This window comes from Cyprinus carpio, chromosome B3 (genome assembly GCF_018340385.1).
Source record: "Cyprinus carpio isolate SPL01 chromosome B3, ASM1834038v1, whole genome shotgun sequence".
In the NCBI taxonomy this organism is placed as follows: Eukaryota; Metazoa; Chordata; class Actinopteri; order Cypriniformes; family Cyprinidae; genus Cyprinus; species Cyprinus carpio.
In genome coordinates this window covers 1,555,649-1,625,456 of record NC_056599.1, presented here as the reverse complement: position 1 = coordinate 1,625,456, position 69,808 = coordinate 1,555,649, and the positions used below count along the sequence as shown (strand labels likewise).

The window sequence follows — 69,808 nt, the reverse complement described above, 5'->3', positions numbered from 1 at the left end:
CCGACGCGATTTTATTTAGTTTTATTAACTCTTTGTTGTGATATAAGAATCAAGATGCCGTCAAAATAACGCAAAGATAAGCCAAAACTGGACTCCAGTCATGGAGCATGATGCTGAAGAGGATGCTTGTTGCACTAGCTCATCAGATACCGTATACAATACCGAACTTTCAAGATAAAGTTCGAGTGATGCGTGCTGCCAGGCCTAAAGGCAGAATTATGTATGGTGAACAAGAGGTCAAGTTTTTCCCAGATTTATCTGTGGAGTTGCTTCAGGGAAGGGAATACAGAGTGCAGCTAAAGCATAAAGGACTTAAAGGGAAGTTTGTCAGTTCCCTTTCGAAAGGGAACTCCACGCTGCGTCCTCTAGAGGGCGCTATGGGAACGCTGTCAGCGTTGCCAGTGCCTGAAGCATGAATGAAAAAATGACAATGAACTTGACATTGGCAGGCGGAAGCCTATGACATAAGTTAATGAGCGACTGCGGATATAAAAGGGCACTTGTAGAATGCATCACACTCTTTTTTGTCTTCAAGCCTTGTGTACTAAGCATGTGCGTTTGACTCACGAGGGAGTAGGAAGTGCTCACTGTTGCATTCGCGGAACTAATAGAGCAGAGGTCTGTACTCGAGTTTTTGCCAGCGTTTGCACGAGCGCGTTCGCTTCTCGGTGGAGTTGAACAAGCTTAATGTGATGCATTCACGGCGATTTCTGTTCTCGCCTGATTCTTGAGGGAATTAAGTGTTTGATCAGAATGTACAGCTCTCAGGGGAGATAGCCACGCTGCGAGAGGTGATTGCATTGAGAATGCCTGATTCTTTTGAAAATTTAGCGCCTCTCCCCCGCGTTTCGGGTCTCGCGGCTGCCGAGGCAGTTAATCAGGCCGATCACGGGTATTTTAGGCGGGGCATGGAAGGAATCTGACGTGGAATGCTTTTTTCTTCCAGAATTCCTTTTGTATAGATTTTTAGAATAGGAACGGTGTATAATGTGGTGAAGGAGGCTCCTGACTGAAAAAAAAAAAGGCAAGTTTTTTTTTTTTTTTGAGTTGTTAGGCTCTTGTTTGAGCCTCCTCTGAGCCTCCTCATCTTCTCAGCCCAGGTGTGAGGCTCTCTGTGAGCCTCCCTGATCAGCGGTTCTTGACGGGGCTAGGCTGAGATTCACAGTTCCTGGTTCTCTCAACGGAGCTCTGTGGAGCCGCTTAGACAGAACTAGTATGTAGGCTCTATGTGAGCCTCACTAACTGCGTCTAGCATTGAGTAGTCAGGTCCTCTCTCGTTTAGAGAAACATTACGTTGAGACCTACACTCTTAAGAGCTCCTCAACTAGGTGGTTGTTGGTAGGCTTCCTCTCGTTTAAGAGTGTTATCCTGCTGAAGCCTCCGCTCTCCATAGCTCCGCTTAGAAAGCACTATTGGTTTGTAGGCTACTTTTTTGTGAGCCTAACTAACTGTCTTTAGCTCTGAGTGTTGTCAGGCCTCCTCTCGCTCCTGAGGGTCGTCATGCTGAGGCCTCCACTCTTAAGAGCTTCTCTAAGAGGGTTGAGTGTTAGGCTTCCTCTCATTTAAGAGAGTCATCCTGCTGAAGCCTTCGCTCTTTAGAGCTCCGTCAGGGGCAGTGATATGAGTTTGTAGGCTCTTTTTTGAGCCTCACTTACTGCCTCTGGCACTGAGTGTAGCTAGTTTAAGAGAGTCATCCTGCTGAAGCCTTCGCTCTTTAGAGCTCCGTCAGGGGCAGTGATATGAGTTTGTAGGCTCTTTTTGAGCCTCGCTTACTGCCTCTGGCGCTGAGTGTAGCCAGGTCTCCTCTCGCTTTAAAGAGTCGTTATGCTGAGGCCTCCACTCTTAAGAGCTCCCCTGCCAGGGTTGAGCGTTATGGGTTTCCTCTCGTATTAGAGAGTCATTCTGCTGAATCCTCCGCTCCCCAGAGCTCCGCCTAGGCAGTATAGGGGTGTAGGCTCTTCTACTGAGCCTCACTAACTGCCTTTGACGCTGAGTGTGGCTAGGTCTCCTCTCGTTTAGAGAGTCGTTATGCTGAGGCCTTCACTCTTAAGAGCTCAAACTAGAATTGACTGTGTAGGTTTCCTCTCATTTAAGAGAGTCATTCTGCTGAAGCCTCCACTCTCCATAGCGCCGCTTGGACAGTAATATTGGTTGGTAGGCTCCTCTTCTTTGGGGAGCCTCGCTAACTGTCTCTAGCGCTGATTGTAGTCAGGTCTCCTCTCGTTTTAGAGAGTCGTCATGCTGAGGCCTCCACTCTTAAGAGCTTCTCTAAGATGGTTGAGTGTTAGGTTTCCTCTCGTTTAAGAGAGTCATCCTGCTGAAGCCTTCGCTCTTTAGAGCTCCGTCAGGGGCAGTGATATGAGTTTGTAGGTTCTTTTTTGAGCCTCACTTACTGCCTCTGGCGCTGAGTGTAGCCAGGTCTCCTCTCGCTTTAGAGAGTCGTTATGTTGAGGCCTCCACTCTTAAGAGCTCCCCTGCCAGGGTTGAGCGTTATGGATTTCCTCTCGTTTTAGAGAGTCATTCTGCTGAATCCTCCACTCCCCAGAGCTCCGCCTAGGCAGTAGAGGGGTGTAGGCTCTTCTACTGAGCCTCACTAACTGCCTTGACGCTGAGTGTGGCTAGGTCTCCTCTAGCTTTAGAGAGTCGTCATGCTGAGGCCTCCACTCTTAAGAGCTTCTCTGAGAGGGTTGAGCGTTAGGCTTCCTCTCGTTTAAGAGAGTCATCCTGCTGAAGCCTTCGCTCTTCAGAGCTCCGCCTAGGCAGTAGAGAACTCACTACTGCCTTTGAGGTTGAGTGTGGCTAGGCTGAGGCGGTCCACTCTTAAGAGCTCCCCTACCAGGATTGAGCATGGTAGGTTTCCTCTCATGTAGAGAGTCATTCTGCTGGAGTCTACGCTCTCCTTAGCTCCCCTTGGACTGTAATATTGGTAGGTAGGCTCTTCTTTTCTGAGCCTCGCCAACTGTCTTTAGCGTTGAGTGTTGTCAGGCCTCCTCTCACTCTAGAGAGTTGTCATGCTCAGGCCTCCACTCTTAAGAGCTTCTCTAAGAGGGTTGAGCATGGTAGGCTTCCTCTCATTTTCAGAGTCATTCTGCTGGAGCCGCCACTCCCCAGAGCTCTGCTAAAACAGTACTATTGGTATGTAGGCTCCTTTTTCTGTGAGCCTCGCTGACTGTCTTTAGCACTGAGTGTTGGCAGGCTGTTATGCCGAGGCCTCCACTCTTAAGAGCTCCCCTGCAGGGTTGAGCGTCGTAGCTTTCCTCTCGTTTTAGAGAGTCATCTTGCTGAAGCCTCCGCTCCCCAGAGCTCCGCCTAGGCAGTAGTCACTACCTGCCGCTGCCGTGGAGTGTAGCTGGGTCTCCTCTCGCTTTAGAGATTCGTAAATACTGAGACCTCCACTCTTAGAGCTCCAGACTTGGACGGTGAGCTAGTCTATGATGATTGAGCGTGAGCCTGCACGTAAAGCCTAGCGTTTCGCTAGTAGGGATGCTGTTCCTGAAGTCCTGACTTGGGGAAATGGTTACCTAGGCACTTTTCCCTCAGCATGGCGGTGTTGGTATACCGTTCCCATATCGCCCTCTAGAGGACGCAGCGTGGAGTTCCCTTTCGAAAGGGAACGGTATGTATTGGTATGTAGGCTTCTTTTTCTGTGAGCCTCGCTGACTGTCTTTAGCACTGAGTGTTGTCAGGCTGTTATGCCGAGGCCTCCACTCTTAAGAGCTCCCCTGCAGGGTTGAGCGTCGTAGCTTTCCTCTCATTTTAGAGTCATCTTGCTGAAGCCTCCGCTCCCCAGAGCTCCGCCTAGGCAGTAGTCACTACCTGCCGCTGCCGTGGAGTGTAGCTGGGTCTCCTCTCGCTTTAGAGATTTGTAAATACTGAGACCTCCACTCTTAGAGCTCCAGACCTTGGACGGTGAGTTAGTCTATGATGATTGAGCGTGAGCCTGCACGTAAAGCCTAGCGTTTCGCTAGTAGGGATGCTGTTCCTAAAGTCCTGACTTGGGGAAATGGTTACCTAGGCACTTTTCCCTCAGCATGGCGGTGTTGGTGTACCGTTCCCATATCGCCCTCTAGAGGACGCAGCGTGGAGTTCCCTTTCAAAAGGGAACGTCTCAGGATACGCATGTAACCATGGTTCCCTGAGAATAGGGAACGAGATGCTGCGTCTCTTTGCCATGCTTCGGAATCATGCCGTGTCTCCTCAGACAAAAAAAGAGGGTGATGCGTTCTACAAGTGCCCTTTTATATCCGCAGTCGCTCATTAGCTTACGTCATAGGCTTCCGCCTGCCAATGTCAAGTTCATTGTCATTTTTTCATTCATGCTTCAGGCACTGGCAATGCTGACAGCGTTCCCATAGCGCCCTCTAGAGGACGCAACGTCTCGTTCCCTATTCTCAGGGAACCATTCTAGTTAACTGTGAAACAAGTGCTTTCCCTGTTTAAAAATGCCCAGCCAAAATGATTGTTTTTCACTTTTGATATGTAGATGTCTTGTTTTTTGCTGGGAATAATGTGGTTATTCTATAATTTTTTTTACGCAATGACAGTAGCCAATGCGGTAGTGGATAAGAGAATTAGACGCATTGTAAATGTCTATTTTCTTTTAAGAGTTCAACTATATAATTTGAAAGAACTTTCTGGGGTTAATGTTCATAAATTCACAGAATGATGGCAAGAGTTTCACACAATTGATGTATTTAGCTAATCGCTTAGTTTTCTTTAACTGCTCCCTTTTTTATATTGGATCAGAGTTGGGACATAACTGTATCCCAAGGTGTTAAAGTGGGTAGGGCAAAGGGGTCAGGCTGTTTTGTTTGGGTGAACAGCTAAGTTAACTTGTTCATGACAGGTTTTTTTTTTATTTTGGTCTTGTTTTTTTAATAATTACACCTTAATCGGGCAGATATTTTGGTTAACTACCACATCAAAACATTATTTGATAAACACATGTATATAAAGATGTACAATCTATCCCAATTTAAAGAAAATCTCACAAAATAAGCTAAAGTTCATCTCTTGGAATGTTAGGGGGATGATCAGAATGGTTAAGCTTAAACAAGTTATGACAAGGATTAAACAACTGGAATCTTCCACAGTATTTTTACAGGAGACTCATTTACTCAAAGAAGAGCTATCGAAGGTGCAAAGAAGATGGCCAGGTCAAGTCTTGGCTTCATGTTATTCTTCTCATTCCAGAGGGGTTATGGTGTTGATCCATTAGTCTGCACCCTTTTTTAGTAAATAATAGTATTACAGACAAGGGCGGTAGATATTTGATAGTACAGGCAACCTATATGAGTAAAGTTGTTAATCTGGTTAATATTTATGGGCCAAATGAGGATAACCCAACATTTTTTGAAAATCTTTTTCATGCTTCTATTCTCTCATCCAGGTATAGTTATAATAGCAGGTGACTTTAACTGCACTCTGGACCGGCTGCTTGACTGCTCTTCGGCACTGGATATCTCTCACTCTCAAACCAGGAAAAAAGTAAACAGTTTATGAAAGATATAAATTTATGAGACCCTTGGAGAACATTAAATCCATCAAAAAAGGAATATTCTTTTTTTCATAATTGTCTAAAACCTCTTCACGGATAGATTATTTCTTAATTCCAAGTTCTTTCCTTGCGAATATAGACAGCTGTATATATGATAGTGCTGTTTTATCAGATCATTCTCCCACTTCATTATTTTATATGGATTCAAAATTAACAAAAGGTTCACCTTGATGGCACCTGCACCCTAATTGGCTTCAGAACCCTGACTTCATTAAATTTGTTGGTGAACAAATAGACTTGTACTCCGCAACAAATACTGATCAGACTTCTGCGACTATTCAATGGGAAGCCTTTAAGGCATATATTAGGGGCCAAATGATTGGCTATACTAGCTCTAAATTTAATCAGTTTTAACAAAAGATGATTAATTTGAATACTGAAATCAGAGATTTAGAATTTTTTTGAAATATAGATAAATCCAAACAACTTAAAAATTATTAGCCCTTAAAGTGGAGTATGAGGAACTTTCCACATTAAAAGCTGAAAATAGTATATTAAGATTGAAGCAAACTTATGATGATCACGGCGATAAACACTGCAGAGGTGCTTTCTCTTAACACCACAAAAACAGTTAACCTATCAAAATAAACCACGTAAAATATATAATAAAGGTGTATCAATGCACATTTCCCGCCAGTCCACATCCAGACTTATTTCACGTCTAGAGATGAAGGATCGGATGATGATGTTACTAAAGAGGAGAAGTCCGATGACAGTCTGTTATATGCACAGGTGCGCTGCGCTCGCTTTTCTAAATGTAAACTATAAGCTACATTATTCGTGCTATCTAAACATACAAGGGGTGATCAAAAGTTCAGAGATCACGCCCATAATGATGAACAACGGAAACTGTCCTCTTTAGGGTAACGTTAGTCAGTTTGTGTAATGATGCAGTGGTGGCATCCTAACCACCCAGGAACAGCAAAGTGATAAGATGTTCTTTACTCATAAATTGGAAATAAAGTCATTGTCCATCCATAATCCGTTTCTTTCTTTGTTCATTTAATGAAAGAAATACAGCTTAGAATAAATACGTGGATTCATGGTTCAATGGATCTTAGGATATGGTAAGAACCATGTATTCCCGCCACCTGTTGCCCTCCCCACACACACAACCATGAGGGTTTAAATATCATATGACATACACTAACTCCTCCCCTTCCACACCTCCATCTAGTGGTTTAACATTACATTTGGCTCCTACAGATGCAGCATAGCGCTCCTGATAGACAGACAGCAATCATTAAGTAGACGTGAAAGTGAAACCCGTCTCAGTTTAAGTTTTTTACCCCAAAATTCCATTCTGGAAAACCATAGCTTTCAGCCAACTTCAGACTTTTGTTACGTTCAAGCTATGGACAAAATGAACCCAGTTTTGGAAAGGGCTTGAAAATAGCTTTCATATGGTATCAAAAACCTTAAAAAGTAAAAAATAAAAAATTCACAATGTGTTGGGTTTTCCTAGATCGCATCATCATCTGTAGAACCTGGCATGTTTGTATATTAATTAGACACCATTTTTAAGGCACTGATATATACAGCAATGTTCTTTTTCGTTTTTTTGCTGAGGGGTGAATACATATTCAAAAATAACAAAAACAAAAACACGCCTTCCATCACTTCAAATGTGATGTTGATGAACCAAGTGAAGAAATGAGTGACAAGAGTCCCAGAGCACACCCCCCATTAATCATCATGGACCAATGGTAGCTTGAAGGAAGTTTTCCGGAAAATTCGTTAGTTTATTTTGGTAGCTGAAAACTAATTTTTCCTGAAAACGTCAGGCTAGCTGGTAAGCACCTTCAAACAACCATCAATATTTTGACCATCATCTACCAATATTTTGTCCATGTTCATCTTTTTATATTCAGACCTATGAAGGATATTGAGCCCGGTAACACATTTACCATTAAACTACAATAAATAAATAAATAAATGCAGTGCAGTAAGTTTATTATAACAGCCAATACTTCAAATGTGCACTCACCCTATGTTTTAATCCAGCCTTTGATGTTGTAGCATCTTCCTTTCTTTCTTTATTGACTGTGGGCTCATCTTCTTAAAGGAAGCAGAAAAAAGCATGTAATTTAAAAAAAGGTATTTAAACAGTTTAGATAATGAATATTGTACTAAATAGTATTACTATTTGACTTAACACTCAAGAAGTTAAGTTGGAACACTGTGTGCACCTGCCTCTCACTTCAAATGTGAAATGTTCTCCTACAAAGTAACTTTTAAAGGGTAACTAAACCCTAAACCAACTTTTTTTAGTTAATGATCTGTAGGAATGGGGCTTTATTAGTGCTGTTCATTGATTCAAGTAACTTTTTTGACATTTGAGTATAAAGTGTTTTAATTCTACAATATATGGTGTAAAAACGTCTGAGTGCTGCCCTCTTCAGGTTGAACGGTGGCTACTGCAGTTGATTTTTCCTATTGGATGTTTGCGGTGGTACGTGATGTAAGCGGTGGCAGGTGACGTAAGCAGTTTCCAGCTCACCACGCCCTTGGCAGTATAAAACCATCTTGTTCCGTCAAATCACTGTTGCGAGTCAGATGCTGATCGCAGTGCGGGAGTTAAGACCGCAGTTTGAGCCAGCATGAACGCTCTGTTGCAAAGCTACTTGTGTCACTACAGTCACTCTCCATTTTAGCGACTCTGACAGCAGCTGTCAATTAATCCGTCACTGCGGGTCTCAGGTTCACGCCCCACCCGCTTAGCCCCGCCCTCGGTTCGTCCCCTGTATCTCTGCTGTGCTCTGGCCACTTTTCAGAATTTTTCAAATATTTCCAGTGGGTGGAGTCAGGCTCTGACCAGGGGTTTAGTTACACTTTAAGTTTTAAGAGTAATACTTTGATTCAACCTGTAAATTGATATTCTGTAGGTTTTTGCAGATCTATGTGTACAAGTAGGCCTATATTTGATCCTACAACTGTATGGAAATTGAAAACACCATACAAGAAACAAAATGTGAACATCACGGAAGCTAAATCTGTTTTCTTGCTCACCATTTTCACATAGAGGGTTTTGTTGAGCTTCTGTCTCTCTTAACATGGTGTTGAACATCTCTCCAGTGTAGCACTGCTCTTGATTCATATTAAACAGTTGCTTAATCTTATTTATCAATTCACTCATCTCTGATGGGCTGTTCATCATCTTGTTACAGGTGTGATATCTACCTCCACATTTCTCCAGCAACTGCTCCATAACAGGGTTGTTCTGTAGATAATCTTTTATAGTATCACACTCTTCTTTTGTCTCGTATGTGAAGAGAATCACCACAAACTGAAGAACTTTGTCACCAAACACTCTCTGTAGCCATTCAAGAGCCATCTTATCAGCATCTGTTAACTGACCCAGCCGCACAATAAAAATGAAGGCATGGATTTTATTTTCATTTACTACTTGACCAATGACATTATTAACAGAGTCCAGGTAAAGTTCAGCCTCATGTAAGCCAGTCATATTGATCACAGATACATAAAGTTCTGCTATCTTCTTCTGTGCGGCAACGATCCTGGGTGTTTCTGCATTTTCAATATTTGGTTGTTTCTCTCCAAGTAGAATGTTTTCATGTCCAAAAAGAACAGCCCCAGAGTTTCCAGTTGAAACAATGGTCAGATTGGGAAATATGTTATCTTGACGAAACATCAAAGACATGTACTTAAACACAGTGCACCACAACATAAAAGCACATCTAATTCAGCATTGCAAAGAAAAAAAAAATCAGATTTTCTTACCCATGCTTTGGAGTGTTGAATCTGAGTCACTCAAGTTGCTTTCTCCATATCTATTTTGTTTAGACTGAATAAGCTTGTCTACCTCTAGATATGAATTGTGTTGAGTTAGGAAGATATCGTCTTTGCTGTTCTGCCATTCCATTACAGGAAGACAATCTTTCTCTACAGAAATGCCCATGGAAAGATTTGGATCCGTCATTGCATCACTGGAAAGAAACGCAGAGGTAATACACAACACAATGGTGATAGTATTCATTCATAAGTGGTTGATGGTGTAAATGAAGTAACTCACACTCAATCAGCCATGAGAAGACGGCAATACAACAGTTTGTCACCTACATTTACATTGGGTAGGAAGTGTCTATAGCCTGTTACTTTGTTTGTTTAGCTTGTAACTCACTTATTCATGATGCGTATAGTGTACTGTCTGTTTCAATAAATCTCTTATGCAAAATCCCTTATTTCATTAGCAAATGAAAAAAAAAGTTTTTGTGACAGACAAAGATTTAAAAGATTAGCAGTAAAATACAATATCTCTCAAATAAATCTACTCAAGTAAATCAAAAGGGCATTTCCTTTTATTATCATTTAATATTACACAATACAACATAAGAAAAAAAAAGAACCATCCAAATAAGTAACTCTGGAGATAGTTGCAGATGCAGTCTAACAGGATTTACAGCTTGAAGAAATAAAGGCTGTCTAATCTCCAATAATTCACTGATTCCTTTCCAAAATGTGGTCAGTTTTACATATAGCTCAAATGCTTTCTTAAAAGCTTTATTATTACTATTAATTTATTATTATTATTATTATTACTATTGTTATTACCGGATCGTTTGGATCATTTTTTTGGGATTATTTTTTCAGTGTTTGGGTAGTTTTGTGTGTGTGTGTGTGTGTGTGTGTGTGTGTGTGTGTGTGTGTGTGTGTGTGTGTGTGTGTGTGTGTGTGTGTGTGTGTGTTACCCTGCTCCTGGGTCAGTCATATTAACAACCCAATGTTTGAGTAGTTTTTGTGTTATTCAGATCCTGGGTCAGACGTAACCCAGCGGCTGAGTTATTTATTGAGTTATTGTGCCTTCTCTTCTGTAGAGAGCACTTCTAAGCGCCACCGAATTGATGCATTTCGTCGGTAAAATACAGATTTGTGTAGGCCTACATTTTATTTTATATATAAAGTCGTTACTGTGTTGTACATCGTTCAATTTGATGCAGAGCAACATACAGGCGCGCGGTGTTAATCCCCTAAACGAATGTCACTCACGTCGGTCTTATCGCGTAATGAAAAAGCCTGATGCTTTGCATACAATAAACGATTTTATTCATAAAGATACAGAATACAAATACTCTGTATGTCAAAATATTTCCTCAAAGATGTTTATTGTTCGTTTTTGGGTAAAGGCAGTCGCAGTATATTTCTGCGATAAGTAAAACGCAGTGCGGCGGACTTGTCCTTGAGCAATTCCCCACCGAACACGACTGCATCTCGGGCACGAGAATCAGCGCCGTTACGGTGGAAACAGAATTACAAAGAGTGGTCGATTACAAGTGATTTACTTCTGTTTAATGTTTCATTTTTACTTCTAATGTTTGTTAAACTAGTTGAAATAGGCAATATAGCCTACATAAAAACGATATAAACAATGCTGTAAATGATAAATAAAATAAAATAAAATAAAGGAAGTTATCATGCAAACCATGGTTGTGGAGTATTTTACTAAAGTTTAGATGATTTAAGTTAATCCTAAACATTATTTCATTGTATAAAGTAAAAAAAAATAATAATAATAAAAAAGATAGTAGGCTATTATAATAAAAATGAATCAACCCATTTGCAGTGTTAAATCAACCCATCATGATGGGTTAAATAAACAACCCAATTTGCTGGGTAATATGAACCTCAAATGTCCTATATTTACCCAGCCCTTGAGTTAAAAAGAACCAATTTTGGGTTGTTTTTAACCCAGTGTTTTTTGGAGTGAAGCTAATGCAAATTATCTTAGCAATTAAAACAAACCTGAGTGTGGACGTCTCTCTGTGTGTCATCTGTCCATTTCCTGAATGCCAAAATGCTATGAAAATTTTCTGTAGTACTTTATATAAACACCTGTAAAAAAAAAATAAAAAAAAAAATAAAAAAAATAAAAAAAAAACTCTGTTCCTTCAAATCACATGATACATCAGAAAGTGAAAGTGTTTTCCTTGACTGTCCTAAACTTGGTCTAATTCTTTCATAATTCCATGCCTTTTATTTCATGTCCAATTGGAAAGAGGATTTTTGTTTATGTGGCCCAGTTGGTTCTAAATGGAGAAAAGTCCTGAAAAATGTTGTAACGGTGACAGATCATGATTTTTACGTGAAAATGTTTTCTCACAAGTTTACACACAAATGTAGTCAATGAGATCCAGTGCCTTTCAACATAAAACCTTTACGTGACTTTAAAGTTGTTGAAAATTTAAGTTGTCAGCAACTTGTCTTCTTTTTTTGACTTACCGGTTAAACAACATTTCCATCCTGGGGAGTAAAAACAATATATTCAAGTTCAAGATGAATACAAATCATTGACATGCCTGCATAAGGTGTGAATGAATGCAGTAAAGAGGCAACTTTTTTACATGAAGAGGTTTACAGATATAACAAGCACTTTAGAGTATTTTTCAAATTGATTATTTTTAACTGAGTTGTTACTAGGCAAGGCAAGGCAAGGCAAGTTTATTTATATAGTACATTTCGTACACAATGGTAATTCAAAGTGCTTTACATAAAGAAAGTAAAATAATCATGAAGAAAAATAATTAAAAAACAAAAAACAAGCAATTTTAAAAATTTGAAAATGATTTAAAAATCGGCTTATTTAAAATGAATTTAAAACAGTTAAAATAGAAAATGATTTTACATAAAATACAGTGAATACGTAAGATACAGTGCAATCAGTTCGGACATCACACAGTGCTCATTCAATAAATGCACAGCACAGGAACACCACTTACGGAGGGAGTTATGGGCATACTCCGCCAACATTATGAAGCGATTCCAATCCTTTTTGTTTTTATAGCAATACGACCTTAGGAAGCGAGTAAGCTCTTGATTGAGTCTCTCGACCTGACCATTAGCCTGTGGATGATACCCCGGGGTCCTCTGTTGGACACAATATCCTCAGGCAGACCCTAAAACCATGGCCATCGGGAGTTTAGTTAGAGGGATCAGTCGGCAGGCTTTAGAGAAACGGTCGATGACGGTGAGGATGGTGGTGTAACCATTGGAAGCTGGGAGATCTGTGATAAAGTCAATCACAATATGGGACCATGGACACTGTGGGATGGGTAATGGTTGCAGCAGAACTGCTGGTTGAAGGCGCGATGGTTTCTGGGTGTTGCATGTCTCACATTGATGGATAAAAGTTGACCACCAGAACCGGCTCCAACCTGTCCTCCAACTAATACGCTCGTATAGGTCGTTTGTCCAAATCCCTGAAATACGACCCATCAGAGCGTATGCTACAATTGCGCCCCTATCGGCAAAAGGTTGTTTTCATATTAATGTTTTGTACTCTTTTATTTGCACTGTGATTTGCGTTTCGTGTAGCTCAGTTGGTTGATTATAGCGTTATACCTTGATATGCAATCATGCTATCATGGGTTCGATCCCAGAGAACGGACGTGCACGTAAAATGTATATGCTCAATAAATCATAATTTAGCATGATTTCTGTGAGGGTTAGGTTTAGGGGGTGGGGTTATGTGTGGTCATTCGAACGAATAAGCCACCTACAGTCGTGGCCAAAAGTTTTGAGAATTACATAAATATTGGAAATTGGAAAAGTTGCTGCTTAAGTTTTTATAATAGCAATTTGCATATACTCCAGAATGTTATGAAGAGTGAACAGATGAATTGCATAGTCCTTCTTTGCCATGAAAATTAACTTAATCCCAAAAAAACCTTTCCACTGCATTTCATTGCTGTCATTAAAGGACCTGCTGAGATCATTTCAGTAATCATCTTGTTAACTCAGGTGAGAATGTTGACGAGCACAAGGCTGGAGATCATTATGTCAGGCTGATTGGGTTAGAATGGCAGACTTGACATGTTAAAAGGAGGGTGATGCTTGAAATCATTGTTCTTCCATTGTTAACCATGGTGACCTGCAAAGAAACGCGTGCAGCCATCATTGCGTCGCATAAAAAATGGCTTCACAGGCAAGGATATTGTGGCTACTAAGATTGCACCTAAATCAACAATTTATAGGTTCACCAAGAACTTCAAGGAAAGAGGTTCAATTCTTGTAAAGAAGGCTTCAGGGCGTCCAAGAAAGTCCAGCAAGTGCCAGGATCGGAGTGCCACCAGTGCAGAGCTTGCTCAGGAATGGCAGCAGGCAGGTGTGAGCGCATCTGCACGCACAGTGAGGCCAAGACTTTTGGAAGATGGCCTGGTGTCAAGAAGGGCAGCAAAGAAGCCACTTCTCTCCAAAAAAAACACCAGGGGACAGATTGATCTTCTGCAGAAAGTATAGTAAATGGACTGCTGGGGACTGGGGCAAAGTCATATTCTCATATTTTGGGTCCATGGCCTGGAAACTCCCCAGATCTTAATCCCATTGAGAACTTGTGGTCAATCCTCAAGAGGCGGGTGGACAAACAAAAACCCACAAATTCTGACAAACTCCAAGTTATTATGAAAGAATGGGTTGCTATCAGTCAGGATTTGGCCCAGAAGTTGATTGAAAGCATGCCCAGTCGAATTGCAGAGGTCCTGAAAAAGAAGGGCCAACACTGCAAATACTGACTCTTTGCATAAATGTCATGTAATTGTCGATAAAAGCCTTTGAAATGTATGAAGTGCTTGTAATTATATTTCAGTACATCACAGAAACAACTGAAACAAAGATCTAAAAGCAGTTTAGCAGCAAACTATTTGAAAACTAATATTTATGTAATTCTCAAAACTTTTGGCCACGACTGTAGTAAAATATGTATGAATTACTGTGAGATCGGTGTAAAAAGTCCACACATTGCATTTAAATAAACGTGCGTTTTGATTGGTAATGACGTTATACGTCATTTCATAACGACAGACGCAATGCGATACTGTCATTATTTTTACGCCAGCTAGAGGCCGCTTAACTTTAAAACGTAAATATAGGTTGTAATAAGGTGCTTGCACAAATGACCTATATGGTCGTTTTTTGTTGGAGGACAGGCTCGTCAATACATGGTTTATCAGATTGTTAGCTGTGCTTTTATGTAATGATAAAATAATGATAACAATAATGTAGCACAAGCGCTCTTAAGCTCTCACTACACGCGCGTCCTATCCTCTCTACGTCGCCGCTGGACGTTCTACATCATTTTTAGCTTTTGATTTACTGTCAAATATCGATCTTATCCATGGCACCAAAGTGTTTGCCTTCCAGTGCATATTATCGCCTTCAAAACAGTTACAAAAAAACTAAATGACTACATTTCATGGCTCTGAGTGGCCGGAGACTTCTGAGTGTCGTTTAATCTGACCAACTGTCGCCCACTGAGCAGCCCAGAGTACATCAGATCATTAGAACAAAAGAGCCGATTGCCGGTGTCCTGACATTTTATCCTACCCGTCAGATTTTCCTACATGTGTTTACTGCGCATGCGCACAGCAATATTGCGTCCTTTTTCTCATGCTAAACAACAATATTTAATGTATCTGCATCACTTTAAGGGTAGGTTTAGGGTTGGGGTAGGTATAGACTTTAATAAAACACAATCTAATAGGTAAAAAAATATATATTTATTGTTTGTTTCCTGTAAATGTATCCCTTCTAGCTTCAACCGCGAATATAACACATAATTACTGTATTTGCATTACTCTAAGGGTCGGTTTAGGGTTATGATATGTGTAGATGTTAATAAACCATAATTTTATCGACAGCATTTTCGTTGTCGAATTGTACTACCCACTGTTTTAATGGGAGGTAGGAAAATCTGACAGCGTAGGACAAATCGACAAAACACCGGAGCTGCTATGATTTGAAGAGCGCATGTTTGACAAAAGAGCGTCTCTTTCGCACAGGCGCACTCCTGCGACAAAATAGTGGATTCCTCACCAATACCAGCACACAGAAACATGAAAATTGTTTAGTTTGAAAGAAGATATCCTAATCTAAAAGATAATATAGAGTTTTTGGCTGTTTGTGGCTGACTGAAGCAATTGTGTGAATAGGAATGTGACGCATCTAAATGTTATGTCAGAGGTATCAAATTTCACATTGCGATTCTTTTGAAGATCGTTCGATCTGTGATTGTCACACAATGAAAAAAACTACACATTCAAATTCCTGAGAATGAGAGCTTTCTTGTGATATATGACTTGACTGTTTTGTAAAAAATATATAAAATACACATTCTTCATAAAAATTATTTGCAATCATTAGGAGGAAATTTGTGTGTGGGACGAATACATTTCTAAGCTTCATTTTACCGCTTTATTTATCATAAAACTAAAAGTAATGGTGTTCTTTGTAAAGAAGACACTCAAAGCTTTCAAATTATGCCATATATGGGCTATAAGGAAGGCTTTGCAAATGAAGCACAAACATATTTTACGTGGTTTTGGACCCAGTACCGGGTCTGCAGAGTTTAAGTGTTAGTTAGATTTGGAAAATTATTAATTTTCGTAAGAAATTGTGAGCGCTCACACTTGTCTCACTTGTTGATTTTGTTGATTGTTTTCGGTTAACAATTCTAATGTTAATGTTGTATAACTGTGACATATAAATGCATTGTAAGTTGAATGTACATTAAATTATATTAAGTTGTTTCTTTGCTTTCTCTTTCTTCAGCCCCAACATTTCAGTTTTTCTTGTGCTTCAGGTCAGAACACAGCTCATTCCCTTTGAAATACTGGAAGAAAATCGAAATAATACATCTTTAAACTAATAATTTACCATTGAGAAAATTTAATACAATCAGCAAATAAAAATCAAAAAGTGACACACTGGTTGTCTGTTTTTTATTTTGATAGCAATTTATAGCCTAGATAAACTCCACAACAAACAATAACAAATGCAACTGATAAGCCTTTATAGATACAGTAAAACTTACAGTTACAGTGGTAAAATATTGTGCACTGATACAGGGCGCACTAAAAATATAGTAAAAGTGATATGTAATATTAAAAAGTACATGTAGTACAACTTGTAGTAAAGTGAATATAAAAGTGGGTACAATGGTACAATAAAATAAATGAAAAGAAAACAGATAGAATACAAAAAGATTAGAAAGCTAGGTAGATTTTTTTTTTTTTTAAGAATAGAATTAGAATAGTGAGTGCTAAAGTTAGAGGGTTAAATAAAGATGGAAGAGATGTGTTTTTAGCCAATTTTTGAAGATGGCTAAGGACTCAGCTGCTCGGATTGAGTTGGGCAGGTCATTCCACCAGGAGGGAACATTTAATTTAAAAGTCCATAAAAGTGACTTTGTGCTTCTTTGGGATGGCACAATCAAGCGACGTTAACTTGCAGAACACAAGCTTCTAGAGCGCACATAAGTCTGAAGTAATGAATTTAGGTAAAGGGGTGCAGAGCCAGTGGTGGTTTTGTAGGCAAACATGAATGCCTTGAAATTTATGCGAGCATAAATTGGTAAATTGGTAGCCAGTGCAAATTGATAAACAGAGGTGTGAAGTGCATTCTTTTCAGCTCATTAAAAAACAATCTTGCTGCAGCGTTCTGGGTTAATTGTAAAGGTTTGATAGAACTGGCTGGAAGACCTGCCAAGAGAGCATTGCAATAGTCCAGCCTAGACAGAACAAGAGCTTGAACAAGGAGTTGTGAAGCATGTTCCGAAAGAAAGGGCCTGATCTTCTTGATGTTGAATAAAGCAAATCTGCAGGACCGGACAGTTTTAGCAATGTGGTCTGAGAAAGTCAGCTGATCATCAATCAGAACCATAGAAGGAGTTATGGTTGATGTGCCTAACTGGATGGTGAAATTATGATGAAACGATGGGTTTGCTGGAACCACAAGCAGTTCTGTCTTGGCAAGTTTGAGTTGAAGGTGATGGTCCTTCATCAAGCAAGAAATGTCTGTTAGACAAGCTGAGATGCAAACAGCTACCGTCGGATCATCAGGATGGAATGAGTGGTAGAGTTGAGTGTCATCAGCATAGCAGTGGTATGAAAAGCCATGTTTCTGAATGACAGAGCCTAATGATGCCATGTAGACAGAGACGAGAAGTGGTCCAAGAACTGAGCCCTGAGGCACCCCAGTAGTTAGATGTTGCGACTTGGACACCTCACTTCTCCAAGATACTTTGAAGGACCTATCTGATAGGTAAGACTCAAACCACTGGAGTGCGGTTCCTGAGATGCCCTTTGCCAGTAGGGCTGACAGGAGGATCTGGTGGTTAACCGTGTTAAAAGCAACAGACAGATCAAGCAAGATAAGTATTGAAGATTTGGATTCCGCTCTTGCTAGTCTTAGGGCTTCAACAACTGAAAGCAAGGCAGTCTCATTTGAATGTCCACTTTTGAAGCCAGATTGGTTGCTGTCAAGGAGTTTGTTCTGTGTGAAAAAGGCAGAGATTTGGTTGAACACAGCTCGTTCAAGTGTTTTTGCAATGAAATGAAGAAGGGAAACTGGTCTGTAGTTCTCTAAAAGAGATGGGTTGAGGGTGGGTTTCTTAAGTAGTGGGGCTATACGAGCCTGTCTAAATGTTGACGGAAAAACACCAGTGTGGAGGGATATGTTAATGATGTGAGTGAGTGCAGGTACAACTACAGGAGAAATGGCTTGAAGGAGATGAGATGGAATAGAATTAAGCGATGGGGAAGTGATTTGTCAGGGACCATGTTGAGATTAAGAGTGAGGAGGAAGTATTCCGAGTTGTGCAGTGGAGTAATCAGTACATGATCAGTGGAACAGTGTAATGTGTAAATAAGGTCCAGTTGGTTGCCTGATTTGTGCGTAGCAGTAGTTGACACTCGGTTGAGATCAAAAGAGGCAAGCAGAATGTGGAAGTCTGCAGAAAGAGGTTTATCTAGGTGGATGTTTAAGTCTCCAAGCATAACTAGGGGAGTACCATCCTCAGGAAAGGTTGAGAGCAGCACATCTAATTCATCCAAAAAGTTAACTAGTGGTCCTGGGGGTCGATAAACAACTACAAAATGGATTTTAAGAGGGAAGGTAACAGTAACTGAATGAGATTCAAAGGAGCTTTTAATACCCAAAGATGATAAAGGATTACATTTCCAATCATTACAGATAAGCAGACCAGTACCTCCACCTCTTGCAGTCAAACGGGGGGAGTGGGAAAATGAGAAATTATTGGAGAGTGCTGCAAGTGTAGCAGTGTCCTCTGGTTTGATCCAGGTCTCTGTCAGGGCCATCAGATTTAGTGTTGAGTGACTAATAATAGAAGTAATGAAATCGGCTTTATTTACAGCAGACTGGCAATTCCAGAGACCAATAGAAAAAGAAAGTAGTATATGGCCAAAAATCACATTAAGAGGACTGATCATGAAAGTTTAACTCACATCTGCCTTCCCTGTCGGCCATTGTGCCATCCACTGATGTTGTGGGTGTCTGTATGCAGTGCTTCAGCTCATCTGAATGTCCTTGAGGGCTGTCTCACTGAATGCCCTGTGGGCATTTACATGCATTCACATTCTTTTCAGGTTTGAAAAATCGATTGATTCTGCAAAAAAAAAAAAAAAAAAAAAAAAAAAAAAAAAAACATTTGAGAAGTGATAAAGAACAGAAATAGCTGTTTTTGTATATTGTAACAGTGTTATTAATGTTGCATACATGTTTATTTTATGCTCCGATGAGAGGTTACATTTTGCCCCTGGGTAATTTTTAAACTTTTGACTAAGAGATGCAGCATTGTAAAGAAGACAAGTCACGTGCAAAACTGGTTTAGGTGTATGGCGTATGATTTCAAAGAAACTGCAGACATTTCAGACATTTGTTTGAACACGTCCCTTTAGTATAGTCTGCATTAGTTACAGTAGGTCACCCGCAACTAAAAACACTTCACAAAACATCCCATGAAATTTTTACTTTGGATTTAAAAAAGTGAATGCTATCTATACTTACATTATCCTAAGGGTTCCCAGATTCAGTAATTGGAATGACTAATTCCTAAAAATGAAGACCTCTGAAACTTCTTTTACTTATTTACACCTATTTAAGGCTGCTGTAAAGAAATCAATATTGTATAAAACACTATATATAAGCAAACCTTAATACATCTGCAATTTATCAGACATTTCAGCCTACACCATGTTTACACTGTTTTGTACACTGAACTAGCAGAACAGGTATTTATGCCTCCGGGTGTTTTAGTTCTGTTCATACAAACTTCACTAATTGTTAATTACATGTTTTAATCAGTGAAAGATCCAAAAGCAACATTTTAATGCAAGCTGAATAATAATTGCATTTTAAAATAATTATATTTTGCTTTTGTTTGGCAATTTGCACATTGTTACAATATAAATTTTGTCATTGGGCATAGGATGAAAACAATGTGAAACTGAAAGCAGCTACCATTAAAGAGCAATTGTATTTATTGATCTTACACTCTTTTGCATATTTCCAAAAAAAAAAAAAAAAAAAAACTAATAATCAATAAAAAAACAATAGTAATAAATGACATAAAAGAAGCAGTACCTGTGTGTTGAAGTGCTTATCTGTTTATGTTCAAACAAGATGCTCCTCTAAGTGTGAGTACAAGTGTGTGGAGTGAATGACGTTGTCTTTTTTTTTTCTCTCCACTCATATGCAAGATATTTTATGACTACAAAATGAATGAAACAATTGAAAGTGGAAGGTTCTGCACAGAAAACAAAAAAATTAAATAACACAAGGGCAGGGCTGTGCAGAATCACCAACTGTTACACCCCTCTAGGGGTAAACAATCTTTTTGGGAGTTTTAATGGTATAAACGAAAGGAAAATCCATCTCTTTGGGAGCTGACTCTGCCAAAATAACTAACAAAACTGTTTTTTAAATAGCCACTTTCCTAAGCCCTTGAAAAATAAAATAAAAATACAATATACTGTCCAAAAGAGATTACAATAAACAAAAAGATGCCATCAGTCTCCCTACTTTCCCAAGCCTTCACTATTTGCAATTATATACAAACTATTTATGAAGTTAAGCAAACAAACTTGAAATGGGCAATCCAGAACAGTGTCACTAATCAGGCAATTGAGTCAAATACAAAACAGCTTCACTTTCAGAGAACAAACAATAATTACAGGGCAAACTTGTTTAACCACACACAGCCAAAGCAATACTTCCCCACAGCATTCAGAGAAAATTCTATTCCAAATATAAAACAATTTGCCCTGAATTCCTGAACGCTTTGGAATACAGACCAAAGGTTGGTCTCTTTTTAAAGAAGACACATAGCAGATTGTTGCTAAAGTGAAAGCATTAAAAACTTGCTAAAAGTTTAAGTTTACAATAAAGATAATGTAGTATACTATTTTTATTTTATTTTATATAAAATAAATATTTTATAAAATATGTTGCACTCTAAAATTTCTATGAAATCACAGCCATATGTCTAACCAGGTTGTGTTCCAAATTTGAAGTTGATATCACAACAATTATGGTTACTGTGAGATTGTGCTTGGCCACTATAACAAAAATAACCACTGGGTTACACCCACATATTGAATTTTTCTGATGCCATTTTCTGTCACAAATCAATCATTTCCTGTCACAATATCACTTCTGTTACAAAACAGTCAGCAAATATGAAACCTGACTGTCAGACCTTTCCAACAATGTGTTTTTTCAAGATTACAAAAAGATTTGATTTTCTAAAACACAAGCCACATTACAAATTCTATATATATGTTTATCTTAATTTATACCCCTTAAAGGGCAACATATCCCCTGAGATACAAACATATAGAGACAGATTGCAAAAAATGTAAGCATTTAATTAATAAAATTTCAACCTAATAAGCTAATGCTGAACAACAGCTTTTTAAACAGGAAAGTCCCCTCCAATGTGTGTAAATATGTGAACTAGATCAACTTTTATCAGAGGGTGAGTAGATTTCCCATGACAGGTGGCCATGCAGTTTAAATGCTGCCAATGAGCTAAACAAAGAATGTAGAAACAAGTCACCTCATCTAATATTCGCAACAAACACCCTTTCAAAATGAATCTAAGAAATGTCATCTACACTTTCACTGCTTCTGCCCATTGATTTGTCATTTGTGCTTTATTTCCTATTAAATAATATTTTTAGTTCTGTTGGGTGCATTACACTAGTATGCAGTCATTACACTGACTCTAGAGTTATTAAAGTTTTGGAGTTGTTTTTACAGGGATCTATATTTGTATCCCATTCAATTTGTGTTCCAGACCGGTGCTGATATCTGTGTCTTCTTTAACCCTGCTGAATATGAGATGTTTCTGCGTTGGATGCAGCTTCAACCCGTTTTCCAGAAACCGCAACACCACCTTTTAATGGACAGATTTAGGAATTTTGCACCAGTGTTAACAAAAACTTGATTATCTTATTCTCAGCTTAGGTATGAGGTTAGCATGAATGCAGTCAATCAGATTGTGTTAGAGCTATTGCTCTTTTGCTTCATTAATTTAGAGTTTGCATGAGAATGCACTGACGTTTTCTTCAAAAGAGCTGAATGATTATCATCTGATGGGTTTCTGTGGTCTTTGACAGAGGCAGGATCCCGTGGCCTGGGGGAGAGAGTTTGCTGCTCTCTCTTGTGATGTGCTGAATATTCGCTACACTCTCCTGCCGTATCTGTACACACTGATGTATGAAGCTCACGCTCACAGAAACACTGTGGTCAGACCGCTGCTGCAGGAGTGAGTGTCCACTGGTGCTCATGTTTCTCAGTAGTAGAAAAGCATTTTGTCATCATTTGCTCACCCCCATATAGTTTCATTGTTTCAACATTAGAAGAAGATCAATTCACTTTGTTGTTTAGCTTCTCATGTTCTAAGCCTCTCTCTGTTTTCCTCACTTTCTGTACTTTTCTACATGATCTGCATGTACAGTGTTGATTAGATCATGCTGTGTATTGTAGCTTTATCACAGATGAAAACACATGGAGCATCGACAGGCAGTTCCTCTGGGGTCTGGCCCTTCTAATCACACCTGCTTTAGACCAAGTCTAAAAACTTGACTATGTTCACGCGACAAGACAAAGTATCCAGTAGTCGAAGTTGTCTGTTTAAGTTTTGAGGTTGCTCACATAACAATACAGATCAACCCATAATGGATTTTACCAGTATCAGAAACTAGATTGGACTGATAGTTTTTAAAATGAATACTGCATTAATTAATGATTTAAATTAAATATTACTTATTTTAATATTAAAATGTTTGTTTGTGTGATATTTATTATATTATATATTTTATAATTATATATTATATGTCTTTTGATAAGTCACATTGTCACATAGCACTATATTTAGTCAGTAAAGAGAGATGAATTATTTTTCTTAGTGTTGTTTGTCTTTATTTATTTCACATTGATTCTGTTTTGTGAAGGGTGTTTTTGTGGTCCGGGGCTATATGCCAAATACCCGCTGGTATGATTACCACACGGTAAGCATTTTATCAGCATGCAAAACTTTATTAGCAAGATTTCAGTAGCATGTCAATTAAATATACATATTTCTAGTCGTAGCATTAGCTGTGAATGTGAAGAACTGAAGAAGAGGTAACATTTAATTAACATTCAGGATATATATTTTATTTAGGCAGAAAATTGATTTCTTATTCAGAAGTTTACAATGAAGAAAAATCAAGTGTAATAAGATATAATACCTTCTATGTGCTTATAAAGTAGTTAACATAAATATTTTAATCATGCACATTCACTGTTTCTATTTTTTCTACTAAAGTTTGCTTAAATCTTCTTGCAAGTTAAGAAAAACATGTTGCACATTAAAATGTAAAGACAAATACAATAGAGAAAAACACCCCCCCCCCCCAAAATAGTATTATGTAAGATCTTAACCCCTCAAACAGTAAATGTCCATACACAGCCCATCATTGTCAGGATAGCAGGCAGCTGGAAGGATTCTTTTACACCTCTTTAAACAGAATCCCATAAGGGCGAATTGACTGCTCCACAATCTTCTTCTTTCTAGCAGGCAGGGTTCCATCAGGAATCTCAATCAGCCAGTATTGTGCTGGAGTGGCACACACTTTTCTCATTTTGGGGTTGATTCTGTTCTGCAGAAGGACTTCATAGGTCTTTCCAGTATCATCAGTAAATTTGTGGCTGTATTTAGTAGCCTCCTTTATGTCAGGCGTTGAATAGATTCCTCTGCCGTACACTCGTCCAGAACCTGGCATGTAATGAGACTGAACAATCTCTTTAGCACTGCTCATGCTGGTTCCATGATAAGAGACAGGCCATTCGCCATCCACTGAGTTACTTCTCCATCCATCAATGCCCAGCCAGGTGTTTCCATCAGTATACTTGTTCAGAACCTTTATGGCAATTCGTTTCCACCCACAAGGGCGTGTGTACGACTCATTTCCACGCACGCATTTGGATGTATCCTTTAGATTTGTGAAATCAAAGTCAAACTTTGGGTCTAGAAATCCTTTCAGGTCCACATATAGATCATTAAAAAGTGAGTCTGGTTCATCACCAGCTTTCTCCGCAAAGGTAGTTGGCAAAAAATTAAATACATTGAGTTCATTACCAGCCTCTGTTTTTTCTGTCAAAGGCTTCACAGTAACACCTGTGAAGGAGGAGAGCGCTTGCAGAACAACGTTGCTGTGCACTAGAGACATGCTTCAGTTTTGCCTTGGTGATCAGGAGTAAGGTCAAAAAATATCTGCTCAGTCAGAATACAAACTCTGCTATTTATATCGACTCAAATATGATGAAATGAGGAAGTTGTATTTTCTTTTTTTTTTTTGCAGTTCAAAATATGCAAGTAATAAACAAGTAGTTCCAAGAAAAAGAAAAAAAAAACATATTCCATTAATTAATGACTACACACACATACACACACAAAATGAGTAATTCAATACTAACATTCTAGTAACTGCTTGTAATCAAGAAGAAACTCTGATTAACAAATAAGTAGTAGCGCTCAGTTTAATGAGGTAGTTTACAATTATGTATTTCTTTATGAATTTCTATTACCTCCCAGATGACAACTGAGAACTACTATTGTGAATAATGCATAATATATAATCAATTCCAGATTAAAGATTATGGTAACGCACTAATAATGACTCAAGTATTACCAAATGAATTACGAATTATTTGGAACAGCATTCTAAAGTGAAAGAATGGGAACTCCCAAATAATTACTAAAGTCACTGCAAACATTTGAAGTTTTTTGAGAGTTTCGTAAACTTAGGACTTCAGTCATTATTAGGTAGTTATCATGCTTTTCAATTTAGAATACTGTTCAAGTCAAGTCAAGTCACCAAATAGTTAATAAATTAATTTGGTAATACTTTAGTCACTACTAGTGGGTTACCATGATCTTCACTTCAGAATTATTTTACATCATGCATTATTCACATTAATTATTAACCTGTACAGTAGTTCTTTGGTAGGCATGAAAAAGTAGTAGTTGGAGATTAGCTGATAGTAATCTACCTCATTCAATTACTTACTAATTTGTTAATCAGAGGTTCTTGTTAGTTAATAATAGTTGCTATTATGTTAATCATTTCGTTTAAACTTATGATAATATTGTGTTACTCATTTGTTCCTGAGTAGTTATTCATTAATGACAGAACAGTATGTCAATGTGTTACCCAAACAAAAAAAAGTCTATCTTGTTTAGACCAAAGTCCTCTGTTGATTACTTTGTGTTGTTATTAGCTGAGAGTTTTGGTACAGTATGGGAGTGGGCAACCCTACAGAGGCCAGTGTTTGTTGGTGAGTGAAGACATTTGGTAACACAGTGAAGTATCAGGAGCTGAAACCTGTCCATATTCTCAAGAATGCATAGGAGTTGCAAAACAGGTATCTTTTGACAACTGCTTCTATGTTTCACTGATGAATAGATGTTTCTGAGTATGTACTTAAAAATATTCAGGTCGGTAAAAATAATATTCTTAAGAAAAACATAATTTGACACAAAAAGAGGTATTTATGAATAATTCAATTTTAAATGGTTTAAACAAATCTAAAGTAATTCATGCTTTTTTGCAGTATATTCACTGAAATTAGGCACTGGGAGAACAAGTCATCCTCTTCTTCATCTTCACTGACTGTTTTGATTGAAGTGTGCATTTTGAACGCGGTAAGAGCTGTCTTTGTTTTATCATCATTGCGAGCACTAGCAAAATGTTTGGAGGATGTGTGCATCCGTGTCGTCGTTATTTGACACCTGATGACACACACAATCTCTGCGTTTTTTGTTTGGGCGAAGAGCATGCAAGCAATGTCCTTGAGGGGGTAATTTGCGTGCATTGTGAGCGTTTTACGATGAAAAGCTCCGCTTTCGTCTTTCTCTCTTTTTGAGGAAAGATGGGCAGCCATCTGCTTCCTGCAGTTCAGGAAACGCTGGTGCTTAGGCACGGAGGAGGATGAGCTCGTGGGGATTGCAGGTGGATCTGGCCAATGAGTTTAAAGAGGGGCTTTCCCTCTCGCGCTCGTCGGTTGTGGACGAGAGAGAGCCGCTGGAGGATGATGTTATTTCTTTAACATCGTCTGATCCAGTGCTCTGCTGGGTTTGGCCCAGGAAGAGCAGGAGATGTCTGAGGATGGCGAAGAAGCTGAGGTTGAGCCTTCCCAATCCTCCTGCCCTGCGTATGACGAGCTGTTGGAGGTTATGGATCGTGCCACGTCGAGGCTAGACTTGCCATGGAAGTGGGCTAGAAAGTGACACCGCGAGGTCTTCTCGATGAGCGTTATCTTTTTGGCCATAGCCCTCCAGCTCAGGTGAGACTTTCATTTCTTCCTGATCTCCATACAGAGATCGAGAAGGAATGGAAGAGGCCATTTTCCTCATGCATACATCGATTCCAGCATACGAGTTATGCCAACATCGGGGCGATGCATGAAAGCGGCTACGAGAGGATGCCCCCTGTAGAAGAGACGCTGGCTAGCTATCTCTCTATGGGTGAGACGTCCTCTCTTAATACTCCTTGCCATCTAAGCCCCTTCAGGATACATCTCGCTTAAATGGCAGGGCATACGCAGCAGCAGGCTTCGTTGCACACGATGGTGGTGCTCCAGGCATATCAGGCTGATCGACTGAAAGACCTGGATAAAGGCGAGGGCCTTTCTCCTGATGAGGTAGCTGAGCTGCGCAGCACCACGGATCTCGCTCTCCGTGCTACTAAGCCATGGGTAGGTATATGGCGGATATGGTAGTAACAGAGAGACATCTGTGGGTTCACCTAGGAGATATCGGGAAGAAAGAAAGGGGCAAGGCCTAAGGGATGTGATCCAGACAAGGCGTCAGCGCTTACGTCTGGATAAGAGTAATGCTTGAGTATCGACTCGTTCCCTTTGGGGGTTTTACATATGCCCTTATCTTTCCCTTCCTAATTCCCCTATAACCACCAGCTCTCCACCTGACTGAGGTTAGGTGGTAACTTCCTGCATTACAGTCTCCTATGCTGGACCCATGGTGTTTTGGTTGGTCCTATGGCTTCATATTGACCACCTTACTGATGGTCCGGACTACAGGCTTCTTTGGATCGCCTCTTGAGCGGGCTCCAGCGTGGTAACCAGGGTGGGTGAGTATGATCCATTCTATATATATATATATATATATATATATATATATATATATATATATATATATATATATATATATATATATATATATATATGCATTTATGTGCTGGTGGTTATGTGTGTATAATCCTTTTTGAGATTTCTTTGCAGTGTTTTTCCGGGACCTGTGGGTTTCTGTATTTTCTAAGGGCGCCCCTTGGTTGGATTCGGAAACCTGGTGCTCGACTTGCAGTGTTACTTCACTCGTCAATGTTGTGTCCAGCCGGTATGATAGCCCTGGTTCCAGCTTCATGCTCCCTAGATCATGCGGCCAGGTCATAGGCTTCTGCGGGAGCCTTCCTGATCATCAGGCCCCCGGCACGGCACTGTAAAACTTCCTGGATGTCCAGCTACTGTAGGTCACCCTGAGGGGCTTCCTGGTCACTAGAATATCCCCTTTTGCTGAAGCATCGAGCGGGAAGTATAAGTGACATTTGCGAGAATCTTCTTGTGTAATGCTGTCTCAGGAAGTGCTCCCCTAGCCTTATAGGGGTTGTATTTGAACTTGCCTTTCCCGTTCGGTTCAGTACCTCTGGGTATCTGTGAACAGATGCTTGGGAAGCTTTAAGTACACACGCTAAGCTCTGTGTACTTTCTGAAATCCACATGGTGGTTAGTGTGCACGTTGAACACTTTGTGCACTTTCTAAAATCCACATAATTGATAAGTGTGCACGCTGAGCACTTTGCACTCTTTCTAAAATCCACATAAGTGGTAAGTGTTCACGCAAGACTCTGCGCACCTTCTGAAATCCTGTACAGTAAGGGTTACATGTATTAGTTTCATTCCCTTTCTCTGAGTTGGTTAGACCCTGGTACCTTGGGCTCCACTCAACCAGTGTGTCTGTTAACACTAATCTGTGAACAGATGCTCGGGAAGCTTTAAGTACACATGCTAAGCTCTGTGTACTTTCTGAAATCCACATGGTGGTAAGTGTGCACGTTGAACACTTTGCTCACTTTTTAAAATCCACATAAGTGGTAAGTGTGCATGCTGAGCACTTTGCACACTTTCTAAAATCCACACAAGTGGTAAGTGTGCACGCAAGACTGCGCACTTTCGGAAATTCTGTACGGTAATTGTTACGCATATTAGCTTTGTTCCCTTTCTCTGAGTTGGTTAGACCCTGGTTCCTTGGGCTCCACTCAACCAGTGTGTCTATTAACACACTTTGAAGCATTGCTCCCCTTAGCATAGAGGGTTATTGTGAGCATGGTGCTTCCCTTCGGGCGCTCAAGTTCTCTCCCCTTCTGAGGAGTTGAATTGCTCGCTCTGTGGACTGTTCTCGTGGTAGTTTAGCAGTGCTCCCCTTTACCAAAAATGGTTGCCTATGAGCGCGCTACTCCTTTTCTGAATTCTGAGTTCTCCTCTCAAGTGAAAGTTGAGTTCTGTTTTCCCAGAGCACCTGGAACCAGCAGCATCAGGTGAACTAGGCCCTTCCTCCGCCTCTCTGATGTGCTGAGTTTTTGGCTAGCTTGCAGTACGCTTACCCTTCTGATTCTAACGATCAGGCTGTAGGTCGAGCCCCCTCTTTCGTTGAGAGCTGGGTTTGTGCTCCCTCAGTTAGGTAACCTACTGCTAGCCATTCCACCATTGGAACATGGTGTAGGTTGAGCCCCCTCTCTCGTTGAGAACTGGGTGTGTTGCTCCCTCAGCTAAGTAAATTACTGCTGGCTGTTCCAGCATTGGAACATGTGGTAGGTCGAGCTCCCCTCTCATTTGAGAGTTGGGTGTTTGCCCCTCCCCTCAGCTAGATATTTTCTGCTAGCCACTCCAGCATTATACCATAGATCGAGCTGATGACTCTCAAACATATTGGTTTTGGGATGCACCATTCCATCTATGAGCTGCTCTTTCAGAGTGCCACGAGAGCCCCTTAGAACGGTATCCTAAAATCCATGTTATGGTAATTGTGCACGTGAAGTCTTTGCACACTTTCTAAAATCCACACTGTGGTAAGTTTCCATGCTAGTACAAGCGGTAGCCCCTGTGTGACAGGCCAAGACTTAGTATGATGCTAGGCTCTTGGTCGTATCCTTTTAAAGGAATCTATTCTTGATTCTAAGCCTTGAGCTCTATCCCGGGCTCAGGAGTCTGGCCCTAACAGGTAAGTTTGGGTATGTAGCCTAGGCCTTTGGCTGTAAGGGATAATGTCATGGACAGCCGTCTAACATCCCAGGGCCAACTACCATGGAAATGGTATGGTTGGTACTTAGTGCTCGCCATGGTTCTGGCCTGCACTCCCCTCAGCATGGTGGTGTGGGTATATCTTCTCCACACAGCGTATCGCCATTTTGACAAATCTGAGCAGTATGCAGGCGGCTTATGCTCTTCTGTGTCAGCTGCGCTGTGCTGATGCACTGTTTTCATTCAAACCAAAGCGTAAATACACGTAAAAAACTTATCCTTGTGGCGCACTTCACACAGAAGAGCGTAAGCGGCCTGCATACTGCTCAGATTTGTCAAAATGGCGCTACGCTGATTTGGAGAGACACAGAGGACAGGAATTGTTGAATAATGTCATTATTTTTGTTTTCTTCGTGTACAAAAAGTATTCTCGTTGCTTCATAACATTACGGTTGAATCACTGATGGCAGATGGACTATTCTGACGATGCTTTTCATACTTTCCTGGACCTTTACACTGTTATTTATTTGTCAGTCTATGGGACAGTCTCAAGCCTACTAGTTTTCATCCAAAATATCTGAAATTGTGTTCCGAAGACGAACGAAGCTTTAACGAGTTTGGAACGACATGTGGGTAAGTGATTAATGACAAAATTTTCATTTTGCGGTGGAGTAACCCTTTAACTTCACTCGGCATACAATAGAACAAGAAATAATAGAAATACTGAATAAGGTTCAGTATTACGGAGCCCCGCACATGACATGCAAGAAAAAATAAATAAATTGTGCACAAGATTTAATTCATTCCCTCAATGTACTAAAACGTGCACATGATTACTATTGCGTTCCCTCGATTTACTATTGCGTTCCTTCGATTTACTATTGCGTTACCTCGATTTGCTAAATCGTGCGCACGATTTAGCAAATTGAGGGAACGAATTAGTAAATCGTGCGCACAATTTATAAATCGAGTGAACGAAATAGTAAATCGAGGGAACGCAATAGTAATCATGTGCACGTTTTAGTACATTAAACGAATGAACAAACTAATCTTGCGCACGATTTAGCCTATTTTTTCATGCATGCCATGTGCGTGTTCGTACAGTATACCAGCATAATCACATGAATAAACATATGCAGTTGAGTGACAATACAAATTGTGATATTATAATGGTAAACAGAGCATGAGAACACACTGAATGCACTAGCTTAGCCTTAATACTGTGAGATACAACTAACTCCGCAACAGTGGCAAAACAACCAATTAGCAATGAAACATGATACTATGACTAAGAAGGGTTTTTTTATGATTAAAACGGGTACTCACAATCAGTCATAGATGCACACTTACCCATACAAATATACTTTATATCTCCTGGATCCTGGCCATGTCTGTCGTTTGTCTCATTCTGCTGACTCAGTTCCATGATTGACAGGTGCGCTAAGCCTTGCCTTTCTAACATTGCCGCCCCCAAATTTATTTGTAAATTTGCGTTATTTGAAACTGATTCAGATTTTCAGTGTATTTGCACTTCCAGCGGGCTCATCATCCGGAATGGCAGGGAGCACAATCAGACGGGCTATGGGTCGAGTATACGATTTGCGCTTTATTTGTATCTCCGCTGTTCTGACATGACCATCTGGACCAGGGGAAAACCTTTGTTACTCTGCCGATTTGCCAAAGATATCTGGGTAGCTGGCGGTCAACAAACATGGCAACTATGCCAGGCTAAATGTCAGGTGATGTCCTTTTCCACTTTCCTTTCATCTGCATGCCAGGAATGTAGTGCTTTATGAACGCAGTCCAGAATCTGTCGGCTAATACCTGGGAGTGTCTCCATCGCCGCTTGGTAAGAAGTTCAGTCTCTGGATACACCACCTGGGGTAGGGAACCATCCGGCCGCCCCATCAGCAGGCAGTTGGGGGGTAACAGGATCCGGATCAGCCAGATTGGCAGAAACATATCCAAATGGCTTGGAATTTAGGATGGCTTCAATCTCGATCAGAACTGTTTGAAGAACCTCTTCGGAAACTGATTCTGAGCAAAGGGCAGACTTTATTGACCGGATCTCTCTCTCCCATACACCTCCAAAGTGTGGAGAAGCTGGTGGGTTGAGGTGAAAATTGATCCTTTGCCTGGCTAACAGATGCTGTAAGTCTGGACTGAGTCTCGTTAAAGCCTCCCATAGTTCAGTCTCTCCACCCCGGAAGTTGGTGCCCTGGTCAGAATATAATTCTGCAGGCTGTCCACGTTGACCAATGAACCTTCTTAATGCCATCAGGAATGCATCACTATCCATAGAGATTAGTACCTCAATATGCACTGCACGAGTTGTAAGACATTTAAACAGGAACTCCCATCTTTTCTCTGACCCTATTTTCACCACAAATGGTCCGAAACAGTCCATTCCTGCTGAATAGAATGCAGGCTTGAACAGCCGGAGTCTTGGAGGGGGGAGATCAACCATCTGTTGGGTCGCTGGTTTTGACCTCCACTTACAACAGTCCATGCACATCCTTTGATGCTTCCTAACTGCTTCCCTGCCTCTCAGAATCCACACTTTCCTGCGGAGTTCGGCAAACACTTGTTCGGGTCCGGGATGGTGAAGTCGTGTGTCATAGTCCTTAATAAGGAGTTGAGTGTGTGAATGATGGGAGTCGAGAACTATAGGGTGTACAGTAGCTGGGTCGAGGGCTTCCACTCGCCCCCGACTCGGATAAGTCAGTTCTCTGTGTCGAATTCTGGAGAGAGGCAAAGCAACCGACTGTTAGAGCAAACTGGCTTGTTAGATTTCAGCAGCTGGAAGTCGTCTGGGAAACTATCCATCTGCATCTTTTGGAAAACAACTGCCTCTGCCTCTTTGTAGGTACTAGCTGGAGGGGAAGCATCTTGGGTGGCCGCTACATGCAGTTCACATGCAACTGCCTTCAACAGATCATTCCAACTGTTGTACTTCTTGCCATTTGAGGTCTAAGAATTGGTAATTGTTATCCCACAGAAGGTTCTTCCTTTAAGTTCAGCTGTATCCTCTGTGTCAGGACAGCATGCATTGGGGTGTACTGGCCACTCTTCTTTAGATTGCAAAATAAATTCTGGACCTTGAAGCCATCTGTTGGGGCCAATCAGATCTTGCAGGTTTTTTTCCCCCGAGTCAGATCATCAGCAGGATTGCTTGCAGAATTGATGTATCGCCAGTCTGTCCAATTGGTCAACCCCTGAATCTCAGCTACCCGGGTACATACAAAGACCTTGTACCGACAAGACTCAGAAAGGAGCCAGTGAAGGACGATGGTGGAGTCTGTCCAGTAGGCAGTAGGTGATTCTGTCCAACTTCACAGTGAGCTCGGCTGTAAGCAACTTCCCCAACTGTGCACCTATCAAGGCAGCACAGAGTTCAAGCCTCGGTATTGACTGTTGTTTTCGTGGAGCCACTCTGGATCGGGCTAGAAGAAAGCCAAGGGAGAGTTCTTCTTGACGACCTTCTGAAAGCAGGTAAACGACGGCCCCATAGGCCTTTTCAGAAGCATCACTGAAGATGTGAATCTCTTGGCTGACATCTGGACAATCCATATAGGGAAGGTTATAACACCTAGAAAGTGTTACCTGCGGCAGATGCTTAAGCTCATCTTCCCAAGCTATCCATGCTTGCTGGCGCTAGCTGGGAAGTTGTGGATCATCCCAGTCACAGTGGTTTGCCCAAAGCTGCTGCCCGATCACCTTGACTCGGGTAGTATAGGGATGGATGACTCTAAGGGGGTCGTACTGACGCTCCACAATGTCAAGGCATTGTATGTGACTGGTCGGTGCTTGAACCCCAATTGGTCCAGCTTGCAATGCCAGCTCATGCCCAGGGTTGATTCTTGTGGGTCGGCTTTGTTCTGAGAGAGCCACAGCTCCAGCTTAGGGGACCTGGCCTCTGAAGGTAGATACTAACTACTTCCCCACCTCCTGGTGTACAGTACGTAGGGCTAAGCATTCCACTGGGCCGTGGATTCCAAGTTTGGTGGCTGCAGGTGATAGAAGAATTGTCCTTTCTGATCCATCATCAAGGACGGCATAGGCATCAAGTGTCTTGTCCTTGTGACGAAGCAGCACTCTAATGACCTTTAGCAGAACTTTCCTGCATCCTGACGGTCTATCGAGATATAGGGTCTCAGTTGCTGAATTAACCAGGCACAAACCCTCAGTCGTGGGTTTGAAGTTCACTTCATGAAAGATCTGTAGGTGTCTGCCTTTACAGATACTGCATGGCTTCTTAAGGGTACACTTGGCCGAATGGTGGGTGTGCCCACAGCGCCAGCAGCGGTGATTCGTCTGTATCCAGTCTGTGATCTGCTGTTTGTTGAAGGACTTAATGGTCCAACTTAATGGTCAATTTGTATCATGAAATGTGCTATACAAAATAATAATAATAATAATAATAATAATAATAATAATAATAATAATAATAATAATAATTTAATTGAATTGTTGTCACTTGCAATGGATTTTCTTCACTTGTATTTTAAATAAACTGTTAGATCTACACCTCTCATGTTCCTTGCATTACTGTAACAAGACAACTGGCCTTAACTATATCTAGCAGCAGTACACCCCCTCCTCACGCAGTATTATTATTCCCTCAAGGACCATATTAATGAGATTTTGGACCTTCCTCATCAGACACACTACCATGACAGTGTGTTGATTTCCTTTTATTATGTTAGACTTAGACATACTGATATACAGTAACTCGATATATCACCATAATGAATATGCACAATATTGTTATTCGGGGCACTTCAAAATACAATTATTTATCGTAATAATTATTTGTTGTAAACAAGCCTTGTGCATGAGAAGCACATGGCGGCATGAGTGAAGGAAATGCACTGCATAAAAATGCACATTCGCTCACTGACAGTAGAGGGCGCTGACCTAAACCTCATTGTGAGTCTTTGGGATCTGCTGGAGGAGACTTTACAGAGTGCTTGTCTCTTGTATTGTCAACACAAGATCTTGACCAAAACTTGATGGAAATAAGTGTTGTGATGATATTTCCATTAAGAGGTGCATCAATTTTGGGGTGGGTCACGAGACTTAAAAAATGGGTTGCGAATATGATTTAAGGAAAATGTAAGTTACATTAAAATGAAAATAAAAACAAAAAAAAAAAATTCATTAAATCATAGTCTGTATGTAAAGGAATAAATACACAAAGTATATTTGAATTATTTGACTGACAAAACGAAAGAAAAAACTGTGCAAGAAGTAGTAGCCTATGTTGCTGAGTTTGGTTCACAAGTTCACAGGAAGAAAACTGTGAAAAGAAAGTGCATCCTGTTAGTTTTTTATATAAAAAAATCACAATGTTATTATTTATTTATTTATTTTTATTGTGAGTGCACACAAATGAAAGTAAACACATTGCTGCTGCAAATGATGTCCTAAAATTTAGGGGAATCTTATGTTTCCGCTCTTTGATCGCGTCAAAAGTGTTTTTGCACATGCATGATGTTGATCTTTTTCTGTCAGTATTGAAACACGTGAAGTACAAAACCTATTTTACATAATTAAACATTATGTCATGCTTTATACTGTGATGATCTACAACTTTTTTTTTTTTGATAGATTCTGATTCTGATTCCAATCAGTCCTTTGCCCCCGCTGCTCTTAAGAAAAGTCCCTCACTGTTTTTAAGAAAAATCGTCCAGATGCTGTACATATTTTTTTTTTTTTTTTTTTTTAGCATTTTCAGCATATTTGAACCCTTTCCAACAGTGGTAAAGGTGTAAACATCCAGTCATGCTCAAGAAGTCAACACACTACATTAACTCAACTCGACAGTATTGTGATTGTCCATGAATTCAGATCCAATAATGATAGCCCTTGTATAAAACACACAGTGTTGGGAAGTAGCTAGCTACAAGTAGCAACGCTATGAGCGTAACAAAATTTTTCAGTAGCTTTACAGTAGCGACTCTACTTTTACACAGCAATAGATGGACGGATGCTGAAGTGCAGGCACTTGTAGCAAATGTTGCACTGCCAGTTGTCCTTGGAGAATCTTAGTCCTCCTTTCCGTTCTTTCAAACGCTTTATATATACATCGACATTCCATGTCCATTATTGTGAAACCCGCGAGACACAACAATACACAGCTCCGATCACAGCGTCCTCCATCCTCCTGTTGTTAACGTTGTTCTTTTTTGTTTTCGTTGTTGAACACCACACACAAATGATGTCGCTGTTGACCAGCTTATGTCACATCCTAGTACACACTGTCGGTGCAAATGCAACCCTGTAAATGGTACTGGGAAATAGTTTGTGCAAAATCGTCCCAGTACTTTAGTACTGTACATTTAGTTCTGGAACTAAGGCGGTGCGAAAGGCCCTCATGTCTGCATTTGTGATCGGAGAAACAACAAACAAACTCTACCCCAGCGGTTCTCAATTCCAGTCCTCACACCCCCCAGCTCTGCATGTTTCGCCCGCATCTCTTTGTTAACACACCTGATTCAGATAACCAGCTCGTCAGAAGTGAGCTCCATGCATGAACTGTGTTCCCATTGACATGGTCCCTACACAGTGTTCATTGCTCCCTACTCCCTGAGCAGGGGAAATCTGTTGAAGTTTACCTCACTTCGGAACATTCATTCATGGATTTGCGCTGCATAACGTCTTCACACATGGACAAGTGTGACATTATATACCTCGGTAAATAAATACAATTTAAATTCACGTCTCGCACACTTCAGTGCACTTTAAATGGAACATGGCCTATACGTTCGCTTCAAAATGGAATCATGGCGGAATATCCTGTGATATCCACTTTGCACTTACGTTCGAATAGAACAAACATCTGAAGAGATAAGAGAGACATAAAAAATGTGCAGAGCAGGGGGGCGCGAGGACTGGAAATGAGAACCGCTACTCTACACTGCTCAGAACTCACGTTTGAATCATCAGTGGCAAATCCTTTAATATGTAAATGTACTTACAGACTGTGAGAATTAAGAAGGTTCATTAGTTGCATCAGGTGTGGTTGAGCTAAAACACACAAAATCAGGGGTGGACTGGGGCTAAAAAGTGGCCCTGGACTTTTTGGCACAGAGCGGCCCACCACATCATAAACACACCAGCAACTTAGAGCCATTTTTAACACCACATACTAACATACAAATATAAAACAATACAGATTTTTTTCATTAACATTACTGAATGACTGTCATACTTCTTTACATTACAATTTGTCTTTTCTGGTATATACAGTATGGCAAATTGTATATATTTTTACACATTTCTTTTACATAAATGACAGTTTAAATTACTAAAGTTAAATACCTATCATAATATCAGTCCATATAATGCTCCACTCTGCTCTAGAAGACTTGGAAAGTAAATGCAACATATTGCTGTTAATACTGTTCATAGTCTGTTTGATTACGTCTTTAATTGATTTTTCTGTACATTTGTGCCATATTTACATTAAATGACAGTCACCACTACTACTAAATATATTGTAGAAACATATATTGTACTGCTGCTTTGCAATGATTTGTATTGTGAAAAGTGCAAAAAAAAAAAATCTAGAATTGAATTGAATTGTTGTCACTTGCAATACCTGTTTGGATTTTCTTCGCTTGTATTTTAAATAAACTGTTAGACCTACACCTCTCATGTTCCTTGCATTACTGTGACAAGGCAACTGGCCTTAACTATGGATCTAGCAGCAGTACACCCCCTCCTCACGCAGTATTATTATTCTCTCTCAAAGACCATATTAATGAGCTTTTGGGCCTTCCTCATCAGAGCTACTACCATGACAGTGTGTTGATTTCCTTTTATTATGTTAGACTTAGACATACTGATATACAGTAACTCGATATATCACCATAAGGAAAATGCACAATATTGTTATTGGGGGCACTTCAAAATACAATTATTTATTGTAATAATTGTTTGTTGTAAACAAGCCTTGCGCATGAGAAGCACATGGCGGAATGAATGAAAGAAATGCACTGAATAAAAATGCACATTCACTCACTGACAGTAGAGGGCGCTGACCTAAACCTCATTGTGAGTCTTTGGGATCTGCTGGAGGAGACTTTACAGAGTGCTTGTCTCTTGTATTGTCAGCACAAGATCTTGACCAAACCTTAATGGAAATGAGTGTTGTGATGTTATTTCCATTAAGAGGTGCATTAATTTTGGGGTGGGTCACGAGACTTAAAAAATGGGTTGCGAAGATGATTTAAGGAAAATGTAAGTTACATTAAAATGAAAAAACAACAACAACAACAATTTTTTCATTAAATCATAGTCTGTATGTAAAGGAATAAATACACTAAGTATATTTGACTTATTTGACTGACAAAACGAAAGAAAAAACTGTGCTAGAAGTAGTAGCCTATGTTGCTGAGTTTGGTTCACAAGTTCACAGGAAGAAAACTGTGAAAAGAAAGTGCATCCTGTTAGTTTTTTATATAAAAAAATATCAAAAACATATCATCTACAAATTAATCCTAAAATTTAGTGCAAACAAATGAAACCAAACACATACCGCATCAAATCATCTTTGATCGCATCTGTGCCTCACGCACACACAACATATTCTAGCATTGCAAACTTGAAATTGTAGCCTGTTCATTATCAAAATGAAATACAGTCCACCAAACATATGAACGTTCAATTTAAATAGTACATAGTACAATTCGTGCTGTTAAGCATGAGCACCGGCCCATTGAACTGTTATGCCAAGTTTTTGCACATGAATGATGTTGATTTTTTTCTGTCAATATTGAAACATGTGAAGTACAACGTTTGTTTTATACTGGAATAATCAACAACTTTTTTTCTTCTTTTTTTTTTTTTTTTTTTTTTTGATAGATTCTGATTCCGATCAGTCCTTTGTCCTCACTGTTCTTAAGAAAACTCATCCAGATGCTGTACATTCTTTGTATTTTTTTATTATTTTTTTTTGAGCATGTTCAGCATATTTGAACCCTTTCCAACAGTGGCAAAGGTGTAAACATCCAGTCATGCTCAAGAAATCACAACACTACATTAACTCAACTCGACAGTATTGTGATTGTCCATGAATTCAGATCCAATAATGACAGCCCTTGTATAAAACACACAGTGTTGGGAGCTAGCTACAAGTAGCAACGCTACTAGTATAACTAAATTTTTCAGTAGCTTTACAGTAGCGACTCTACTTTTCCTGTAGCTAACCTACTTTTTCCAGCAAGTAGTGGTGTAGTGCGACCAAACGCTACATTCCGTTTTGCGTTCTCGAATCACGAGCCCCTTTATGCCCCGCCTTTCTGAAATGCGTAGATTTTTACAAAGCTCATCGGTCTGAAAAGCGAGGTGTACTCTGATTGGCCAGTTATCCAGTGCATTGTGATTGGCCGAAAGCCTCAAGCATGATGGAAATGTTACGCCCCTTGTCATACTTTGATGCAACACCGGTGAGACAAGACGAAAACAATAAAACTCATTACAAACAAGCCATTTGTTGTATCCAGTGGGGACATTATTATGGATTATAATGACTTATACTGTGTTTTTACACATTGCGTTGCATCGTGCCGCGTAGACATAAAACCATGTCTGCATTTGTGATCAGAGAAATGACAAACAACAAGCTCTACTCTACCCCAGCTCTGCATTTTTCGCCCGTCTCTCTTTGTTAACACACCTGATTCAGATAACCAGCTCGTTAGAAGTGAGCTCCGTGCATGAACTGTTCCCACTGACATGGTCTCAACACGGTGTTCATTGCTCCCTATTCCCTGAGCAGGGGAAATCTGTTGAAGTTTACCTGACTTCGGAACATTCCTTCACAGATTTGCACTGCACAATGTCTTCACACATGGACAAGTGTGACATCATATACCTCTGTAAATAAATACAATTTAAATTCACGTCTCGCACATTTCAATGCACTTTGAATGGACCATATATGTTCACTTCGAACTGGAATCATGGTGGAATATCCTGTGATGTCCACTTCGCAGGGCACTTACGTTCGAATAGAACAAACATCTGAAGAGATAAGAGAGACATAAAAAATGAGACCAAAATGAGAAATGAGAACCGCTACTCTACACTGCTCAGAACTCACGTTTGAATCATCAGTGGCAAATCCTTTAATATGTAAATGTACTTACAGACTGTGAGTCAGAACAGCCTGCGTTGTAGTCTTCTCTCCCAGTATCAGGAAACAGTCCTCCATAAAATGTGCTGCGCACCAAATATTTGGGTTGAACTGTTCTGGAACAGTGTTGTAAATACAACTTAACCACTGATTTCTAGTTGTGTCCTATTTTGGAAGGCCAAAAACAGTAGCTTCGCTTTCACAACAAAACAGCATCTCCACAACATGGCGGCGGCAGCAACAGCAAGAATCAAAGTTACGCCTTCTTTCTTTGCGTGAACATTTGGGTGCTGTTATGCAAATCCAAACCACTGCACGCAGTGACGTAAACATGTGGGGGCGTGTTTAAATGAGGTGTTTTAGGGGTGTGTGGTTGACTCTTAACTTTTATAAAGAATATCTCTTTGGGTTTGAGACTTTAGTCTTTGCAACTTTACAAATCTTCTTTATGCACCAAGAGCTTGTAACACTCCAAAGAGAAAGGAAAACTTGAAATCGCATCATATGACCCCTTTAAAGCACATACGGGAGGTGAATAATAACCTAGAATTTTTCTTCTTTATTGCACTCTAGATCAAATGTCTATTTTACAGTGATGAACATCTGTTCCCCCACAGTTTTGTAATGAACACTAATTAAACAGAAAATAAAAGGCAAAAGACCGTAACTTTGATTTTTGTTGAAAATGAGTATTGATATTTTTGGGACATTCAAGACATCCTTTATCATGTGTAAAAGTATATTGAGTAAATTTTAGTTTTTTTTTCCACAAAAATAATGGGTCGTCTCAACCGTAACTTCGAAAAGCCCCAGAGAAACCAAGGCGGCTTTTTCACTTTGTTTGTTTGGAGTTACTGCGTGTTGATTTTGTTTAGCCACGCATCAATATGAGGTTATGGTGCCGGCTTGGCTTATAAGGTGTTCTGCCTTTGTTTTACAGTCCATTAAAGTCTGCCGCATTTTAATTACGGTGTAGACAAATGAAATAGATAGATCGAGATCTACCAAACGGCGCCATATAACAAAGCACTGTAAAGACTAGATACCTTGGCAGCAATACGTTGGCTAATCGTGAATAACCTTTAAAGATTTTTCTTTTTGTAATGCAGATTATTCACCAGGCTGTCACTTCTAGTTTGACGCGTGTGGACTCGAGCTAGCATGATCATAAAATCAGTAGCCTACTAACAGTTCGCAATTAAATCCGTACCCTACCTTTTCTTGTAACCCGATAAAATCAATCCATGGCGATGAACGTCATCAGAGATGTTTAATCCACAAGTATTCTGAGCATTATTCCTGCTTGCTGGCGTTCACATCAATCCACAAGTCGTTCTTTTAGGTTAGGCTATTTTATACAAATCAATATAAAAACAATTATGCTATGTCTAGCATTCTTTTATGTTACTGAGCATAGCAAATAAATTGGTATTCACAGTATAACTTTTAGTCTGCTTATTACAGTCACATTATTATATGCAATATCCTGTATGAGACGGCCCATGATAAGTAGATTTTATACAGGTGTTACTATAACGATTTTGTAAATGGTGATCTGCAACCAAATATTGATAATGTGGAAGTTACTGCCTTTTGCCTTGGTGTGACTTCTCACATTTTGCAGACAATGCCATGGCAGAGTACCCTACAATTACTTCAAAATAGGGATAAAAATCAATTTTGAGCTCCCAGTTTTTTAATGTAGATAATTTTCATTCCTAAAAAATCTAATTGTTACATTTCCAGTGTCCTACCTATAATTAATTTGGCTGGATAATTAAAAAAAAAAAACTTTACTTCCTTTTTTCTCGGTTTCACATGAGTTAAGGTCTTCTTCCTTTGTAGGGCAGAGTAGTGTGCTTGAGGCGGGATTGAGTTGTTGCGGCGGGATTCACGCAAAGTGCAGTGTTCACGTGCACAGCTGATGATTGACATCTCCATTCACAGTCAGTAAATACCGCATGTGAGTTAACCTGCTTTTTTTATAATGTGACTTCTCCGTATCCAGTTTAAGTTGCATACATTTTGTTCTTGCATTGATGTTACATTAGTAGCGATTTTGCATGTTGACAGTCAGTTTAAAATAATATAACTATATAACTATACAGTAGCCTATTTTATTATTGTGTGTATCAGATAGTTTACAAAATCAAATGATTGGAACAGTTTTTGTCATTGAAATGGCTTGGAAAAGTGTCCCAATCAACCTGAATTCACCCTACTCTTTGAAATCATGCTTACATTACAGTATGTTGTTTTAAATCCCAAATATTTTACATATAACTTCATTATATTTTACTTATAACTAATAATTATAATTCTTCATTCTTCTAATCATTATTTAGTTATTTGTAATGTTAATTGTAAATAATATTATTAATAATACAAAATTTTAAGTAGTTTCAATGTAGCTAGCTATTTTTCAGAAGGGTAGCTTTCAGAAGTTTGTAGCTGGTCAAGTTACAGTTTCAGAGTAGCTTCCCCAACACTGAAAACACATTGGTTAACATTAACATTTTATGCATACAATATACTGTCTATTGTCTTTCTGTCTATTCTGTATTGTCTTTACGTATTTATTTTTACTCACTTTTATTTTGTTATCTGAATCTTGTCACTTGTCAACCTGTCAAAACTCTTTCTGATTCTGATTCTTATTGTTGTTTGAACTGATATGCCTCTCTGTGTAGTCAGTCTTACTATACTGTAGTAGGATCTGTATTGAATCCTCCACTCAAACTCCTGTGTAACAGACTTTAGCTCATTTCTGAAAGATGTCATGCTGGGGTCAGGCAAAATAAGGGACACACATTCACTACCTTTCATGACACAATAACAGTAATATATATATTTTTTTTAATTATGCGGGTTTTCTCCTCCACCATTAACGCTCGCTGATTGGTGCAAAATGCATTCTGGGATACCTGGCTGCCTCAAGTTCGCACAAGACACTGGATGTATCCTCTATAAAAGGGGCGGAGGAAGAACACATCCGGGGATTTGAACTGTACTTGTGAACTTTGACTTGGAACAGTACTTGGGCGACGACTGATAATGTTTCACAAGTCCTACCCGGTCTCATGGCATAAACGTATCTGCGTGCACATTTTAGCGAGACGCGAAATACATATCAATAAGTACGTTTCACTGCAGTTTCAAAAAGAAATGAACACTAGAGGCAGTAAAACTGACACCTTTTATTCCTTTTCATACAAATTTACAGTTTCAATTAATAAAGCGTAATTTTTGCAGAATTACTTGAAGAATATCATGTTGTGACTTCAAAACAATATTAATATGCTGGGAGATTTGAAAACTGATGCTTTTGAACATTAACATTGCACATATCCAGCTTCATATCTATGGGTTTTCAGAGGCGAGGAGCTCCGGTACGACTCCCATGTAACCACAGTTCAACAAAGCAGTTCAAATATGCATATAAGTTATTTTAAATGACATCAACAAATGCGTTTTTATATCACTTTTGCATTTGTTTACACTATCGGGTAGGTTTAGGGTTGGGTTTGGTGTAGGGCATAACTTTTAGCGACGGTCCCTGGATATTTGAATTCTGAACCGCCGCAATACGTACTAGAAGCAACATAATAAAAACACAGCAATACTATATTAACGTACTGTAATCAAAAGGTGCCAGGGTTCAGGTATTAAACCTCTGTTTTAGTGCCACTCAGTGGACATTTCTCTTTGAAACTGTTGCGTAACATGCAGTGAGTTACGTCAAAACGGTCTTGCAGAAACGTACCCAGAGGTACGTATTTTTATGAGACTGGGTTAACAAGAACACAAGTGTCACAAACTGAAGAGAGAGACAACAGGGTATGCCGGTAAGTAGAGGTTTATTTGAGATATGGAGACAGAAGATGGTATCACACAATCTTGCAGAGGAATTGGAGCAGAGTGGGATGTTAAGTGGATGACTTGAGGATACTTGCTGTACAGACGAAGGGTGGACACAGGAGGAACAGACAGGATACGGATGACAGATGATGGTAGGTAAGCAGGCTGATTAGACGTTCAGATATTCAGATGATTCCTAAGGTAGCACAGAGAGTAGCGTCAGTGAATCTCTGACGAGACCAGACAGAGAGTGAAAGGAAGTGTGGGCTTAAGAAGTGGCAGTGATGATCGGGTGCAGGTGTGGTGACTTCAGTAATCTGGTGATAATGAGCGGATGGGTGGAGTCGGGTGATTGGACTGATGGTGTGGCAGGTGTTACTGGTGACTCCGTGACAACAAGTACAGACAAGAATGCATATTGAGAAATGGCCTCTCTCTCTATGGCTCTGAGAACAACCAAAGAACTTTACTGACAAGAAGTGAAAGCCAATAGAACATTCCATTGCAACAGCAGCAGCTCTGTGCTTCCACCATTTTGGGCTGAAAGCGTCTCGGCACTCCACTAGCTTCTATCTGTCGCTATGGCAAATATCAGCTGATTTGTTTAAAAAACCAAACATTAAAGCTGAAATACAACCTGAATGATAACAAAAATAATGTACAATCACTAAACTAGTTCAATTCAGTTCAAGTTTATTTGTATAGCGCATTTTACGATACAAACTTTGCAGAAAATTAAGTTTGTAAAATAATTATCAGTTATGACTTTCAGTTTTTGTACATATGACAGAAATGTACAGAAAACACCAATTAAAGACGTAATCAAACAGACGATGAACACTATTAACTGCGATTATTATATGATGCAATCAAACTTACAGCAAAGTTTGGTAATTTTGTATGTTGTCTCTAGGTTAGCATCATCTGAGGTCCTCTGAGGGGCTTGCATCATCTCTTCTCAGGTGTTCTGGATCCAGACTGGAGCTTGTGTAAATCCTAGTTACCACGGGATGTAAATCCCAGCAGAAACAGAGAAACAAATAGAGACATAATTAGCGTAGCTGCTGATCCAGCCAAGTAAAATAAATTGGTTTAACCCAAGCTAAAGATTAATAATGTGCATTTGATCAGATATAACTGCAGTCCAAAATTATGAGATGCATTATTTGAATGCTTGGCCAAAGAGGTGTGTTTTTAAACAGAGAGAGTGTGTCTGAACCCCGAACTAGTGATCATCAAATCCTTTTAACAGTTTATTTTACAGACTTTGTGTTTAAGTCTTCCCTTTTTTCACAAAACGTTTTCTTTCTAGAAACCATGTCAGTTTCGGTTTAAAGTATTTTTAGTTCAAGTATTGGCATTATAAACACTGAATTAATATCAACATATGAAATTAAATTAATGACAGAAAAATTAGGAATGTTGGAAAATAAATATATAACAGGAACAGCTTGACAGTAAACTGTTTTTGCAGTATTGTCTTATAGTAATGTCCATTAAAGGAAGACTGTAAACAAAAAACTTTTTATGTAAACAACAACAACAACAAAACACGTACAGCCACTGTCCTTAAAATTATTCAATTATGACAGACACAGCAATGCATCATGTTCTATAAGATCATCATGTTTGTAGTGTGTTCCAAGAGATTAAAATGTAGAATATATATTTTAGACCTTGTGGAGTCATAGTAACTAATAATAGTAAATATGTAAAGTTGCATAAGCTCATTCTAACTTAGTTTCATATCCATACATCATTATTATGGTTTCTATGGCTAGGACCTGCAGTTCCTAAAAGGAATTAAGTTTACTACTAGACTAAAAAAAGTTAAAGTTAGCAGGCTATGCCCCACTTCAAAACACACAATATTTTTTACACTTTTAAAAGTAATTATTCCCTGATCCTGACAGATAATTATTCACATGAATATGTTAGGGTCTTTGGGAAAAGATGGAAGAAAAGATTTTTACTGTCACGTATGGATAGTTTTTGCAGTGGAATGCCCAACATTGCATTCTTTTATTCCACTTTGACTTCTCTTTCCCAGTTATCATTTCCACCACCTAGTATCTTACCAAAAAACCATCAGACAATTTCAACACCGATAATTTATAACCAAAAAAGAATTAAACAAAACACAAACTAATGTTAGACCCTATTTACATTTACATTACATTTAGTCATTTAGCAGACACCTTTATCCAAAGCGACTTACAAATGAGGACAATGGAAGCAAATGAAATCAACAAAAGAGCAATGATATATGCAAGTGCTATAACAAGTCTCAGTTGGCTTAATGCAGTACACGTAGTATAATAAATAACACTAATGTAAGATATAAAACAAATCATTAAACTATTTATTGCAGTCCAAAATATTGCATGTTAACTAAGTGGCAACAATATTAAAATCTTTCAATTGATTCTTACAAATAAAACATTCATGCTTTACAGTAGGGTGGATTATTTGTATAAATCATGTTTATTTGTGGAAATCATGTCATTTGACTGTCAGAGCTGAAGTCAGAAATGGAACTGCAGCATGTTAGAAGAACCACTAGACTAGACTATTATTTCTAGATAGAGATAGCACTGAACCATACAGTATATCATCAAATTAAATCATCACATCTCAGATGTGTTTCCATCTGCTGCTTCACACCTGAAATACTTTGTCTTTCAGCAAATCAGATGATAAAGACTGTTTAGCTGTTGTTTTGTACATGACAGTTTTATTATTGTTGATGAATGTGTTTGTGATCTGCAGGGTGAAGTGATTCAGTACAATAAACTGCAGGCCGACCCAAAGCAGGGGAAATCCCTGGATATTGGTAAAAACTATAAACTGTACAGCAATATTCATTTAATGTGTTCGAATGGATGCAGAAATGTGTTCTTCTCTCATCAAACAGATTATATGTGTGTGTTTGTGTGTGTCAGTGCTGAAGAAGGTAAAGCATTGTCTGGTGGAGAACATGAGTTCAGGAACTGCAGATGTTCAGGGACTCCGCAGAGCCATTCTGTAAAATGGTCAGATAATTTCCATTGTTTAATTTCCTTTTAAATCTAGACACAACCAAGTTGTATATGCAAGGTGTCGTATAGGCCATACTCACTCTTGGGCATTTATTGAAGGGTAAAGAAGCACAAAAATGTCAGTACTGTAGCACCAACTTGTCTATAAAAATATGTTTTTGGCCTGTCCAATTTTTAATGTTATGAGAGAATATCAGGTCAAACTTTTAAGGACTTTATGGACCCAAAAGATCTAGAATTTTTGTTGTTGTTTTAAATCACAAATACATTTTAAGAAGAATATATAATTGTACCTAATCTTTTTAAGTTTAATTTTATAAAAAAATTTAATTACATTGTATTTATTGTTGAATATTTAATATGCCATGTAATAGCTGGTGAAGCTGATGTACCAATACATTTAAACAAAACCAACCATTATTTAATCAGTATTTCATTAAAATACTATTTTTGCACAAATTAAAAACAGGACAACAAAGGACTAAAGTACCAGACTCATAAATACAGTATAAATAATAATCATTATTTCACATTAGTCTGTTTGAAAACTCCATCATTGAGAGCATTGACAGGTTCATGTGTGTATATAATGTGTGACATAAAAAATCAAGCATTTGTGTGTTTTTATGTTTCAGATGGTCTGGTGAAGAGGCTGGAGAAAACAGCTCAACTTTATAAAGGTGTTTCATTCATACTTTTGCTTCATTTAACCAATGACCGAGAGAGTTTAACATGGAAATAATCTGTATATGTTGTGTGTGCTTTTTATGAGCTCTCACAGAGGTACAGTAGATGATTCCTTGATCCACGTTCATCTTGTTCAAAATATGTATGTCTACTGTGGAGGATGAAACACAACAATTCACCACCTAGTTGCCAACAATAGGGCAGTAGGAACTGATTCAACCCCAGAAAGAAGATTCAGTAATCTCTCAAATGAGACAATGGAAGGAGGATGGTGTCACACTCATGGATGAGATCAAGGGAGATTTGACAGGAACCAACAGAAAGTTAATGAATGAATGGAACAAGCTGCACCTTGAAGGAGGATTCCAATACTGAAGATTGAGGGAGACAGAGCAAGTGCAAAAAGCTTGCACTCAAGTACCTCCGTGACAAGATGGAACACATGGGTACAGAGTGAGTACTGGGTCTGACAAGGGAGCAGTTCTACTGGCCATTCATGAAAGTTGAAATGGAAAAGTCTATGACTGCAAAAGTGCCCATGCATAAAACAGAAGAAACTGATTGTACATGTTTGTGCACCCATGGGTAGCATCACAACACACTCACCTATGGAGCCAGTATGCAATGACTACCTGCACCTGGAGCCAAGCTGTGGAGGATATAAATATATCCTGGTGGTCATGGATCATTTCACAAGGTTCGTCCAAGCCTACCCAACCAAGAACAAGTCAGGGTGGACTGCAGCCAAGTGCTTGTTCCAAGATTACATTCAGAGTTTTGGATATCTGGCCAAGATACATCACAACCAGGGCCGTACGTTTGAGAACTAACCTTTTCACACTCTTGAGTTAACTGATAGCATTGCATGTCTCTGGGAAGCTCACGTTGTCAATCACATTTGGTGCACTTGCTAGTCACCAGACAGGGCACAGAGTGAAGCATAGGAAGCCAGTGAATTTGTGTGCATCCATTATATATTCACTACTATGGGAGGGAAAAGAGTTAATTGTGTTTAAAGGGGTCATATGATGTTGCTAAAAAGAACATTATTTTGTGTATTTGGTGTAATGCAATGTGTTTATGTGGTTTAAGGGTTCAAAAAACACATTATTTTTCACATACTGTAGATTATAGTTTCTCCTCTATGCCCCATCTTTCTGAACCGTGTCGATTTTTACAAAGCTCATCGCTCTGAAAAGCGATGTGTGCTCTGATTGGCCAGCTATCCAGTTAGTTGTGATTGGCTGAATACCTCAAGCATGTGACGGAAATGTCACACCCCTTACCATAGTGTGATGCCGTGTCCTGGCACAACGAGATAAAACCAATAAAACCCATTACAAATTAGGCATTTGTTGCATCCAGTGGGGACATAACTACTGATTATAATGACTTATACTGTCTTTTTACGTGCTGTGTTGCGCAATGCGCTGCATAAACATAAAACCATGTCTGCATTTGTGATCGGAGAAACGACAAACACCAAGCACTACTCTACATAGGCGGAAACCATGGGGGTTGTCCCCCCTAAAAATATGAGTTAAAACACGTTGTTTATTGTAAATAATGTTTTTTACTTTAAATAATTGTGTAAGCATTAAAACAACACAAACAGGGCAAAAATGTGTTTTAAGTTTAGAAACATTTTAAGTCTCCCCCTCCCTTGCCTCACAGTGCATTGGTCCAAATGCTTGCTTTCCTCTTTTACATAACCTACACACAAGTCCGGTGAGAGAGAACAAAGTCAATAGTTGTGGAACTCCAGTAAGTAAAGCTGTCAAGGTTCTTTTATTCATTTAAACACTGGATAAAGTGACTTTTTCTCTTTAATACAGATGATGCCACTGTATTTTTCGATGAGTCCACTATGTTAGAAATAATAATGTTGCACACATATGAATAATTGGGTTGAACTTTTCTGGAACAGTAAATAAAACTCAACCACTGATTTCTAGTTGTGTCCTCTTTTGGAAGGCCAAACAAAGTAGTTTCGCTTTCACAACGAAACACAGCGTCTTCACAACATGGCAGCAGCAACAGCAACAGTACTACAGCGAGAATAAAAGTTATGCCTTCTTTCTTTGCATGAACATTTGGGTGGTGTAATGCAAATATTCCCACGTAGTGGCGTAGACATGTAGAGGCGTGTTAGAATTAGCAGTTTTAGGAGGGCGTAGTTGACTCTCAACTTTTATAAAGGATATCTCTTTGGATTTGAGACTTTAGTCTTTGCAACTTCACAGATCTTCTTTATGCACCAAGAGCTTGTAACACTCCAAAGAGAAGGGAAAATTTGAAATCACATCATATGACCCCTTTAACAATGGTTTTAAGAAGGAAGTGCAGTTTGAAATACATACTTCTCCAGTTAGTATGAGTAAATTCACACTAAATCTCATTCGGCCTCATTTATCAATCTAACATAGAAAGAAGTGCAGATCCGAGCACACAAATCAGCTTACGACAGGGTTCACGTGTGATTCATGCAACATTCATATGCTGCCAATCCCCTCATACCAATGATTTTATGCACCCTGAAAGCACCCTCGTTTAGAAGCCTTGGTCCTAGAGTTTACGACATGGAGAAACATAACCTGGCCAAAAAGAAAAATAAATCTCATGAAAGAGAAAATGATCTTACTCCAAAACACCTGTTAACCTTGTAATTGCAAACAAGTACATTAATTTATATGCACATTAAATAGCAGTAAATATAACAAAACCTTTACAAACATTATAAACACTATATAGCCTATTTTGTTTCCCTTACGCCACTACAAATCCTTTAAATTAAATGGTATTACAGAACAAAAATGAAAAGTAAGTAGCTATAACCCCCATTTTTTAACAAAGACGTGAAAGTGCACAATCCAAACTTAAATTATTATAATTCATGAATGCTTTGGGATACAGACCTACAGTTGGACTTCTTTTTAAGAAGACAATCTGCAGATTACATTTCAAAAATATTAAAGTATCAAAAAGTTATAGAAGTTTAAATTTACTATATAGAAAAGGCCCTGTACTATGTTTTTTAAATATAAAATAAATATTTTTAAAAGTATTTTTGAATCCAAAATTGATATAAAATTAAAGCCTTGTGTCTAAATAAGTTATGTTCCAAATTTGAAGTTGATATACTGTATATATACAAAAAAGAGGTTCCTGTGAGATTTTATTTAGGGCGTTATACCACAAATAGCCACTGGGTGCCATCCAAACTCTGTAGAATTTTTGTTGATGCATTTTTCTGTCACAAAGGTCTAAATTTCTCTGTCAATATTATTTCTATCAAAAAATAACCACCAGATATGGAATCTTGAGACTCAGACCTTTCCAAATAAATGTATTTTGTCAAGATTATAAAAACTTTTGATTCTAAAAGACCGTAATACATTTTGTAATATGACACTTGACTCCACCCACTAAGGGGAGGAGACCGCTAAAAGATTTTAAAGTACCATTTCCATGGTAACGCAATGTCCAATTAAAAAACGAGGTTTTAAGCTTTCAAATGATATATAATTTATGATGATTACTAAAATATGTAATAGAGAAAAAATAAAAAAAAAAGAGCACCATTGGTCCCGCTTATTATTCTATAGTGGCATTCACAAACGTCAAGCTGAAATAAATATATTTAAAGCAAGACTGAAACGGGCCCTGGGCTCACAATCCTCTCTCATTCGACAAGAATCCAAATGTTTTCATTTTCACTATGTAACATTTGGTTGCTAAACTGTTATTCATTATATAAACAAGGCTTTGTACTTTGTACATGTACTTGTTTTATACATGTTTCAATATCCACATAAAACATCATCCATCACAGGTGCAAAAAAGTTCGTTTTGGGTGATGCACACTGATTTTACATCAGACCTTTTAAATTGAGCACTGCAAATTTTAATGTTTGGTTGACTGCATTTTAGTTTGATTATAAATGGCTGAAATGTCAATTTAGCAATGCTAGAACTGCTAAGTTTGTTTTTATGCGTGTGAGGCAACTGCGCGATCAGTTGAATTTAATTTAATTTAAAAAAGAGTGTCACAAAAAGGAAAGTAGCCTATACTTATTTTCTTATTTTCTGTTTTTATATACATAGTGTAATTTATAGATTTTATATCTATTCTAAACCATTCACAAAAGATTTTATTTGTTTAACCCTTTAGGCGCCAGGGTTTTTGAGAAAGAATGCTGTATTTTGACATCAAGATTGCAAAAGCTTGTGGCTTGAAAGGGCTGAAAGATAGAGATCTACTGTGAATTAGAAAAATGTTAGGCATGACCAAAAGTTTAAGTGGGGTGTAAATATACTCATCTAATTTGCATATTATGACGCCATCATGAGGCAGCCATCTCAAATTTCATAATATTCAGGAAATAGTAGATATTGAATTGATGTTTGAACTTATTTGCATGTTTTGTGTGTGTGTGTGTGTGTGTGTGTGTGTGTGTGTCTTTTTATCCTCATTCCAAAATGATCAGAAAAGAGGAAGCCAACAATAAAACAGGAGAAAGTACTAAATTATTACTATATTACTACACAATATAGTAAAACGCATGTGACCAGTAGCCTACTTTTTGATCATTCATCAGTAATATTCAGGAAATATTAGATATTGAATGGATGTTTTAAATTATTTGCCAGGTTTGTTTTTGTTTGTTTTTTGTCTTTTTATTCTCATTCCAAATGATCAGAAAAAAAAAGAAAAAAAAAAAAGAAAAAGTAGTAAATTACTACTAGATTACTGTGCCATAGTAAAATTAATGTGCCTATTTTTTGATCAGTTGACCAGCTATCTACCCAATCAGGTATCTAGGTGACACCATTTATAGTTCTTGAGAGTATGGTACCTCTCATTGCATGGCACAGTGCAGAGCGCACCTTCCCCACACTGACCGCACCTGTACTGTCAGCCGGCGGCCCTTAGAGTGTGCATGATCAGCAACAGCTCTCCTATGGACACTACGACCACGTTCACCCCTTCCACCTGCATCCCCAACACTAAAACCTTCGAAATGAAAACATGTAACTTCCAACACATCCTCACGTACAACCACGGCGGCACCATTGCGCTGCAAAGATGTACCAGGAGAAGCGTGATCATTAGATGACCGATCGTCATTTCCAAAAGGCAAATATTCCTCTTCAGAGTCAGAATTGGCGAATAACATTTGTAACACATCCTCACGGTACAATTTTTATTAGCCATTTGGTGATTTTCTCTCACAATAATCACCATTTACTCGCACGCTATGAACTGAACTGCTTCCACATCAATGACACGATAGCTCACTCATCTCAGGCCGCTTCTGCTTTGCACGCCATGGCCACCCTTCAGGTCTACCAGGTTAAGGTGCTCAAGGAGCTGCATGATGGCAGTGCTGACTCAGAAGTCTTGCAGGTGGCACCCCTGCCGCTGCCTCCACTCACGCCCAGCCACAGCAGCAGCCTCCACCCCGGCCGCGGCAAGGAGATGGCCACAGAAGGGCAAAGTCTCTGACCCTACAACTGCCGAGCGTCAGGCTAAGCGGCGTTCCTAAGAGATGGCGAAGTCAGCTCTTCAGGGGATGGTAGCAGGACCACTCCTTTCCCAGGAGGAGGGCCGGGGAGGATCCTTTGTTCTCATTTTCTTTTTGTTCCGCCCAAACCTTCATTAAAAGAGCTGTTTCCTCTTCCTCCGGGTCCCAAGAGGCCGTGGACGACTGTAGGCGACGTAAGTCCTCACCGCTCTTGGCCCCCTCTTCCTTTGCCAGTTTCCAGCGAGATCGATTTTAAGGATAACTTAATTCATAAATGACTAGATTTATATTGATTATACTTGATTAGTTCATGTTTTGACCAATAAAAATCTTCTTCAGTTACGGGCAATCCTGGACTTGCGTGCACTGAACCGAGCTCTTGACAGACTTCCGTTCAAGATGTTAACGCCCAAAGGCATTTTTGAATGCATTCGTCCCATGGATTGATTGCAGCGATTGACCTGAAGGATGCGTACTTTCATGTCTCCATTGTACCTCAACACAGACAGTTTCTTCGGTTTTCTTTTGAGGGACAGTTATATCAGTACAAAGTTCTCCCATTCCTGTTGGCCCTCTTTCCCCACGTCTTTATGAAGGTCGCAGAGTGAGCTCTGGCTCCTGTCAGGGAGCAAGGTATCCGTATCCTACCTCTACGACTGGCTGATTCTAGCTCACTCTCGAGTACAGTTGTGCGAGTACAGGGATCTGGTGCTCAGACACCTCGCCCGTCTGGGTCTTCGGCTCAACTGGGAAAAGGGCAAACTCTGCCCTGTGCAGAGGATCTCTTTTCTCAGTATGGAAATAGACTCGGTTGCCACGTTCGCGCAGCTTACGAAAGAGCACACGCAGTCACTGCTGATTCAATTCAAGGGCAAGAGAGCAGTTCCACTGAAACTGTTTCAGAGGCTCCTGGGGCATATGGCATCTGTAGCGGCAGTCATACCGCTCGGGTTGCTTCACATGAGACCACTTCAGCACTGGCTTCACGGCTAAGTCCCGATATGGGCATGACAACAGGGCACACTCTGAATGACCTTCACTCCTGCCTGCCTCCAAACCTTCACCCTGTGGTTGGACCTTTCATTTCTATGGGCTGGTGTTCCCCTAGAACCAGTTTCCAGGCATGTTATTGTGTCAACAGATGCCTCTGCAATGGGCTTGGGTGCCATGTGCAATGGATTTGCTGCGTCAGGCTCCTGGACGGGACCCCGACTTCAGTGGCATGTCAGTTGCCTCAAGTTGCTAGCAATATGGCTTGCTCTGCACCACTTCATGGCCCTGCTGAAAGACAAGCATGTTCTGGTCCATACGGACAACAATGCAACCATCTTCTCTTGTGGAGTCAGAAGCATCTGAGGTCGCTTAGGGCCATTCACATCCCGGGCAGGCTCAATCATGCAGCCGACGAGCTCTCATGACAGCAGTCTCGCCCCGGAGAATGGAGACTCCATCCCCAGTCAGTTCAGCTGATTTGGGAATGCTTTGGAGGTGCTCAGATAGACCTGTTTGCCTCGCCAGACAATTCCAACTGCAAGTTGTTTGACTCACTGACCGAGGGCACCCTTGGCACGGATGCTCTGGTGCACAGCTGGCCACAGGGCCTGCGCAAGTATGCGTTTCCCCCAGTGAGCCTTCTTGCACAAACTTTGTGCAAGATCAGGGAGGACGAGGAGCAGGTCCTCATGGTTGCGTCATATTGGCCCGGCCGGACTTGGTTCTCCGAACTTGTAATCCTCTTGACAGCCCCTCCCTGGCCAATCACTCTGAGGAAGAACCTTCTTTCTCAGAGACGGGGCACCCTCTGGCACCTGCGGCCCGATCTTTGGAACCTACATGTGTTGGTTCTGGACGGGTCACGGAAGGTTTAAGTACCTTGCCAACTCAGGTGGTATCTACCATCACTTTGGGTAGAGCCTTGTCTACCAGACACGCCTATGCTCTGAAGTGGAACCTCTTCGTCATTTGGTGTTCTTGTGATATGTGCTTTGTAAGACCTCCTACGAGCAGGCAACCTGTTAACATACTTCCAGCTGGAATATGCTACCTAGTGCATTCTGTGTTAGGTATAGGTACATTCATCAGTCTCTTCTGACATAACGTCAAACGTGACCAACTGAAAGGGAAAGTCTAGGTTACGTATATAACCCTTGTTCCTTGAAGGAGGGAACGGAGACATTACGTCCCCTTGCCATAATTGCTGTCCTGCTGAATAGCTGGGCCACATGGGTCAGCTCCTCGGTGAAGACTTTAATGTGAGTTGCTTGCGCTGCTCCTTATATACCCACATGGTAAGGTGGAGCTTGCAATGCAAATTCCACAGACCAAGGTACTCAGCGTACCATTGGCTCCTTTTCTTACTTGTTGTGTCTAAAATTTTTATATTCTGAGGCAGATTGCTGGCTTGGTCTTAGTGACTTAGTAGTCCTCTTCACTACTCCTAATGTTTCAGAGAATTAGGAGCTAGTTTTAGTGTTAAAATGCTTTGTGAAACATTCTTAGTGCAAAAATTTAGGAGTCCTAAATTTAGGACTGACATGCCCATTATATTTAAGATTTTCTCCTAAATCGGCGAGTTATGAGCTACTTTTAGCTTTAAGATGTTCTGTGAATATGGGCCCTGATCTCAGCTCTTTTTGATGATGATTCTGGCCTTACATGTTTAACACAGAACAACACTGTAAACTGTCTGAGAACGGAAATCTCATATGTACTAAAAGCAGGAAGATTAAAGTTTATAAGAAGTAAATGCTGATTGATTTGAATCATTTAACGGTCGTGCCAAGAGTGCCAAATATGATGTCTTAGTACGAACAAATATTTGTTTTTTAATTATTTCTATCTCTCTCCTGTATCTGTCTTTCTCAATATTTGTAAAATGTTTTCTTTTTTTTTTTTACATTCTCAACTGATGTTTTTTAACATCCTCTTTTATTCTTTATGAAGTAAAATACAACGGCATATTCCTGAAAATATCTTTTTTAACAGTTAATAGTTATATACATTTTTCATGAACAGCACTGTGACTGCAGTGGAGTCATTCAGGTTCCTGGGCACCACGATCTCTCAGGACCTTAAGTGGGACCCTCACATTGACTCCATTGTGAAAAAGGCCCAGCAGAGGTTGTACTTCCTTTGCCAGCTGAGGAAGTTCAACCTGCCACAGAAGCTGCTGAAACAGTTCTACTCCACCATCATTGAATCCGCCCTCTGCACTTCAGTAACTGTTTGGTTCAGCTCAGCTATCAAATCTGACCTCAGAAGACTACAAAGGATAGTCCAGACTGCTGAGCAAATCATTGGTACAACCCTCCCTTTTCTTAAAGAACTGTACTTATCCAGAGTGAGCAAAAGGGCTGGTAAATTACTCTGGACCCCTCACATCCAGCACACTCCCTCTTTGAACTGTTGCCATCTGGTTCAGTAGCCCCCTCATTGCAGAACGCAAGATCCAGGGGGTGTGGTTGGATTCAAATCTAGGGGGTGAAGATGGGTAGGTTTAGGGATCAGGGGGTGGAGATGGGTAGGTTTAGGTATATGTAAGGTGGGAGGAGTTGGATCTGGATCCAACCACGCCCCCTAGATCTTGTGTTCTGGAGTGAGGACCATCTCGTCTGGTTGACGCTATAGAGCAGTGGTTCCCAAAGTGGGGGTCGCGACGGCGCAGGGGTCGCGAGATGATTTCTATATCCCTATGATTTCTATAGGCCCTATATATTTTTGTTGCAATTAATTTAACCCTTTCGCACGTACGATCACAACAGTTTGATCAGTCTAGGCTGGTCCCTGGAGTGTAAGATCACACCGGTCAGTGCATGACGTGAAATTCAAATGTGCTCTCGCGCGTTGGCTGGCGCTGAGCCAGAGACAGGCGCGCTCAGAGCTGTCATCAGAACTTTTCAGTGTTTTCAACCACATAATGTTTATTTTAGGGTTTCAGACATATAAGTACTAAAAAAACAATACATTTAGAGTTTGTAAAATACACACTGATGTCAAAGGACGAGGCAATAATAATCCTTTCCATTATAATTAGACACGTTTTATGCATATCAGATCCACATTGTGTAAGTAACTTTAAAGTTTACTCTATTATTCTCCCAGTTCACCATCCACTTACTTTTATGTATTTCGGGAGAAGTAGATGAATTCACGTGTTGTAAATCCAACAGATCCGATTCTCTGAACTGCGTCTGCGGCACAAACTAAGATGCCGTCGCGCATACAGCTCAACTAACGCGATCGTTATAAAGGTGTTTAAACAACAAAACACTTCCACTTGCATATATTTGAAAATCGGAATATCAGCTATTTCATGCCATCTCTAACAAATTTGTGAATATTTAAAAAAAAAAAAGGAAAAATGACATAAAAGCAGATCATCATTCATTCAGCTCTGTTGTTTCTGCGGTGTGTCACGTGACAAGCAATGATGCGTCACCATGTAAACCATAAAGTGACACATCTAAATAACGATCGCCTTGAAAAACTCACGCTGGGGGGGTCAGCCAGAATATTTTAAACTTACGTGTGAAAGGGTTAATTCAATACTTGTTAAATGGTGTTTGCAGAAAAGTCTGATTCAAATAAAAAAATATAATATATATATATATATATATATATTTTAATATATATTCAATTTGTAATTTTGTCTCAGACATTACGAGATTACGTCAGCGTCAATCACAATCAAGTTACGTACGTACATCACGCGCAGCAACACAACGTATCCCGCTGTTTGCTAAAGTTAAAGGTGTTTGGAGGCTCCAAAAAAGGGGTTGTTGAGGGTTGTGTGTGTGGGGGGGGGGGGGGTCGAGGCAGCAGCGCATTTATCATGGGGGTCGCGGGCTTAAAAGTTTGGGAACCCCTGCTATAGAGCACTGAGCACCAGAATGGCCAGGCACAGGAACAGTTTCTTCCCTCAGGCAATCCAACTCATGAAAACTTGATAATAAACCTGGAACACATAACACTATTTATACATTTATTTATCTAACACACATACTTAGTCTACATTTCGAATTTGCACATAATATACCTATACATACAAAATTGTCTATTGTAATATACCTATACATACAAATTGTCAGTTTGTATATTGTTATTTCCTATTAACATATTTTATTTTTATTCTTTTATTTTCTTTGTTCTGTCTTGTCACTGTCATTCTGTGGCACTGTGGAAACTTCTGTCACAAAAACAAATTCCTTGTATGTGTAAACATACCTGGCAATAAAGCTCATTCTGATTCTGATTCTTATGTGTAATTTCTGCTGTTCATACTTTAATTTATTCCTCTGTCTCAGTGAAGCTGTATGGTGTCCTGGTGTCTAAAAGATGAAGGTCTCTGACGCTCCTCTTCAGGTCTTTCTCCTCCAAAGTGACGTGCTAGCATGCTAGCAGCCTGCTGGAACCTCCTGGGCTCGATAGTGATGTCTGATCCAATCGGGCACCTGACTGAAGCATCGGTTGTCTGACATTTATGATCCGTCTCAAACACAGAGCTTTGCTGTTCTTCTTCCTCAATCTCTTGATCTTGATGTCTCTTAATAAGGCAGCAGGAGCTGTCAATCAACTCCAGAACCTCACTCATGAGGGAGGGGCCAAGGTCCACCGTGAAGGACAAGAGCGAATCAGATCGCGTCATTGAAACCTCGCTGTTCTCCAGTAAGGAACTCCGTCGACTGTCTTCACTGAGCAATTCAGACGTTTCTGCAAAGCTTTGGTCAAGTTGGGACAAACGAGGCAGTGTAAGGAAACCAGAATGAAGACCTGCAGAAGAAGAGAGGAAAAATAATATGTTAAGTCACTATATATAATAGTGCCTGCTAAATGCATAAATGTAATGAAATATCAAATATGAAATAGCCAAGTATGGTGATCCATACTCAGAATTTGTGCTCTTCATTTAACCCATCCAAAGTGCACACACACAGCAGTGAACACACACACACCGTGAACACACACCCGGAGCAGTGGGCAGACATTTATGTTGCGGTGCCCGGGGAGCAGTTGGGGGTTCAGTGCCTGGCTCAAGGGCACCTCAGTCATGGTATTGCCGGCCCGCGACTCAAACCCACAACCTTAGGGTTAGGAGTCAAACTCTCTAACCATTAGGCCACGACTTCCCCCTAAAAACAACTGGCCATCAAAGTCACATAATCTATGACACTTTTTCACATCTATCTGTTGTACTTACAGTACATTTAGATTGACTCCTGTATTGTGGTCACTGTCCAGTAGGTGGCAGGATGAGACCTAGGTGCAGTGTGTGTGTGTTATATTTTGTTGTCTTTATGTCAGTCTTTCAGAGTTGGTTTGGGGTTTCTCAGAATAAGGGAAATTCCAGAATTCCAGAGACATTAAACACACATGCCACTGAAAACATCACAGCACTTTTCTTCTGTGCCTCCCTTATATACTCAACTGTGTGAGTCTCTGCTTCATTTTCTGCAGGTGTGTGTGTGTGTGTGTGTGTGTGTGTGTGTGTGTGTGTGTGTGTGTGTGTGTGTGTGTGTGTGTGTGTGTGTGTGTGTGTGTGTTTGTGCAGGTGTTTGTACTCAAACTGATAAAGGTCATTCAGTCTGTCTGTGTCTTTGGTCATTCCAGATCGTATCTCTGTTTTCTCAGTGTCTCATTTTCAAGTGAGAAGTTTTTAAAATACTGTGTGAAGTTAAAAATAGCTCTCCTTAAGATTACGTAGTGCAGCAGATCAACAACAGTTTTATAGTCTATACTTCTACATCTACATAGTTTATATATCTACTTCTACGGCATAGTTTTATTTATTTTTTTATTATGTTTGTGTGTGTGTATTTGTGTGTGTGTGATTTAATTTTATTTTTACATAGTTTTTGCACTTGTCTTGGCATTCACTGTGGACAGCAAAGAAAGAATTTCATTGTACAGGGAAACCTGTTTTCCTCACTGTGCTCATGACAATAAAACATTTTGAATCTTGAATCTTAAACAATAAACCAATCAGATTAATTAGAAAGAGGTATAAACATATTTACCTATGGGCAAGTGTATTGAGTGTTTACACTATTAATGCAGCAATGGAATTTAATTTGATTATAAATGCTGCATCTGTTCACTTCCTGCGTTTGGTGCAGAACCAAATATGTAATTTTAGTTGTCTTGGTGGCGAAACAAAAAAATACCAAAACCATGACTAAAACTGTGACACAATCAACACTTTTACTATAGCAACAACTAAAACAATAACACTAACTAATGATAACAATAATTATAACAATATCTATAATGATAACTATAGTAGCATCCACATCAGCTGATGATAACGTTCCATTTATTTTAAAAGTATGTTGCAATTTTTATATATGTTTCTTTAAAAAACTTGTGCTCCTTGAAGCAGGATGAATTCATGTTGTATGTTAATACTTTTTCATTCATCGCTGAAAAAAAAATGCTCTAAAAGTGATTCCAGCAGTATTGTTTCTCTGTGTTGTTATCATTATAGTTGTAGTGTGGACTTGCTATTCTCATAGATTTGGAAAGAAATAAAATAAACTATAGTGATAACTGAAAATATAATTATACAGATAACTATAATGATAATTATAACAATAACTATAATGATATCTATAGTGATGACAATAATTATACATTTAACTTTTATGATAATTATAACTATAACGATAACTATAATGATAACTTGATACATATAACTAAAGAAATAATTATTAAGATAACTAGTGATAACTAGTATAACAAAATTATAATAATAGCTATAACAATAACTTTAACGATAACTATTATGAAAACGAATTAAATACCTATTATGCTAATTATAAGAATATCTACAGCAAAAACTATAGCAACAACTATATTGATAAATATAATGATAAATATAATTACGTCTGTCACAATCCCTTGATTCAATTTGAGTACTCGATTACAAAAAAATCCCGGAAGTGGAGCATTCCATGGACGAGAATCCATGAAACGTATTATTAGACCATTTTCCAAGGACGCATGATATATTAAACCCATTTAAAAATCATAATAAAGCATAATATAATTGTAAATTCACAAACACTACAATTCAATTAAATAAATATATGCAGGTTTAATACGCTTTAATTATTTACACATGGGTAAGGTTACGTATGTGTGTGTCAGAGCGGCTCCGTTCACAGTAAATTCTGCTCCACACAAACAGTAATCATTTACATGTGAGGAGTGTCTCAAACTCCATCTCTGCATATTGCTGTGAGTTTGGATTTATTATAACGTTAATCTGGGAACGCAACGTGTGCAATTTCATCAGATTTGTAAGGTAAATCATATAAACTTACCTCAGCACAGGAGAATACATCATTATCTTTTTAAATGTGCAAACTACTAAGTATAGCCGACTTTGAAAGGTTACGCATTCAACTGTAGTGTATACATACACTAGCGTACGCATACAAAAATGAAGTATACTTTGGGCTTAATGATTCATTTGCAATTTCAAAGTAAAAGCTCAAACCCACACTCTGAGTTTACACGTTTTGATCTCCACATATTCAAGTAATGACAGTGGCTGTAGCAATTCTGTCATAAAGAAATGGCCAAATATTAAAGATTTTTTGCTTAGTCAATATTAAAGATGGATTAGATCACGCTGTAAAGTGTAAAAACAATCGTCAAGCTGTTTGCACCCTCTGCAGGCCTTTGATATAATGCATAATGTATGTTAGTTCTTTTGCTTTTAATATATTATGTATTTTCACACTTTTGTTCAGTTAAACCATATAATTACTCGCTTTTGATACTTTATTTGATCCAATTATCATTACCTAATTGCTAATTGTATTTTAAGTAATTTTGAAGTGTATTGTTTGCTTATTGTTATCTATTTTTATTACTTCGATAATTAATTTGAATCCGATTACTCTGTAAAATGTCAGAATAATCGACTGATTACTCAATTACCAAAATAATTGTTAGGGACAGCCCTAAATATAATAGATGTGTTTGGTGTGTGTGTTGGTACCGTAGGAGCAGAACAGCTTGTCCGGTGAGCTGGTGGAGGTGGGAAGCAGCGCCCTCATCAGGCCGTCGTTGCTCATGTTGAGCTGAGGCAGAGAGATGGCGTTTTTAATGATGGGCGAGATGGGCGGCGGAGGGGACGAGAAGTCACGTGACCCTCCTCTCAACCGGGGCAGAGGAGTCTTTCGTACGTGCTGTAACGTTCTTGACAAAAAACGTGCCGGTTTGGAGCCAGCGGGTGAATCTGGGTACCGTAGGCCATCGCTGTTACCTGATCCACCGTAGTTGCTCAGAAACGAAGTGTCACCGAAGACGTCCCCACCGCGGCCTACGTGCATCGTGTGGCGGAAGTCACCGAGTGGCGGACTGATCATGTCCACCGACAGGTCACTCTTAAACCGCCGTTTGCCATGAGACGTGGATACCAGGCCTTTGATCGCCGGCAACTTTCCCAGACTCATGATGAGAAATATGACTTAAATGATCCTTAAAACCAAATCCAAAAGGTCTGTCCCAAAATATCAAGTTGATGATGATGTGCTCCTCAAATGTAAACAGATGCAAGCTGTAAATGCAACAGAATAAATAGTAAATTAATGTCAAATAATCATTAAAAAGATCCCAAGAAAGTCACTGGTGGAAAAATTTAGGTGCCAGAAAATGCTTAAAAAATGCTAGTTTAACAAAGCAATTAAATTCCCAGATAAATAAAACCCAATAAATGCTAAATAAATGTCAAAGAATCCTTAAAACAAATTCAGAGAGAGATGGTGGAATAACATGGAATAACAAAAATCACCTGGAATCCATTTGAATAAATGTTGTGGGAAAGAATAAATGTTGTGGGAAATAAAAAAATTGTGGAAAGATGTTTCTGAAAAAAAAAAAAAAAAAAAAAAAAAAAAGGCTTGATGCTAGCTTTTAACAAAGCAATCAAACACCCTGAAGAATACAGCTAAATAAATGCTAAATTAACAAATAATTATTTGACTAGATCTAGAGAGAGAAAATGATAGAAAAACTTGTAAATGTAAAATATACATGTAAAAATGTAAATATAAAGGCATTAATTAAACAAAACAGCAGTTTTAACTAATTGCTAATAAGCTAATAAGTGTTCTTCTGTGATCTGATCAGATTCAAACTTTAGGATGAGCAGCAAAAACACAAAAACTCTCATTTTGATTATAATATCCTGCAAAAATGTCACTGAAGACTGTTTTAAAGAGTGTCATTATGACAAACTCTCGAAAGATATGAACGCCATCAAATCTACTAATAAATACTGACTACAATTGCACATGTGTTTTTAAATGTTCACACGTCTGTAATATTTATGAGCTCCACTGGTTTGTGAGCTGCTGCCCATCCTGAACCGCAGTTTAAAAATAACCTGTTAAAGAAGCCTAATAGGACTTACAAAGAATTTAAACACCTTCTAGTGAACACAGAAAGCCTGCACTCTCTCTGATAGTAGAAAAAATGTTTCATACACAAAAATGTCTTCAAAAGATATCTATATGTCACCATCCTTTTAAAAAATCGCTGAATCCCACTGTTAACACATTAGAGACTTATTCGGATTTACATGATGCAGAACTTCTTCCAAACATCCGTTTCACACATCAAATCTTTTATATCTCCTTTAAAACCACATCCAACGGTGGCTCTAATCTGTTGTTTTAGTGTTTACGAATCTCACCGCAGGCCTTTGGCATCCCAGGATCCCCCAAACAGCCCGTCTAAAGCACATCAGACGCGCTTGTGATCCGCAGTGTTTTGTCCGTGGCTCCAGAGGAATCTGAACGGCTGGGATTGGCCTGGATTAGCTGGATTATTCGTCCTCACTCTCCATCTCACTCTCTTCTCTTACTCTTTCTCTCGGCAGACCGTCTCAATCCATTTAGCCACCCATCAGTCAGTATTTTCCTTTCACAGCGTGACACGCCTCCTGAGAAAGAGAGAGTCAAATACCAGACTCAAGTATATATATATATATATATATATATATATAAAAAATATACAGTGTGTGTGTGTGTGTATATATATATATATATATATATATATATATATATATATATATATATATATATATATATGGTGTATGGTAGGTATGCATATGGTAGTATTTCTTTTACCTATATGGTGATTTAATTTTCAAAACTTAATATTAATTAAGAACAACATAAAATAAAATAATATAAATTTAAATAAATATTCAGAGATATTATAATAATGTGAATTCTGGGGGGAAACGTGCTTAATCTTCATGAAAATACAGAATAAATTCTCTCCTCACAGACTCATTTACACAGTTTAACACAGAGTTCAAACACACATCTCCATCCAGACTGTTATTGCTGGAGTTTAATTACACCTGTGTGTGTCTCTGCACACACACACACACACACACACACACACCAAGTCCATCAGACAGACTAAGGGAGTGAGTGGGAAGTAATGGAAACATTCTGTGTGTGTTTATCTCTGCTCTCTCATTCGCTCACAGGCTGTGCATTCTTCTTCATGCATTGTACTTTTTATCATGATTTTTCAGTGCATAGCAACACCTTGGCAAACTGACAACACCCTAGCATCAAAAATACAAATATGTTAAGCAACTTTTTAGCAATCTGTTTCATAAATACAAAATAAGAAATATTTACAAATACAAAAAAAAAAGTGATTAAACTGTGTTCACATTTAACGCCAAAATCAAATGAAATAAAACGAAGCCTGTGAGAAGACTTTCGACTTTTAAGTTAAGTTATCCCTCAAATCTCATTCGAATTACTGTAATGTGAAAAATAATTTTGTCTCGACACTTACCGCCACCTGTCTATTGGTTTCTCTGTCTGAAAAGACGCTTCACAAACACTTATGAATGAACCATATCAGAATAACGTGTCAGTTTATTTATAACCGTTCCCACAGTCTTCAGCTGAGCGTCAAATCTTTAGTTTGTTTACAATAACCGAATAAAATAACGAAACTTCAACATGTCTCTTCTCTAAACCGTCTGATAATTTGTCCACACAAGCCAGTTTTATTTTACTCGGACGTCATAAACATTTAAACTTACCTTAAACCCCGAATAATACCAAAGCTGTAGTGCATTGATGAAGAATAAACTCCAGACCAGACGCGCCTCCGCTCAGCGCGCAGAGAGACGAGGACGACGCGCATGCGCACGGACGGAATCATTAGAATCACAGACACGCGCCTACATCTGAAAAACAGAGTTTTTGGTCGCTAAAGACTCGGAGAAGCATAAAAAAGAATACAGATATTTTACAGTAGGCTTGTGAACGTGTAAAATGATCTAACTTGAAATGTTAACACAAGTTCTTGAACGTAATTCCAAGAGATTCACTCTCAAAAAGTGCAGGATGGATTACATGGATCAATTCTGTTCTAATCCTGGATCACCCCTGACCCCTCATGATCTCTTCAGGGACATTCCTCCTCTAAACCTGAAGCTCCCAAACACAGAGGACCTGTGGTCCAGCTGCGAGGAGGTGAAGGAGGAGGTGTTGTCTGTGCTGATGCAAAGATGTGTGTGTGTGTGTGTGTGTGTGTGTGTATGTATATATATATATATATATATATATATATATATATATATATATATATATATATATATATATATATATACACACAATTTATTTATTTAGAGAACAGATAAATTTACCAAAAGAATGCTTGTCATAACTGTAAGAGAACCTTGCCAGAACATTAGCCAAAGTTTTTTGAATGTTCCTCGTTAGCTGGGATACACAAACCTCCTCATAGGACTTTTAAAAGTACCATTCCATAATGTTTTAAATATGCTAAAATGGAACCCTAATGTTTTCTCTAATATTCACAGAAAATAAAATAATGTTTTCATAACAGAAACATTAGCAAAACTTTTTTGTTATTTGGGAAGAATGTGTTTGTCTGAGTATAGGTTTATTAGGGTAACGAACTCGCTCCTCAAAATGATGTCTCCTTTTTTTAAATTCTACTCCTCATTTCTCCTCTTTTCCTTCTGATTCTCATTCTCATTCCATTCATCTCCAAGTAAAACTCTCTCTGACTGAGGGACGGGAAAAGGTTTTTTGGACTTGGACGGCGGACAAATGCTCCCACTGCAAGGACAAAATTACAACCTGTACCTTCTCAGTTTCTTTGATGCCATCTGCATTTCTTTTTCTCATTCTCACAAATATCACTGTGAAGATGTTTGATTTTTTTTTTTCTATTTCAGAGGATGAATCTTCCACTCTGATGCTTGTGACCCTCAAAGACCCTCCAGCTCCTTCAGCTCTTTTTCTCTCCCCCAGCTGCTGTTTCTTCTCAAAGTCCATGACCACAGACACACCCTGGTCCTCGAGCCAAATGCTCTCACTGCCCACACTGGCTTCCCGCAACACTTTTACAAACTTCTCACAGCGTTTATGCAACTTTTAATAGCGTCTGCGTACTGCCACTCAGGGTTTATGAAGCCTCAAACTCTCCAGACGTCACATGAGTCCAGTTATGCTTAGAAATGGTTTTGCTGGTGTTTCTGGTGTGGGTTAATGGTTTTGAAAATCCCATGTTCCCATGCAACATACAGACTGATAAAATATAAATCATGAAGTCACATGTTGTGCCAAATGCATAAATGTAAATCAGGAGTCACTCAATCTTGACAGTTTTTAAAATGTGTTGATTTCTTGAATCTGCAAAGTTAATTAAATAAATAAATTAGTGTTGTCAAATGATTAATGGTGATAAATCGCTTCCAAAATAAAAGTTTTTGTTTACATAATATATGTATGTGTGCCCTGTATATTTACTGTATTATGTACAGGTAAAAAGTTTGGAAACATTACTATTTTTAATGTTTTTGAAAGAAGTCTCTTCTGCTCATCAAGCCTGCATTTATTTGATCAAAAATACAGAAAGAAAAACAGTAATATTGTGAAATATTATTACAACTTAAAATAATAGTTTTCTATTTGAATATACTTAAAAAAAATAATTTATTCCTGTGATAAATAATTTATTCCTTTTTATTCCTGAAAAACATGCTCTTTTCTGTATCTTCTAAGCAGTGAAATGCTTTTTTTCTGTATTTTTGATCAAATAAATGCAGGCTTGATGAGCAGAAGAAACTTCTTTCAAAAACATTAAAAATAGTAATGTTTCCAAACTTTTGACCTGTACTGTATATACAAAATACACACACATGAATGTATATATTTCAGAAAAATAGCTTGTTTATAATATAAATTATATGAATATAAATATAGACATGTACATACATGTAAATATTTTCAAAATATATACTGAATATGTTATGCAAACAAAACTTTCATTTTGTATGTGATTAATCGTGATTAATATTTTGACAGCACTAAAATAAATAAATAATAGGCTATTTAGAAAATAAATAAATGCATTACAAAGAAACAGCAAATAACACTGTATATCACTTTTATTGTCTTTATAATTATAAAGTAGATTTCATTTTTTATCTTATGTTACATTAATTATAGTATTTGGTTGGTTTTTATAATATGTAATAGTTATGTAAAATGTTTGTGTAAAATAGTGTGCCTAGCCCAAACATACAAATATCATAGTGTGTTTCTGATGGTTTACAAGAGAGCTGTGATTTGTTGTTACCTCTGGACTGTCCAGTAGCCTACCCACTTAAGAGTCAAAAAACCACTGCTGCAATTACATGAAATATTAAAGGGGTCCTATTATGCTCTTTTACAAGGTCTTGATTTTGTTTTGGGGGTGTACTAGAACAGGCTCTCATACTAGGTTGTTCGAAAAACACCTTATTTTTCACTTATTTTACATTATTACAACACCTCTCTCCCCAGTCTGGCATGAACGGCTCGAATAGTTCCTGTATCAAATGAAGGCCCGCCTTCTGAAATATGAAATGTTGTGATTGGTAAGCTGCGCCAGTCTGTGTTGTGATTGGCACCACTCGACGCCTGGTCGGGAAATGTCATGCCCCTTACCATAGCTGCCTGCTGTGAGCTTCAGTGTAAATATTGTGTCAAAATCAAATCAATTTGACCGCGATTTAAACCCTGATGATTGTAACCCACTCTAAGTTCGTCTGTCTTGGGAACACTAGCGTGTCTACGACATAGTGATAACACTCACTGCGTTCTCTAGTGCAGCTCAACCAAGTCACGTCCCATTCGTCGATCTTTGTGATATCACAAATCCAGAAAATATGCATTGTAGTCCAAACGAGTTGTTCTTTGTAGTTTTTGAAAAGTGATTTCTGTTAAATAAATGATCTCCTTTTCAACTGGACTTTGAGCTTTGTAACTTTGCAGATTTTTTTTTAAGCTCAAACAGCAACATTACAGACTAACTAAAGTTGAAAAAGTGAAAAAGCATAATACCACCCCTTTCAATAACACATTCTTTATGCGCTTAAATCACTAATACCTGAGGCATTTGTGTGAGAGTATTTGAGGTGTTTCATTTGCCTGCACAGGTTTTCCCACCCACTAATCCAAAAACATGACGTCATGCAGAGATGGAGAGAATGATTCTAATGACGATGATTGTGGTTTGGGGGATTTTAGTCATGGATGACTCAGCAGCAATCCCAGGATTCCCTCAATGTTACTGAAAATTCACTTTGGATTAGTGTACGCTAAAGGAATGCATGCTGTCTGTGTATGAACACACTCTTAAAAAAAACATCACATAGGCTACACATGGACGTTTGATAGACCTTGTGAAAATCATGATAATTTGACATTTGGTTGATATTACTTCTTATCTCTATGTGTTTCAAGTTAAGATTATGTTCATGGTTATTTAGCTAATAGTCTGTCAAATTAAAACAGTAAATGTTCTTCCGTGTCCCCAGGAATCTGTTGTTCCTCAGATTGACTGCAGCTGGTGTCGGGACAACCGGGGCGCTCGAGGAAGCAGCTCTGGACGAAGCGAGAGGACATTCTCATGTTTTTGAGGACTCAATCTCACAGTCAGAGCACATTTCATTGTAAATGGAGCTTTATTTTAGCCTCCGCAGCAGAATTCCGCTGCTTCCTGAGCGCCATCTGTTACGTTTTTCATCAGTTCAGTGGACAACTAACACTCACTGTACAGTTTGCATGCGTGCTGACTGGTAATCTGCACATGTACTAACTTAAGGGCTGTCGCGGGAGAGGAAGATGGCACAATACACTGTTTCAATGCAGCTTTACTGAAATTATTACTGTAAACGTACAGCCAGGAACTCGGTACATTTTTCATGCTCAGAAATAAAAATTTGTTCTTTGAATGACTGTAATCTGCTGTTTAAAATTCCCCATCCGGGTGCCTGCATGTATAAGTAAGTTTAGACAGTTTGCAAGAATCATATCAAAATGATCGCTGCAAGACGGGGCGCGTGCGCAGCTTCCCTGGCCAGATCCAGCTTTTGTATAGCCTATATATACGTATAACGATAATAGTTTACATTTTTGGGGACACATTACAGGACCATGAGATGTTCTCTGTCTGTATAGTTTCTCGTGGTTTGTGTGTCTGAATCACTCTAAATGCACATCAGTCGGCCACAAAACCACTGGATTTTTATCCCCTCTGATGTAATTATTTGTATCATAGTTGTAGTGAGAGTATGAGGTGGATGACTGAATCAGAGATTCCACTGAAATTCAAGGCTTCTGTTCAGACATGATCACCTAACACAGGTGATCATCACGTAAGCATTGTTTCTGAAGTTATCAGCTGTTAAGCCCCTCATAATTTTTAAATCACAGATCTCAGTATGAACTCCAACATTTATCATCACATCAGTTTTTAGCTAAATACTCTCAATACTCTCAATACTATGATAACTATTGATTCATGTCTCCATGCTTAATACAGTTTAGCAGAACCATCTGAAAAACATGCTCTTTTCTGTATAAATTAAGCAGTGAAATGGTCATGTTCCTCTGGCCGCAGCAGCTCTGATGATGTCAGATCCTATTCAGCTGTCTATTAATGGCACAACACTAGTTTAATGTGTCTGGAAGGAGTCATAAAGCGTCATTCTTCTGCAGAACAAAGCTCTGATTATGTTCGGATCAGACGGAAAGAAGCTGCTGGATGCTCTGCTGCCCTTCGTTGCATTCCTCCTTCGCAGAACCGCTGGATGTCTCTTGATCTTCTGCTTCTGGTCGAGCGTTTGGTTTTTTGGTTGGTGGCACAGAGAGATGATTGAGCACAAGACAGATGAATGAACAGAAGATGCAGAATGAGACACTATACACTGTCAAACTGAGCTGAACATCTGAAACACATCATCAACATAGACCTTAGTCAAAGTGGCACCATAGTTAATATTTGTCAGGAATGAAATTGAGGCTGTGATAGATGTACTGTTGTTTAACAACAT

General features: G+C 39.1%; 2 protein-coding genes across 3 annotated transcripts in view; both read right to left on the bottom strand.

Annotated features, from left to right (window-relative positions):
* The window catches only part of LOC109061398 (interferon-induced very large GTPase 1-like), a 17,735-nt gene extending 6,239 nt beyond the window's left edge, over window positions 1-11,496 (bottom strand). The window contains exons 1-4 of one of the 2 annotated variants that reach the window (XM_042719401.1): window positions 11,318-11,496; window positions 9,299-9,504; window positions 8,567-9,196; window positions 7,545-7,615 (exon numbers count right to left, since the gene is read on the bottom strand). In XM_042719401.1, coding sequence (XP_042575335.1) covers window positions 7,545-7,615; window positions 8,567-9,196; window positions 9,299-9,504; window positions 11,318-11,346 — 936 coding nt within the window. In that variant the 5' untranslated portion in view covers window positions 11,347-11,496. The remainder of the gene's footprint in view (window positions 1-7,544; window positions 7,616-8,566; window positions 9,197-9,298; window positions 9,505-11,317) is intronic. The other variant, XM_042719402.1, reaches the window with a different exon arrangement.
* A 46,069-nt stretch (window positions 11,497-57,565) lies between these two features.
* LOC109108330 (cdc42 effector protein 1-like) lies at window positions 57,566-64,585 on the bottom strand. Its single transcript, XM_042719443.1, has 4 exons — window positions 64,496-64,585; window positions 63,116-63,364; window positions 61,418-61,978; window positions 57,566-58,185 (listed from the first exon to the last, which is right to left on the bottom strand). Exons 3-4 carry the CDS (start codon window positions 61,872-61,874, stop codon window positions 57,716-57,718), a joined length of 927 nt encoding a protein of 308 aa, XP_042575377.1. The 5' UTR covers window positions 61,875-61,978; window positions 63,116-63,364; window positions 64,496-64,585; the 3' UTR covers window positions 57,566-57,715.
* Between the last annotated feature and the right edge of the window lie 5,223 nt (window positions 64,586-69,808).

What these genes read in the sequence shown, in the direction of transcription:
- LOC109108330 (XM_042719443.1), bottom strand. Translation starts at nt 61,874, where the DNA reads ATGAGTCTGGGAAAGTTGCCGGCGATCAAAGGCCTGGTATCCACGTCT. An exon ending in CAAGCTGTTCTGCTCCTACG is followed by an intron (nt 58,186 to 61,417) that starts GTACCAACACAC and finishes CTTCTTCTGCAG; the next exon opens with GTCTTCATTCTGGTTTCCTT.